The sequence below is a fragment of the Oncorhynchus clarkii genome, chromosome 5 (genome assembly GCF_045791955.1).
Source record: "Oncorhynchus clarkii lewisi isolate Uvic-CL-2024 chromosome 5, UVic_Ocla_1.0, whole genome shotgun sequence".
Taxonomy (NCBI): domain Eukaryota; kingdom Metazoa; phylum Chordata; class Actinopteri; order Salmoniformes; family Salmonidae; genus Oncorhynchus; species Oncorhynchus clarkii.
In genome coordinates, this window is record NC_092151.1 from 60725374 (window position 1) to 60797462 (window position 72089).

At 41.4% G+C, this 72089-nt stretch overlaps 3 protein-coding genes across 4 annotated transcripts in view; 2 read left to right on the forward strand and 1 right to left on the reverse strand.

Moving 5' to 3' along the window:
* Positions 1 to 15711: 15711 nt before the first annotated feature.
* On the forward strand, positions 15712 to 24284 carry LOC139410137 (nuclear receptor 2C2-associated protein-like). The gene is made up of 5 exons (XM_071155581.1): positions 15712 to 15837; positions 17211 to 17301; positions 18462 to 18567; positions 18743 to 18810; positions 23932 to 24284. The coding sequence occupies exons 1-5, from the start codon at positions 15800 to 15802 to the stop codon at positions 24052 to 24054; spliced, it is 426 nt and encodes a 141-aa protein (XP_071011682.1). The 5' UTR covers positions 15712 to 15799; the 3' UTR covers positions 24055 to 24284.
* Positions 24285 to 40776: 16492 nt separating this feature from the next.
* On the reverse strand, positions 40777 to 45066 carry LOC139410138 (transmembrane protein 221-like). 2 transcript variants are annotated; one of them, XM_071155583.1, is made up of 3 exons: positions 44903 to 45066; positions 43926 to 44011; positions 40777 to 41803 (listed from the first exon to the last, which is right to left on the reverse strand). In XM_071155583.1, the coding sequence occupies exons 1-3, from the start codon at positions 44905 to 44907 to the stop codon at positions 41271 to 41273; spliced, it is 624 nt and encodes a 207-aa protein (XP_071011684.1). In that variant the 5' UTR covers positions 44908 to 45066; the 3' UTR covers positions 40777 to 41270. The 2 variants fall into 2 exon arrangements, with proteins under 2 accessions (XP_071011684.1, XP_071011683.1); XM_071155582.1 differs by having other exon boundaries at positions 44612 to 45066.
* Positions 45067 to 57206: 12140 nt separating this feature from the next.
* Positions 57207 to 72089, forward strand: part of LOC139410139 (myocyte-specific enhancer factor 2B-like) — a 19416-nt gene continuing 4533 nt past the window's right edge. The window contains exons 1-7 of the mRNA XM_071155584.1: positions 57207 to 57470; positions 69418 to 69509; positions 69621 to 69824; positions 70137 to 70271; positions 70514 to 70703; positions 71394 to 71539; positions 71923 to 72037. Coding sequence (XP_071011685.1) covers positions 69456 to 69509; positions 69621 to 69824; positions 70137 to 70271; positions 70514 to 70703; positions 71394 to 71539; positions 71923 to 72037 — 844 coding nt within the window. The 5' untranslated portion in view covers positions 57207 to 57470; positions 69418 to 69455. The remainder of the gene's footprint in view (positions 57471 to 69417; positions 69510 to 69620; positions 69825 to 70136; positions 70272 to 70513; positions 70704 to 71393; positions 71540 to 71922; positions 72038 to 72089) is intronic.

Consider the following 72089-nt stretch of genomic DNA (forward strand, 5'->3'; position numbering starts at 1 on the left):
CAATAAAATATTGTTTTCATAATTTTTTTTACATAGATGTCATAGATGTCATTTCCACCACACCATCAAAATGGCGCCGGAGGAGATGGCCGCCGTTTTACGGTCTCCTAACCAATTGTGCTATTATGTGGGGGGTTTTCGCAATATTTGTAAATGATTTTGTAAATGATTTTGGGCCGCGAGCTGCCCAGTGACACAAGCCTACCAGACGAGCTAAATCACTTCTATGCTCGCTTCGAGGCAAGCAACACTGAGGCATGCATGAGAGCATCAGCTGTTCCAGACGACTGTGTGATCACGTTCTCCATAGCCGACGTGAGTATGACCTTTAAACAGGTCAACATACACAAGGCTGCGGGGCCAGACGGATTACCAGGACGTGTGCTCCGGGCATGTGCTGACCAACTGGCAGGTGTCTTCACTGACATTTTCAACATGTCCCTGATTGAGTCTGTAATACCAACATGCTTCAAGCAGACCATCATAATCCCTGTGCCCAAGAACACAAAGGCAACCTGCCTAAATGACTACAGACCCGTAGTACTCACGTCCGTAGCCATGAAGTGCTTTGAAAGGCTGGTAATGGCTCACATCAACACCATTATCCCAGAAACCCTAGACCCACCCCAATTTGCATACCGCCCAAACAGATCCACAGATGATGCAATCTCTATTGCACTCCACACTGCCCTTTCCCACCTGGACAAAAGGAACACCTATGTGAGAATGCAGTTCATTGACTACAGCAACTGGATCCTGGACTTCCTGACAGTCCGCCCCCAGGTGTTGAGGGTAGGTAGCAACACATCTGCCACGCTGATCCTCAACACTGGAGCTCCCCAGGGGTGTGTGCTCAGTCCACTCCTGTGCTCCCTGTTCACCCACGACTGCATGGCCAGGCACGACTCCAACACCATCATTAAGTTTGCTGACGACAAAACAGTGGTAGGCCTGATCACCGACAACGACGAGACAGCCTATAGGGAGGAGGTCAGAGACCTGGCCTGTGGTGCCAGAACAACCTATCCCTCAACGTAACCAAGACTAAGGAGGTGATTGTGGACTACAGGAAAAGGTGCACATAGCACGTCCCCATTCTCATCGATGGGGCTGTAGTGGAGTAGGTTGAGAACTTCAAATTCCTTGGTGTCCACATCAACAACAAACTAGATTGGTCCAAACACACCAAGACAGTCGTGAAGAGGGCACGACAAAGCCTATTGCCCTTCAGGAAACTAAAAAGATTTGGCATGGGTCCTGAGATCCTCAAAAGGTTCTACAGCTGCAACATCGAGAGCATCCTGACCGGTTGCATCACCTGGTACGGCAATTGCTTGGCTTCCGACCGCAAGGCACTTCAGAGGGTAGTGCGTACGGCCCAGTACATCACTGGGGCAAAGTTGCCTGCCATCCAGGACCTCTACACCAGGCGGTGTCAGAGGAAGACCCTAAAAATTGTCAAAGACCCCAGCCACCCCAGTCATAGACTGTCCTTTCTACTACCGCATGGCAAGCGGTACCGGAGTGCCAAGTCTAGGACAAAAAGGCTTCTCAACAGTTTTTACCCCCAAGCCATAAGACTCCTGAACAGGTAACCAAATGGTTACCCGGACTATTTGCATTGTGTGCCCCCCACCCCAACCCCTCTTTTACGCTGCTGCTACTCTCTGTTTATCTTATATGCATAGTCACTTTAACTATAAATTCATGTACATACTACCTAAATTGGCCCGACCAACCAGTGCTCACGCACATTGGCTAACCTGGCTATCTGCAATGTGTCCCACCACCCGCCAACCCCTCTTTTTACGTTTCTGCTACTCTCTGTTCATCATATATGCATAGTCACTTTAACGATACCTACATGTACATACTACCTCAATAAACCTGACTAACAGGTGTCTGTATATAGCCTTGCTACTCTTTTTTCAAATGTCTTTTTACTGTTGTTTTATTTCTTTACTTACCTACACACACACACACACACACACACACACACACACACACACACATACCTTTTTTTCCTGCACCATTGATTAGAGCCTGTAAGTAAGCATTTCACTGTAAGGTTTACACCTGTTCTATTCGGCGGAAGTGACAACTAAACTTTGATTTGACCTCGTCATTTCCACCACACTCATATTCTTGGTTAAATTAGGATACATTATGTATCATTTACATTGATTGATTAATTTACATTGATTAAATCATATGGTTGTTATCATAATCTCACAAAAAGGTTGGGTGGAAATATCTCATTTCTTTATGATAAATAAATATTTTCAGCTGTCACAAAGGCAACTTTATACATTCAGGCGTTGTGTTGAATTATTAATTTTAGAAAAAACTTAAAAAGCAATTAAAATAATATTCAATGCAAGTTAATGTACAAATGTATAATGTGTTATAACATAATTTTATGATATTTCATTTTCAACTAAAATGGATGTTTAATGATGTGATGGAAATGGCATTGGTCTATGGCTGTCTGAGAAAAATGACGAAAATATATCAATTCCTGAATAGTACGATCGCAGCCATGATCAGATATTATTTCTAGACAAATGAAAGACGATTATAATACTGGTAAAATGGTGTTTCAATACATTTTAATTTCTTAAAGATTGCTGGGCCAAAGTGCCCGAAGTTGCAGAATCACCCAGCTATCTAGTTTAGCCTACTGAAACACCCTGCTCAAACAGAGGGATGCTATGTTAGCTAGCTAGCTATGACTTTCCAACACAACACTGGAACTCTTCCAAGTCAAGGTAAACTTTTGGTATTACTCATTTATTGTCACCGGGGCCCGCCGGTGTAACTGCTTACTTGACTGTACACTAAAGTGTAGCGGATTTACTAATGCGTTAGTTCCATTAGCTAAACTGACTATGACGTTACTTTAGCTAAGGTTGTGCGTAGCGGTTTGGCTTGGAGCGTTGTTTTCAACTGGTCACATGCAGGTGTGACAAGCTACGGGAAGAGAAAGGATTATACGTGGCTGTTATGATAGTGAACTCTGTTTACTGGTGATCAAGGGTGTATTCATTCCGCCAATTCTGTTGAAAACGGTTCTTAAAAGGAATGAAACGGATCAAAACGGGGATAAACATACCTGAATTTGTCCAATAGAAACTCTCGTTTGCAATTGTTGGACTAATGATTACACCCTATATCAGCTGGATGCAGGCAAGAGTGTGCAAGGCGGTATTGAATGTCACTGTCAGTCACCTCAAATGTTTTTCTCGACCTGTGTGCATCTACATTGTAAACTTTCATTCATAGACTAGGTTGTAGTAACCTCATGATGGGTATAGGGAAAAATGTTGTATCAAAAAACCTATTGCTGTTACATTGAACTGGGTGATTTGAATATGAATGAGAGTCATCCAATATGCTTTAATATAAATAAAAACATGCTCATGAAAAAAATTGTGTCACCTACCTTCACTGGTTCATAGATATGTAAATACAAAACACTAATAATCTCTAATCAGTCTCTACTCCTGTAATCTTATTGCATGGTTCAGAGAGAATATGAGGTTTTGCACAGAAGGCAGGAACTCAAAATTGCACTCCACTAGCTCTTCAGTAACCATAATGGTCTAAAATTAGCATTTTACTTTTCATCATTGGGGAACTGAGGCACACACTCCACTGTCAATTTCAAAATAATATTTTGTCTGACTCATTATCATACACTTTTTGGTAGAATAATGAGATTTGGATGAATACTAGTGTGTGCAGAACCATAGTATTCAGTTGTTCAAAGTCCTTCAAACATATCCCTGAATATACTTCCAGTTTCATGTATCATTCTTGATTTAGCCAACTTTTTGGCTCCATTTGGCGTTATACTTTATTTTATTGTAAAAAAAAAAAAAAGAACAAAAAAAAAAAGAAGAAAGAATGCAATTACGAAACAGTCTTTGTAATTTAAAGCGGTACACAGAGCCTTCGGAAAGTATTTAGACCCCTTGACTTTTTCCACATTTTGTTATGTGGCAAAGAAGGGGGTTGAGTGAAAAATGGCAGATATGTGAGAGCAGGCTCTGCCCGATCACTAAAATGGCCACCCCGATCAGAACTACAGATCACAAAATGGCCGACTGCCAAAACGACAAGTCCCAGAAGCAAGGGGAACCCTTAGAAGGTGGAGCCGACCCACAGATAAAGGGTCAAGAAAAACCAGGAAGAGAGAGAGAGGGCTGGAAGGATCTATGAACCGTAGAGAAAGAGACAATAGATATTGGCTGGATTTACCGTGTATGAGCTGGACTGTTTTGGACTTACCTGTTGACGTTTGGACCTGGACCTACCGAGAACCCGATTCGTGTACCGAACCCTGCTATCCTTGACCTTGTCTACAGCCTGGGTGGACCAGGATGGAGAAACAAACACACTGTTCGAAATAACTCTCATTCTGGGGTGATTTGGTGACAGTTTCCCACTTAATTTGTGACAAACGCTCATAACCTTGAAGAGGTTTGCCACAGTTACGTCACAGCCTTCTTCTAAAATTGAACCACCAAGACTATTCCTAGAGCTGGCCGCCTGGCCAAAGTGAGCAATTGGGGGAGAAGGGCCATGGTCAGGGAGGTGACCAAGAACCCAATGGTCACTCTGACAGAGCTCTAGAGTACCTCTGTGGAGATGGGATAACAGTCCAGAAGGACAACCATCTCTGCAGTACTCCACCAATCAGGCCTTTATGGTAGTGTGGCCAGACAGAAGCCACTCCTCAGTAAAAGGCACATGACAGTCCACTCTGAGTTTGCCAAAAGGCACCTAAAGACTCTCAGTTTATGATAAGCAGGATTCTCTGGTCTGATGAAACCATAATTGAACTCTTTGGCCTGAATGCCAAGCGTCACATCTGTAGGACTGCTGCCTCAGGACTACCTGACATGATGACTCCTTGCTGTCCCCAGTCCACCTGGCCTAGCTGCTGCTCCAGTTTCAACTGTTCTGCCTTATTATTATTGGACCATGCTGGTCATTTATGAACATTTGAACATCTTGGCCATGTTCTGTTATAATCTCCACCCGGCACAGCCAGAAGAGGACTGGCCACCCCACATAGCCTGGTTCCTCTCTAGGTTTCTTCCTAGGTTTTGGCCTTTCTAGGGAGTTTTTCCTAGCCACTGTGCTTCTACACCTGCATTGCTTGCTGTTTGGGGTTTTAGGCTGGGTTTCTGTTCAGCACTTTGAGATATCAGCTGATGTACGAAGGGCTATATAAATACATTTGAATTGAATTGAATTGAATTGTAGGAAACCTGCCACCATCGCTATGGTGAAGCATGTTGGTGGCAGAATCATGCTGTGGGGATGTTTTTCAGCGGCAGGGACTGGGAGTCAGGATCAAGGCAAAGATGAATGGAGCAAAGTACAGAGAGATCCTTGATGAAAACCTGCTCCAGAGCGCTCAGGACCTCAGACTGGGGGCAAAGGTTCACCTTCCATCAGGACAACGACCCTAAGCACACAGCCAAGACAACGCAGGAGTGGCTTCGGGACAATTCTCTGAATGTCCTTGAGTGGCCCAGCCAGAGCCTGGACTTGAACCCGATCGAACATCTCTGGAGAGACCTGAAAATAGCTGTGCAGCAGCACTCCCCATCCAACCTGCCAGAGATTGAGAGGATCTATAGAGAAGAATGGGAGAAACTCCACAAATACAGGTGTGCCAAGCTTGTAGTGTCATACCCAAGAAGATTTCATGCTTTAATTGCTGCCAAAGGTGCTTCAACAAAGAACTGAGTTAAGGGTCTGAATACTTACATTTGATATTTCTGTTTTTTATTTGTAATACATTTGCCAAAATGTCTAAACCTGTTTTTGCTTTGTCATTATGGGGTTTTGTGTGTAGATTGATGAGTGAAAAAAACAATTGAATCAATTTTAGAATAAGGCTGTAACGTAATAAAATGTGGAAAAAGTCAAGGGGTCTGAATACTTTTTGAAAGGCACTGTAGGCATGCATGTCCACCTAGGCCAATAATGTCCCTTGGCCAATAATGTAAGCCTGCTAACTCCTCTGAAATGAGGGAGAAGCGTATACATATATACACAATAAGACAGAGAATGCCTAAAATCCATTGATTGCAGTTGTAAGCGAATAAATTACAAGTGATTGTGCTTTGTAATGAAGGCAGCAGAGTATATTGTGCAAATGCTTTGCTTCTTAATGGTTTAATTAAGAACCTCACTCAAATTGGAGCAGAACATTTCGGAGTTGAGATGAGCGAGCAGCTCTGCCAGGAACAGCGGCACAGACTCAGACACACAGCTAATTGCTCCGGCACAAGCAGATGTGTCTTACATTTCTCCCCATTTTCTGCTCTATTAAAAAGGGGAGCCTCAGAGCACACCAAATGGTGTCTAAACCAAATGATTTACGACTGCATAAAAACATTGTGTCGCTCTCATTTCCTTCCCAAATTCAATAAAGACCTGCGTCTGGGCCTCTGAGCAACTGTGTTTCACTTCATATCATTAACTAAAAGCTATCACAACTGCTTTACTTAAAATGAGTAGGTAACAGTCTCCCATATAAATGGGAGAAGGTACGTAAACCTATTTGTTTAGTCTTAGAGTGTTTCCAATCCACACTTAGACCAGCCTCAATGAATACCCCCATTCCCTCAAAAGCATCCAGGTTAGCCCTTCTGGATGATTTCTATCAAGCAGAACTGCAAACAAGGTTAGTTCATTCAACCTGTCAGATAGTTTGTCATTTAGCCAGGTGCTGCAGACCTAAATCTGTTTCCTGCTGCCAGGCAGAGTACTCTGTCCCTCAGCAAGCAGCTAGGATTAATGACCCTCCTCATCAGGACAATCTGCACAAGTGCCCATAGCTCGTAAACCCTAGCTGGGATAGATCAAACTTCAAACTGGCCCGTAAGGCCAGGCTTATTTACCTCCCCAGTGACGGGTAAACAGACCCACACTCCTCACCTACCTCACCTATCTATTAACATCCTAGATCACTAATGATCTATCTCTGTCTTTTTCTCCCTCCCTCACACAGACCCAGTTCTTGGCTTGAGCCAGACCATTGGCATATTATCAAAATCATTCCTGATTTTGATTGTTGAATCATTGTGGTGCAGTGCAAGTGAAGGTGAAGGTGTGAAGATGAAAGCTCCTGCAGTTTTGCTGGTCCAACCCCTATAACCGCCATCCCTCACCGATGGCAATGGTCACACAGACTTGACTCGATTAGGTTTTGTAATTCAGACTTATGGATTATCTGCAAAGCGGGGAGCACCATGACCAAATCTCAGCAGGAAGTCCATCTGGGGTGAGAATTAGCTCCTTCGAAAACAGGGCCCCCTCTATCACCCCTTCCCCTCCAGGTGCCGTTATGCTAACCCTTTACACTCGTGAGAATTGGCGTTATGGATAGGGATAAATTGAAATGATTCTAACAGAAGAAATATGAAAAGCATATGCATAACCATAGAAGCAATTGAAAGGGAACAGTTTGGAGATTATGGAAAAAGTATTAGAACAAAAGGTGAGTTCACTGAATCCAAACATTTACTGTACTTTTTGCCTCATTTGTTGATAACAGAATCTGAAAATACTCTGATACATTCAGTAACATAACATAACATTCCTGGAAAATGTTTGGTACATAAGACCAAAAAATGACAAGGGTTTGAGTGTGAGGACTAACTGGTGTCTCCAAGTGGCCACACACCTCTCGAAGGTGTGCACAGTTCCTAAGCAATTTCAATGCACTTTTATGAATCAAAGAAAAGTGTAACCAGGTGTCCATCCAACCTTTTTATGCAAGTAAAGTACATGTCGGGTAAAACGTTTAATTGACAGGCCTGAAGGAAACAGAACATTTTCCAAATGTTGACTAAACTAAATATGCTAGACAATGTGTGATCTTTTTGTGTCGGTAAAGTAAATTATGTGAGAAATGTTGATTTATTAACCATCATATCAAAGTAAACTGGGTGTCACATGATGACGTGTGGTGATCCCACTAAGACTCGTTGAGAATGCATGCAGTTTATTAGGCTACAGCTGAAATAAGTTATGATGAACATCACAGGGTGGTGAAAGTGCACGGTGATGAGCGTGATGCTCCTTTCCAATAAACATTGAGGGTCTTATTCTGGTGACATGATGATTGATGCTTGGCTCTCGTTAGACAAATAAAAATAATCTCTCTTTTCTCCATAGGTCTTTCTTTGCTGCACCTGACCATATTACCAGCCAATAATCAATATGGGACATGACCAAAGCCTGAACAACCACAGTTGATCTTTGTGTCAAAAACGCAGAACATCTTTTTATAACAGACATACCTCTCCCCATCTTCACAACATCTTTGTCAATATGGCTTGACCATCAAATGTTACTCCTAGGAGTTCAGCTTCTTCAACTTGTTCTATGGCCAAACCTTTTATGCACAACACCAGTTGAGGTTTAGGTCTAAGGGAATGCTTTGAACCAATTACAATGATTTTGGTTTCAGATGTATTTAAGGCCAGTCTGTTGTTAATTACGCATTCTGACACTGACTAACTCCATGATAAGCTTCTCAGTGAGCTCACTGGCTGAATGTGCTGATGTGTAGAGTCTTGTAAGACATGTGGCAAATCATTTGTAAAAATATAGAACAATAACGGCCCAAGGCAACTGCCCTAAGGGATACCGCACTGTACATATCTGATGTTGGAGAAGCTTCCATTGACGGATACTCTCTGAGTTGTATTGGATAAATAACTCTCCAACCATGTGATGGCGGGGGATGTAGAGTTTTTTTTTCAATAAATTATGATCAATAACATCAATGGCTGCTCTGAAATCTAACAATAGAGTTCCAACCATCATCTTATTATCCGTTAATTTTAGCCAATCATCAGTCGTCTGTGTCACACCCTGATCGGTTTAACCTGTCTTTGTGCTTGTCTCCACCCCCTCCAGATGTCTCCACCCCCTCCCATCTTCCCCATTATCCCCTGAGCATTTATATCTGTGTTCTCTGTTTGTCTGTTGCCAGTTTGTCTTGTCTTGTCAGGTCTTACCAGCTTGCTTTCCCATTTCCCAGGTGTTTGTTTTCCCGGTTCTGACCATTTTTGCCTACCCTGACCCTGAGCCTGCCTGCCATCCTGTACTTGCCTGACTCTGACCTGATTATGAACCTCTGTCTACCCTGACCCCGAGCCTGCCGCCATCCTGTACCTGCCTGACTCTGACCTGGTCCTCGACCGTGCTATAATAAATGATTGAAAACTGTACTATCCGCCTCCTGTATCTGCATCTGGGTCATATCCTGAGTCGTGATAATCTGAACTGGGAAGTACAAGTTAAGTGCCCTTCCCTATATGCTTGCTGAAAGTCAGTAGTTAACTTGTTCTTTAAAAAATAGCATTGTATTTGTTCAAACACAATTCTCTCCATAAGTTTACTAAGAACAGGCAGAACTTATTGGGCCAGCAAAGGATGCTTTAATATATTTAGGCAGTGGAATTACTTTAGCTTCCTTCCACACCTGTTGACACACACACTCCTTTAGACCTTGGTTAAAGACATGGAAAATAGGTGGCAATACAGTCTGCTAGCATTCTCAATAGTCTCCCATCTGGGTTGTCTATACCTGGTGGCTTTTCATTATTGGTGGATAACAACTGTTTTTCCACCTCTTCCACACAATAACAATCCTTGTCTTTCATTTTGCACACAATGTATATATAGACTCCCCTTTTTTCTACTGTGTTATTGACTTGTTAATTGTTTACTCCATGTGTAACTCTGTGTTGTCTGTTCACACTGCTATGCCTTATCTTGGCCAGGTCGCAGTTGCAAATGAGAACTTGTTCTCAACTAGCCTACCTGGTTAAATAAAGGTGAAATAAAAAAAATAAAAAATAAAAATTATTAGAGCTTCAATAGACATATAATTGTTTACTGTTCAATGTTGTCATTTCACTTCTCAGTTTGTCCACTTTACCAGTGAAATAGTCATTGAAATGATTTGCTATATCAAAAGGTTTTGTTATGAATGACCCATCAACTTCAATGAACGATGTAGATGAATTGGGTTTTCTGTCCATAATATCATTTAAGGTGCTCTAAAGTATTTCCCCTTGTTTTTATGTAATTTATCTCGTTTTGGTAATACACTGCTCAAAAAAATAAAGGGAACACTAAAATAACACATCCTAGATCTGAATGAATAAAATATTCTTATTAAATACTTTTTTCTCTACATAGTTGAGTGTGCTGACAAAATCACACAAAAATTATCAATGGAAATCAAATTTATCAACCCATGGAGGTCTGGATTTGGAGTCACACTGAAAGTGGAAAACCACACTACAGGCTGATCCAACTTTGATGTAATGTCCTTAAAACAAGTCAAAATGAGGCTCAGTAGTGTGTGTGGCCTCCATGTGCCTGTATGACCTCCCTACAATGCCTGGGCATGCTCCTGATGAGGTGGCGGATGGTCTCCTGAGGGATCTCCTCCCAGACCTGGACTAAAGCATCCGCCAACTCCTAGACAGTTTGTGGCGTTGGTGGATGGAGCGAGACATGATGTCCCAGATGTGCTCAATTGGAATCAGGTCTGGGGAACGGGCGGGCCAGTCCATAGCATCAATGCCTTCCTCTTGCAGGAACTGCTGACACACTCCAGCCACATGAGGTCTAGCATTGTCTTGCATTAGGAGGAACCCAGGGCCAACTGCACCAGCATATGGTCTCACAAGTAGTCTGAGGATCTCATCTCGGTACCTAATGGCAGTCAGGCTACCTCTGGCGAGCACATGGAGGGCTGTGCGGCCCCTCAAAGAAATGCCACCCCACACCATGACTGACCCACCGCCAAACCGGTCATGCTGGAGGATGTTGCAGGCAGCAGAACGTTCTCCACGGCGTCTCCAGACTCTGTCACGTCTTTCACATGTGCTCAGTGTGAACCTGCTTTCATCTGTGAAGAGCACAGAAAATTTGCCAATCTTGGTGTTCTCTGGCAAATGCCAAACATCCTGCACGGTGTTGGGCTGTAAGCACAACCCCCACCTGTGGACGTCGGGCCCTCATACCACCCTCATGGAGTCTGTTTCTGACCGTTTGAGCAGACACATGCACATTTGTGGCCTGCTGGAGGTCATTTTGCAGGGCTCTGGCAGTGCTCTTCCTGCTCCTCCTTGCACAAAGGCGGAGGTAGCGGTCCTGCTGCTGGGTTGTTGCCCTCCTACTGCCTCTTCCACGTCTCCTGATGTACTGGCCTGTCTCCTGGTAGCGCCTCCATGCTCTGGACACTACGCTGACAGACACAGCAAACCTTCTTGCCACAGCTCGCATTGATGTGCCATCCTGCATGAGCTGCACTACCTGAGCCACTTGTGTGGGTTGTAGACTCCGTCTCATGCTACCACTAGAGTGAAAGCACCGCCAGCATTCAAAAGTGACCAAAACATCAGCCAGGAAGCATAGGAACTGAGAAGTGGTCTGTGGTCACCACCTGCAGAACCACTCCTTTATTGGGGGTGTCTTGCTAATTGCCTATAATTTCCACCTGTTGTCTATTCCATTTGAACAACAGCATCTGAAATGTATTGTCAATCAGTGTTGCTTCCTAAGTGGACAGTTTGATTTCACAGAAGTGTGATTGACTTGGAGTTACATTGTGTTGTTTAAGTGTTCCCTTTATTTTTTTGAGCAGTGTATAATTTATTATTTTAAGCTTAGTCACAACATTTCTCAATTGACAGTATGTCACCAATCAGCCTGACCTTATTTGCAATAGTATGCCTCCCTACATGGATCCCTACACACAGGCTGCTTTCAAACGGGCAGCCAAATTCTGATATTTTTTTTTTACTTTTGACCAATCAGATCAGCTTTGAAAAAGATATGATGTGAAAAGATATGTGATCGGTCAAAAGACCAATTAGTGGAAGAAATGTCTGAATTTTATTTAAATGTAACGTTGCGTTAAACCCTAGATGCAGTAGTACCCCTAAAAACATTTGTCACAAGATCTTCCCTCCCTGGTATACAGAATATACCCAAGCCCTGAAGCAAGCTTCCAGAATATTAGAACGGAAATGGCGCTCCACCAAACTGTACGTTTTCCGACTAGCTTGGAAAGACAGTACAGTACAATATCAAAGAGCCCTCACTGCTGCTTGATCAGCCTACTTTTCCAACCTAATTGAGGAGAATAAGAACAATCCCCCAAAAATTTTGGTTCTGCCGTAAAGCTAACAAAAAAGCAGCATTCCCCAAGAGAGGATGGCTTTCACTTCAACAGTGATGAATTCCTGAACTTCTTTGATGAAAAGATCATGATCGTTAGAACGCAAACTACAGACTCTTCTTTGAATCTGAGTATTTCTCCAAAGCTCAATTGTCCTGAGTCTGCACAGAACTGCCAAGACCCAGGATCAATGGAGACACTCAAGTTTTTTAGTCCTGTGTCTTTTGACACATTCACAAAAATAGTCATGGCCTCTAAACCTTCCAGCTGCATACTGGAGCCTATTCCAACTAAACTACTGAAGGAGCTACTTCCTGTGATTGGCCCTCCAATGTTGAACATATTCAACGGTTCTCCATCTTCCGGATGTGTACCAAACTCACTAAAAGTGGCAGATATAAAGCATCTCTTGAAAAAGCCAAACCTTGACCGGAAAATGTAATATAAACTATTGGCCTATATTGAATTTTTTTTTTAAAGCTGTTGCGCAGCAACTCACTGCCTTCCTGGTGACAAATAATGTATACAAAACACTTCAATCTGGTTTTAGACTCGATCATAGTACCGAGACTCAACTCTTGAAGGTGGTAAGTTACCTTTTAATGGCGTCAGACCAAGGCTCTTCACCTGTCCTCGTGCTCCTAGACTTTGGTGCCGCTTTTGACACCATCGATCAGCAAATTATTTTGGAGAGATTGGAAACCCTAATTGGTCTACATGGACAAGTTCTTGCCTGGTTTAGAATTTATCTGTCAGAAATATATCAGTTTGTCTCTGTGGATGGTTTGTCCTCTGACAAATCAATTTGTACGTTTCGGTGTTCCTCAAGGTTCCATTTTAGGACCACTATTGTTTTCACTATATATTCTACCTCCTGGTGATTTCATTTGGAAACACAACGTCAACTTTCACTGCTACGCAGACGACACACAGCTTTACATTTCGATTAGTCATGGTGAAGACGCAAAATTGCCTCCTCTGGAAACTGAAGGATCTCGGCGTTACTCTGAACGCCGATCTTTCTTTTGACGAACATATCAAGAATAATTCAAGCGCAGCTTTTTCCATCTTCGTAACGTTGCAAAAATGTGAAAAAGCTAGTCCATGCTTTTGTCACTTCTAAATTAGAATACTGCTATGCACTACTCTCCAGCTACCCAAATAAAGCACTAATTATACTTCAGTTATTGTTAAATACGGCTGCTAAACTCTTGACTAGAACCCCAAAATGTGATAATATTACTCCGGTGATAGCCTTTCTACATGTGGTTCCTGTTAAGGCTAGGCCTGATTTCAAGGTTTTACTGCTAACCTACAAAGCATTACATGGACTTGCTCCTACCTATCTCTCCAATTTTGCCCTGCCATACATACCTACACGTACGCGACGGTCACAAGTTGCAGGCCTCCTTATTGTCCCTCGAATTTCTATGCAAACAGCTGGAGGCAGAGCTTTCTCTTATAGAGCTCCATTTTTATGGAATGGTCTGCCTATCCATGTGAGATACGCAGACTTGGTCTCGACCTTTAAGTCTTTATTGAAGACTCATCTCTGCAGTAGGTCCTATGATTTAGTGTGGTCTGGCCCAGGGGTGAGAAGGTGAATGGCAAGGCACTGGAATAATGAACCGCCCTTGATGTCTCTGCCTGGCCCTCTCTCCAGTGGGATTCTCTGCCTCTGACCATATTACGGGGCCCCATCACTGGCTTACTAGTGCCGTTTCTAGGAGGGGTGCGTTACGTGGTGCCAGGCTTTTTTGCGCTATACTCGACTTGAGTGCGTTGAGTCACTGACGTGATCTTCCTGTCAGGTCTTGCTCCCCCTTGGGCTGTGGAGGAGATCTTTGTGGGCTATACTCAGGCTTGTCTTAGGGTAGTAAGTTGGTGGTCTGTTAATATCCCTCTAGTGGTGTGGGGGCTGTGCTTTGGCAAAGTGGGTGGGGTTATATCCTGCCTGGTTGGCCCTGTCCGGGGTTATCGTCGGACGGGGCCACAGTGTCCTCCAACCCCCCCCCCCCCCCCCCCCCCCCCCCCCTGTCTCAGCCTCCAGTATCTATGCTGCAATAGTATATGTGCCGGAGGGCTGGGGTCTGTCTGTTACATCTGGTGTAATTCTCCTGTCTTATCTGGTGTCCTGAGTGAATTTAAGTATGCTGCCTCAAATTCTCTCTCTCCCTTCCCTCCCGGAGGACCTGAGCCCTAGGACCATGCCTCAGGACTGCCTGGCATGATGACTCCTGCCTGTCCCCAGTCAACCTGGTCGTGCTGCTGATCCAGTTTCAACTCTTCTGCCTGCGGCTATGGAACCCTGACCTGTTAACTGGATGTGCTACATTGTCCCAGACCTGCTGTTTTCAACTCCAATTCAATTAAATTCAAGAGCTTTATTGGCATGGGAAACATATGTTAACATTGTCAAAGCAAGACCGCACCTGCTGTCTCGATCTCTAAATACTCGGCTATGAAAAGCGAACTGACATTTACTGACCTGTTGCACTCTCTACAACCACTGTGATTATTATTTGACCCTGCTTGGTCATCTGCAAATGTTTGAACATCTTGAAGAACAATCTGGCCTTAATGGCCATGTACTCTTATAATCTCCACCCGGCACTGCCAGAAGAGCACTGACCAACCACCCTTCAGAGCCTGGTTCCACTCTGGTTCCTTTCTTCCTAGGTTCCTGCCTTTCTAGGGAGTTTTTCCTAGCCACCGTGCTTCTACATCTGCATTGCTTGCTGTTTAAAGTTTTAGGCTGGGTTTCTGTATAAACCCTTTGTGACATCTACTGATGTAATAAGGGCTTTATAAATACATTTGATTTTAACTGCCTGTGTTTAACTGGCACAGCCTTTAAGATTTAGCCCTGGGCCTGCAAGTTAGCAATAGATAGTGGCAAACTGAAATGCTTGTTTAGAAACTTTAGATTACTTGAGGGGCTTGCAGCTTTTTTTTAAAGGAGGATGTCCTTTAGCGCTGACCTTGTAACATCTTTTCCACAGAGTTTATAAACCCAGAAGTTGCAACATCGCAAGACTTCCGGGACCGCTTGTATAACAGACCAGGTCGTGGTTTGAGAAATCATTGAGAGAAGTGAACAATTCTTCCTAAATTGTTAATTTTCTCAAAATATAAAGGGACAGCGTATATTCGAGCCAATGTCTTAAGTAGTTGAACATGTTATTACTCCAACCTCGTGAAAGTGACGAACTGACACGTTTTCATTTGTCAAAAAAAAAAAACTTTATGTGAAAGGTGTGCCTTTGATTTGACGGCGTGCACATGCGCAGTTCTGCGCGAGACGACCGTTTCTACGCATGAGCTTTGCTCCCCAACGTCGACTCCAACTGCGATCAGGGATTTATATTGGAGAATCAGTTTTAGCCGATCATACTGTACTGTCTTTGATATAAGCGCCATGGATGAGATATGAAAAAAAGAAAGGAACACGATTGCCATCTAGTGGAGAACGGGTTAATCGTGTTGAAGTCCTTTGCCAGTACCGTCGTACATAGAAGAGCTTAATCTCTATTACAATACGGCAACTTGCCCTCAGTTGTGAGATCAGACATGGCGTCTTCATTGATTTGCTGTGAAACACAGAGCAGGTAAGAAAACGTGTTAGTTTGGCATTTTAACACACTGTGTGCGGGCAAGATATCTAATGTTATACCTTTAGATTTGTCGCCACATTCGATTAACAGTGAAAAATAAACGTGTTTGTGTTAGCCCCCCAAATAATCGTCTGACATTTTGCTGAACTCAGTTCTCGTATATCGAGGCGAATTGAGGTCGCGGAATTAGCTACAACGTTGTCCCCATCAGACTATTCTTGTAAAAAGGTCCTGTACCCAGTGCTCAAATTCATACTTAATAGGTTACTTTTATCGAATCGAACCTCCGACTTTTTCCTAATTTGTGGCGCTCAACTCTGTGCGAATGTGCATGGGCCAATTTAATATTTTTATATAGTATGACCAACGAGGAAAAAGTCATACTTTTAATAAAAACGTCCAAATTAACCCCGCGGAAGGCCCGCAGTTGTACATGTAAGTGTTCTCAGAATCGACTGATCCAATGTTGTTGCCAGCTTCTCAGTCCCATCATTTTACAGTCATTCGATGAAGGCTTCTTCTGTATGGGGGAGTTTTGCTAACTGCGGCTCCTAACACCCGTGTCGGAAGACAGACGCCACAAAGGCGTTGAATCTGAGAAATAGTGTGAAGCATCCGCTTAGCGTTTTCACTCGCTACCAAATATGATAGTGAGAGAAAGCCCACTGGCGGGCAGTTGGAGAAGATGGTATCTGCAAATATTTTCATTGAAACATTTGATGTCAATAGAGTTTGATGTTCACAAACTGGAATCTATTATGAATAGAGTGGACTAAGGTTCGTAGACTTTACCCTTTGCAAAAGTGTTTTAAAAAATCGCGTTGTTTAGAAAGAGTGCAAAGGCGAACTGAGTTATTGCACACGCTCACTTCAAAGTAGGCGTTCCCTAACGGATATATGCAGATGACGCTATAACGCCAATAGGATCTCGCTAGCTCTTGCTTAGCACTGACCCCTCCTTGCTTGTTTTGCCCACTGGAAGACCACAGCCTGTCGTTATCTTGGTTTAGTTATATAAATCTTTGGAAATACTGTCAGCTGCAACTCTGTTAAATAATCATTATTTTGATGTGATTTGAAAGTAGAGGGATTTATGTTTCTAGAACCATACCGCAATTGAGAATTGATTCAAGTTTAGATTGAGTATGTGGCTGTTTTGACTTCCAGAGACAAATTTCCTTTAAACAGAACATGTAAGGTCCTCGGACCAACTACGCCTCGATAGAAGAGAATGGAATCGAGGCTTCCTCAGCTAAGCTCAATGCTGAAATCTCTTTAACATCCTAGAAGGAACATGTAGCAGTCCTGCTGCAGCATGATGATGTCATGACTGTAAAATTGCTGTGTGTCTTTTTTGTTTTTTACAGAGTAAGCTCGGTTTTAAACAGAGATGTCAAGCAATTTGGGAAGAAGTACATGTTTGACTCAAATGAAGAAACTTGCTGGAACTCTGACCAGGTAACTACAATCACAATATAGCCGCGCATACCTCAAAAGGGCCAGCATCGGCACATTCTCGTGCGCCTCTATTGCCTCCTTCCCCACGAAGTGTGCACTTGTTCACTTCCCTTCATGAATTTGAAAGTAAATGACTGGTATATGGATCTATCCCAGGCCAAGATTAATCTAATTCAATTGATGGGGAGTAGTGACTGAGTGCACACCTGGAGGAGAGATCATTAGGATGCACTATGTGGTTATGATATTAATACTAGTATTATTATTAGGCTACCCTTAGCCTATGCTCACAAAGGTGAGGTGAAAGCCTGTTGCCAGAGGCTAACTAGTAGCCACCCTATGACATAGGATAGCCAGAATTGTTTTGACCTAAGCTCAACAATGTACATCTTTCCCTACAGGTCAAAACGCTCTGCTGCAATAATATAGGCACAGTTGAGCCAGTGTGGGATAAGGTTAAAAAACATAACCTCAATCCAGGGATGGAAGATATCGCTGTACTCCTAATTATCCCAACTGACAAATTGAGAAAATGTAAGTACTGCTAGTTTTGAATTAAACTGCCATTTTCATCCTCATGCTAGCCTAAAGCAGCCCATTGGATTCCATGAAAATGTGATGTGTAGTATTTGGTTGAGTTGCTATGGAATCCAATGGGTTGCTTTAGCCTAGCTAACCTAGCATGAGGACGAAAAAGGCAGTTTAATTAAAAACCAGCAGTATTTCATTATTCTCGATTTGTCATTTGGGATAATGGAATTAGGAGTATTAGGAGTACAGCAACATCTTCACCGGTCTAAGGCACTGCATCTCAATGGTAGAGGCGTCACTACAGACCCTGGTTCAATACCAGGCTGTATCACAACCGGCCATGATTGGGAGTCCCATAGGGCGGCACACAATTGGCCAAGTGTTAAAGTTTGGACGGGGTAGGTCGTGATTGTAAATAAGAATTAGTTCTTAACTGACTTGCCTAGATACATTTTTAATCCCTGTATGTAACATTATGGCAGCCGAACCTTTTGAGTTTTAGGGAAAGATGTACTGGTTGCTCTGGTTGAAACAATTAATATCATCATAATAATAATATGTGACATACAGTCATGCTCAACCATATTCTGGCTACCCCATAACACTGTCACTACTTTCCCTTTTTACAGGGTGATTCTCAGTGGGTTACTCTTGAATTCCCACAGCCAGTCAGAGTGTCTGAATTAAAGGTGCAGTTCCAAGGAGGCTTTTCAGGAAAAACATGCAGATTGGAAGGTAATACAAACACACACACTCTTTTAGTAAGTGTATCACAATGAAGTTGTGATTTGAAATGATTTGTATTATAACATTGTCATACTATGCTTTAATAACATATATGTTTTTAAAAAGAGACAGACTCTGTCCATGTCAACAATCCTGAAAATGTTTCTACTTGTTTTCCCCTCAGGAAGCCCAAAAGCTGGAGAATTGGCAAAAATCACACATTTCTACCCTGAAGACAACAGCTCACTACAAATATCCTTCAATGTATTATTAAATGTCTCTAAAAATCATACCAGTTCAAATGAGTTGGTAAGTAAGCCTTGTCCGAGCCAGAAAGGCTCCTGCCCTACGGGCCAATCTCCTGTTTCTATAGCGTGAATAGGGTGACCACATGTCCCGGATTGTGCTGGACAGTCCTGCATTTTGGCCATTTGTCCCGCAACCAAACAATCATGTCCTGCATTTTATCAATAAATTCAAACAAAACACATTTACGAAAAAGGTTGATTTGTCCAGTATTTCAGTCAGACATTCCAACCTATCTTTTGCAGTCACGTTGTACTTTTGATAAGATACAGTGTCTTGCAAAAGTATTCAGACCCCTTTTATTTGTTCCCATTTTATTGGTACAAAGTGGAATTAAAATTGATTTAGTTGTCATTTTTTTGGCAACAATCTACACAAAATACTGTCAGTGACAAAAATGTATAATACACATGTCGATAACACCAATATAGCCGTTGCATCAGTATTCAGCCCCTTTGTTTAGTCAAGCCTAAATTAGTTCAGGAGTAAAATTTGTCTTAACAAATCACATAAGTAATTACATGGAATCTGTGAAATAATAGCGGTTGACATGATTTTTGAATGACTAACCCTTCCTCTGTCACCCATACATATAAATCTGTAAAGTCCCTCAGTCAAGTATTACATTTCAAGCAAAGATTTGACTATAAAGACCCGGGAGCTTTTTGAAAGCCTCATAAAGAAGGGCAGTGATTGGTAAATGGGTAACGATAACAAATCAGAGATTGAATATCTCTTTAAGCATGATCAAGTTAATAATTATAATGTGGATTATTTATTAAACTACCATTACAGATAGTCATTCTTCTGAACTGCAGGACAGGAATGAAACTGCTCAGGGATGTTACTGAGGCCATTGGTGATTTAAAACCACTACAGAGTTCAATGGCTGTGATGGGAGAACTGAGGATGGATCAACAACATTGTAGTGACTAAATGACAGAGTACAAATATACAGAATAAAAATATGACAAAACATGAATCGTGTATGCAACTATGCACTAAAGTAATACTACAACAAAACATGGCGAAGGAATAAATATTTTCGCCTAAACGCTAAGCCTTGTGTTTGGAACAAATCCAACAGATCAGCTTCCTAGTTTCAAGCATGGTGGTGGCTGCATCATGGTATGGGTATGCTTGACATCGGCAAATACTGGGGAGTTTTTCTAGGTAAAAAGAAATCAAATGGAGCTAGGCACAGGAAAAATCCTAGAGGAGAACCTGCTTCAGTATGCTTTACAACAGACACTAGGAGAGGAATTCACCTTTCATTAGGAGAATAACCTACAACACAAGGCCAAATCTACAGTGAAGTTGCTTACCAACAAGACAGTGAGTGTTCCTGAGTGGCCAAGTTACAGTTTTGACTTAAATCTGCATGACATTTATGGCAAAACTTGAAAATAGCTGTCTAGCCATGATCCCCAACATCCTGACAGAGCTTGAAAATTAAAAAGAAAAGACAAAAAAAATATAAATATATATATATATATAGTGCCTTGCGAAAGTATTCGGCCCCCTTGAACTTTGCAACCTTTTGCCACATTTCAGGCTTCAAACATAAAGATATAAAACTGTATTTTTTTGTGAAGAATCAACAACAAGTGGGACACAATCATGAAGTGGAACGACATTTATTGGATATTTCAAACTTCTTTAACAAATCCAAAACTGAAAAATTGGGCGTGCAAAATTATTCAGCCCCCTTAAGTTAATACTTTGTAGCGCCACCTTTTGCTGCGATTACAGCTGTAAGTCGCTTGGGTATGTCTCTATCAGTTTTGCACATCGAGAGACTGACATTTTTTCCCATTCCTCCTTGCAAAACAGCTCGAGCTCAGTGAGGTTGGATGGAGAGCATTTGTGAACAGCAGTTTTCAGTTCTTTCCACAGATTCTCGATTGGATTCAGGTCTGGACTTTGACTTGGCCATTCTAACACCTGGATATGTTTATTTTTGAACCATTCCATTGTAGATTTTGCTTTATGTTTTGGATCATTGTCTTGTTGGAAGACAAATCTCTGTCCCAGTCTCAGGTCTTTTGCAGACTCCATCAGGTTTTCTTCCAGAATGGTCCTGTATTTGGCTCCATCCATCTTCCCATCAATTTTAACCATCTTCCCTGTCCCTGCTGAAGAAAAGCAGGCCCAAACCATGATGCTGCCACCACCATGTTTGACAGTGGGGATGGTGTGTTCAGCTGTGTTGCTTTTATGCCAAACATAACGTTTTGCATTGTTGCCAAAAAGTTCAATTTTGGTTTCATCTGACCAGAGCACCTTCTTCCACATGTTTGGTGTGTCTCCCAGGTGGCTTGTGGCAAACTTTAAACAACACTTTTTATGGATATCTTTAAGAAATGGCTTTCTTCTTGCCACTCTTCCATAAAGGCCAGATTTGTGCAATATACGACTGATTGTTGTCCTATGGACAGAGTCTCCCACCTCAGCTGTAGATCTCTGCAGTTCATCCAGAGTGATCATGGGCCTCTTGGCTGCATCTCTGATCAGTCTTCTCCTTGTATGAGCTGAAAGTTTAGAGGGACGGCCAGGTCTTGGTAGATTTGCAGTGGTCTGATACTCCTTCCATTTCAATATTATCGCTTGCACAGTGCTCCTTGGGATGTTTAAAGCTTGGGAAATCTTTTTGTATCCAAATCCGGCTTTAAACTTCTTCACAACAGTATCTCGGACCTGCCTGGTGTGTTCCTTGTTCTTCATGATGCTCTGCGCTTTTGACGGACCTCTGAGACTATCACAGTGCAGGTGCATTTATACGGAGACTTGATTACACACAGGTGGATTGTATTTATCATCATTAGTCATTTAGGTCAACGTTGGATCATTCAGAGATCCTCACTGAACTTCTGGAGAGAGTTTGCTGCACTGAAAGTAAAGGGGCTGAATAATTTTGCACGCCCAATTTTTCAGTTTTTGATTTGTTAAAAAAGTTTGAAATATCCAATAAATGTCGTTCCACTTCATGATTGTGTCCCACTTGTTGTTGATTCTTCACAAAAAAATACAGTTTTATATCTTTATGTTTGAAGCCTGAAATATGTCAAAAGGTCGCAAAGTTCAAGGGGGCCGAATACTTTCGCAAGGCACTGTGTATATATATATATATATATGTATATATAATAAATATATATATATTAATATATATATATATATATATATAATTTATATATATATGTGTATATATATATATATAATTTATATATATATATATATATAATTAATATATATATATATATAATTTATATTTATATTGACTATTATATATATATATATTATATATATTATATAATATATATATATATATATATATATATATATTATATAATATATAATATATATAATATATAATATATTATATATATATTATATAATATATATAATATATAATATATATATATATTATATATATATATATATATATATATATATATATATATTATATAATATATATATATATATTATATATATATATTAGGGCAAATATTGCACAATCCAGGTGTACAAACAGCTTTTAGAGACTACTCAAGAAGACTCACTGCTGTAATCACTGCCAAATGTGCTTCAAACATGTATTGACTAAGGGAGCAGAATACTTATGCTACGACTGTATTTTAGTTCATTTTTTACGATGAATTAAAATAAATCTTCCACTTTGATAGCATTTTGTGTAGATAGGTGACAAAAAAATGACAATTCATTTTAATCCCACTTTGTAACACAAAATGTTAAACAATCCAAGGGGTCTGAATACTTTTGCAAGGCAATATTTAAGCACCTTTCAACGGGGTATGGAGGTAGGTGCCACGCACACCTGTTTGTATCAAGAACTGCAACACTGTTGCAACGCTACTAGCGATGTTAAACACTTCTCCAATCGTTGTTGAGTTCTGATATTAAGCGCACCGTGAGACGTATGCCAGTGTCATATCTTTTCAGTCTAAACTCCAGCTAAACTGAGAAGGGGGTAGCTGCATCCCAATATGACTGGAGAATGGGCTTGTGGGTGTGTCAAAAGGAAAGTAGTGGGCGTGTCAAGCAGGCTGCTATAGGTTAGGCAGTTATGATTTAGCCTTTTTTTCTCTCTCTTACCACGACACTTCCCGTACATTGAGCTACCATACCGCGAGAGTTTGGACTTCTGTTTTTAAGCCAGAGGATGAGACGTATTTCACTGTTAGTTTTGCACAAACATTTTTACATTTTCAGTTATAAAACTGACAATTGTTTATTTCTTTATTAAAAGTATTGATTATGGGTGTACTGTTGCTTCATGTGTTGTATGTGTGTGCTTACTGTAACTGTCCCCCTCATATTTGGCTACAAGGTAGGTAGTTCCCACGCCATTGCCGCACAGCAGCAATTGTCAAGCGGGAGCGAAGGGCACTGTTTCTCGGTGTTGTTGCCATCCATGCCCTCTTCATTGAGTAGTAGACTGTATGTATCAAGATGACATCTAGATGGTTATCAATATTAGTTGTTTCTTGTGTAGGCTGCTATCCTACATGAAATTAAATCATGTGGGAGAAAAAAATGGCTACGTTAGCTACCGCCACGACGTGACCGTGATATCCAGTAGGAAGCAATTCAAGTTGGCAGGCTCGTCGATACAACACCAGTGCACTGGTCGCTGACTTATCGACTCGTCGTGCAGCCCAATCAGCCACGCAAAACGGTCTTGAGTGGCAACAAATCTGCCCAATTAGTTGATTCACTTTCCATACACCCACTCCTTTTGACACACCCACTCAATCTATTAATTTAGGCTACACTGCCGCGAATGTCCTGCAAAATTATCCCTTTGTCCCACATTTGGTATTTTTAAATGTGGCCATACTAAGCATGAGATAGCCTGATGTACAAGCTACCTCAACTAGTCTTGTAATAGTTGTATACAAGTTGTAATAGTACAGAAAAGTTATGCCTGGCACTGGATACTGTAATACAGAAATGTTGATTTTAATGCTACATAGAGTACACAAAGCAGCTTTCAAACAATATTGTCCACTGCAGTTCTACTTATCTGGTTCTTAACTCCACACCCACAGCTTTCCCATTCAGGAGGCCCACATGGTGCACAGGCTAAAAATAGTGTTTGAGAACAGTGCTGACTTTTTTGGGCGAATAATTGTTTACTCCTTGGATGTCCTGGGGGAAAGAGCTTTGTGACGTTTTTGTTTCTTCATGAGAGAGAGCGAGACCTATAGGGAAAGAGGGTGTAGTAACATTGAATACCATGACTGCTGGAAGACTGTACCACCCACATGAACTTTGGAATGGGAACCATATCGGACTATTTTTGGTGAGGACATTTTTAGTTGGTCACCTGCTTGCATCACAGAAACAACAAGGGGATAAAGGAGGACTCTGAATCTGGATTTGTTATTGCAGCTTTACAGGCTTTAAGGTCACGTAACCACATGCCTATTGAAATGTTCTTGTGCCTTATTTGATTTGCCATTCCAAATGAACATTGTAAAATTCTTAAGCCATTTGTTTTTATTTGTTTACAATCACTTCATTTTTTAGAAATAGTTATTTAAACCTAGTATGATTGTCGTAAAAAAAATTACACATAAACGTCCTTAATATACAAAACATTTGAGAGGGTGCTTACCTTTTTGTGTCTGATGGTGACAGCTAGGGCAATTGGACTATACCCAGAATCTGCCTCAATGTTCATGTCTGCCCCTTCTATCTGAATTAAAATCACATTACCATATTTATTTGTGCCACTGAGATGACTACAGTACTTTGGTTTTGGAAATTACCTTCATTTTAATTAATTTATCGTGTGTAGGGGTATGAAGCATCATACCTAAGAGGGCCTTGGCATAGCTTATGTGGTTCCCGCAAACAGCGTAGAGGAGAGGGGTACCACCATTCTTATTAAACATGACAGACATCCATTAATAGGATGTGTGTTATTTCTGAAAGAATCAAGAGTCCTGGGGCAGTTAGTTACACCATTTAATGATATCATTTACAACCTTACACAGTCATAAGCATTAATATCTATTGAATGTTGGAGAAGATATTTCACTATGACTGCATAGCCTCCAGAGCTGGCCAGGGTCAATGCACTCTCCCGCTCCCATGCTATAGCACTAGGATCTGCCTCCTAAGACACACTACACAAGGACATAACAGACAGGTTACAGTCAATCACCACCCAGTATATGACTAACCATTGAATTCAATGAACGTGTCTAGAAATGTCCCTGATGTTTTCCAGGAGGCAATCCACCATGGCTTTCCCTCCAAATGCTGCTGACGAGATCCTGAGGTCCAATGTCGTGCCATTTATCCGCCACCATCACCTCATGTTTCAGCATGATAATGCACAGCCCCATGTCACAAGGATCTGTATACAATTCCTGGAAGCTGAAGATGTCCCAGTTCTTCCAAGGCCTGCATACTAACTAGACATGTCACCCATTGAGCATGTTTGGGATGCTCTGGATGAACGTGTACGACAGTATGTTCCAGTTCCTGCCAATATCCAGCAACTTCGCACCGCCATTGAAGAGGAGTGGGACAACATTCCACAGGCGACAATCAACAGCCTGATCAACTCTATGCAAAGGAGATGTGTTGTGCTGGATGAGGCAAATGGTGGTCACACCAGATACTGACTGGTTTTCTGATCCACGACCCTACTTTTTTTTTTAAGGTATCTGTGACCAACAGATCCATATCTATATTCCCAGTCATGTGAAATCCATAGATTAGGGCCTAATTAACTTATTTAAATTGACTGATTTCAACTCTAGCTCAGTAAAATCTTTGGAATTGTTGTGTGTTACGTTTATATTTTTGTTCAGTATATTATTACACAGGACACAGCACACAAGTCATAGTGATCATGCTGGTTGTACCATGCTACACAAGTCAGGCAAATTGTAGTCTTTGCACCATTGGTCAGTGGACATTTCTCACCTTTGCTCAGGTTTGTAGCCACCTGAGACCTCCCCTGAGCAGCTAGCTGATGGATGGACAAAACAGATGAGACATCAGTATAAAGGGTCAGTGTTATGTACATTTAGTTGTCCATATATTATACCAAGTAATATGCATAATATTTCAATCTCCCTCAGTTATATACTAATATAGTAAGCCTACAGTACAGAAAACTACAGAGGGGTCATTTTGGGCCATTCCTGTAACAGTGCGTTACCTATTGGATTATGAATGAGTATACACAGCAGTGTTTTAAGGTATTTTGCTTGTTTGTTTTTTTCTGAGTTCAGAAAGCCATTCTTACCGTCTCAATTAGAATTGTTAGATACTACTGCACTGTTGGAGTTAGGAACACTTCGCAACACCCGCAATAACACCTGCTAAATATGTGTATGTGATTTGATTTTATTTCATTTGAAGTAGCTGGTCGGACTGTGACCTCGTTCCCACGCTGCCTATTAATGGGGGAGTTGGAGTATTAACAAACTCGCATCCAAATCCATGTTCTCTGTAGTCACCATCACACCTGGTAGCAAGGAGCAATACAGAGATTGCATGATGCCTATAATCATTTGACAATTTAGGCAAACTGAAAATGGTGCAGCCCTTTATTGTAGACAAATTGACAAGTGTGATTACTGTATGAGAAATCCTATAGAGCGTTTAAAACCAACATATGTTGTTGTAGGACTGACAGTCATACCATTTAACCCATACTCTGGACGGTAAGGTAGTGAATTCCACTGCTAGGCCATCATCTGAGACCATGTGTATACTGGCTGCAAGATCTGGTATCTCATCACCATCTTTACCATCCATGGTCACTTGAATCAACATCAAAATATATATGACCATATAGAGTAAGCTCTGGCCAGCAGAAGAAAAAATATGGAACAAATGCTCTATATTCTGATTATCTCTCTGTTTGGCTTAATTTTCAAAACTGAAATGATGGAAAACCATTCCCCATCAGCTCATGCAAAATAGTAAAGTCTCAATGGCATAGTATACAAATATTAATTGTTACCTTTAGGTCGCAAGGAGTGCTTTTATATGTTCTGTTCACACTATGTATCGGATTAAATAGCAACATCATCATGCTTCTCTCCAACTTCCTAATGTATTAGATTATGTTTGACTGATCTACTATATTGTCTCAGTCCGTCACTTAACGCGGATTACGTCGAGAGAGGAAATATCGAAGAAAAAATGTCCAGCTCGTGTTGCAACCCGAACATGATTTGTGGTGCACATGACAATAACACGGAAGTCCCTCTGACTATTTCTGCTAACGTTTTTACATTAATTAAACCATTGTAACTATGTAATTATACAGCACTAGTCAAAAGTTTGGACACATCTACTCATTCAAGGGGTTTTCTTTATTTTTACTATTTTCTACATTATAGAATAATAGTGAAGACATCAAAACTATGAAATAACACATATTGAATCATGTAGTAGCCAAAAAAAGTGTTAAACAAATAGATTTTAGATTCTTCAAAGTAGCCAAACTTTGCCTTGATGACAGCTTTGCACACTCTTGGCATTCTCTCAACCAGCTTCACCTGGAATACTTTTCCAACAGTCTTGAAGGAGTTCCAACATATGTTGAGCATTTTCGGGCTGCTTTTCCTTCACTCTGCGGTCCAACTCGTCCCAAACCATCTCAATTGGGTTGAGGTCAGGTGATTGTGGAGGCCAGGTTATCTGATGCAGCACTCCATCACTCTCCTTCTTGGTAAAATAGCCCTTACACAGCCTGGAGATGTGTTGGGTCATTGTCCTGTTTAAAAACAAATGATAGTCCCGCTAAGCGCAAACCAGATGGGATGGCGTATCGCTGCAGAATGCTGTGGTAGCCATGCTGGTTAAGTCTGCCTTTAATTCTAAATAAATAACAGACAGTGTCACCAGCAAAGCACCATCACACCTCCTTCTCCATGCTTCACGGTGGGAACCACAAATGCAGAGATCATCCGTTCACCTACTCTGCGTCTCACAAAAACACGGAGGTTGGAACCAAAAATATCAAATTTGGACTCATTAGAACAAAGGACAGATTTCCACCGGTCTAATGTCCATTGCTCATGTTTCTTATCCCAAGCAAGTTTCTTCTTCCTATTGGTTTCTTTGCAGAAATTCGGGCATGAAGGCCTGATTCACGCAGTCTCCTCTGAACTGTTGATGTTGAGATGTGTCTGTTACTTGAACTCTGTGAAGCATTTATTTGGGCTGCAATTTCTGAGGCTGGTAACTCTAATGGACTTATCCTCTGCAGCAGAGGTAACTCTGGGTCTTCCTTTCCTGTGGCGGTCCTCATGAGAGGCAGTTTCATCATCGTTTCTCTGTGCTTCTTTGAGCTGTTCTTACCATAACATGGTGTTGGTATTTTACCAAATAGGGCTATCTTCTGTATACCCCCCTACCTTGTCACTCCACAACACAACTGATTGGCTCAAATGCATTAAAAAGGAAAGAAATTCCACAAATGAACTTTTCACAAGGCACACCTGTTAATTGAAATGCATTTCAGGTGACTACCTCATGAAGTTGGTTGAGTGAATACCAAGACTGTGCAAAGCTGTCATCAAGGGAAATGGTGGCTACTTTGAAGAATCTCAAATTTTTTGGTTACTATTTGATTCCATATATGTTATTTCATCGTTTTTATGTCTTCACTATTATTCTACAAATTAGAAAAATAGTAAAAAATAAAGAAAAACCCTGGAATGAGTAGGTGTGTCCAAACTTGACTGGTACTGTATACAGTATAGCATATAAGATGGAGGACCAGGAGATTCAACTTCATGTTAAAAGTGGTCATTAGCGAATACTTTAACTAACGTTAGCAAGCCAGCTCGCTAGTAACTTTAGCTGGCTGCACATTAGCTAGCTACGGTAGCTAAACAGCTATCGTTAAGTAGCTAGTTAGCTAACGATACCTGTCTTAACCATACATAGCTTTGGTAAACCTAGCTATATTATTGTATGGTTATCTCTGCAGTGACTGAAAAATTAACTGAGAGCCTGTACGTATTGGCTAACTAGCCATCTTTATCGACTGCAAGAGCACTTTAGAAGGTCCCTTCCAGGACTAGTGCTACACGAAGTAATTGGTGACTCCAAAGCAAAAGCTTACATACTAATGGATAATAAGGATACTACTAAGGATACTACTAAGGCATACTACTAAGGATAATAAATGTAGGTAGACATTTGTTACTTTACAGTAGCTATATTGCTGGGCTGTCCAAAAACGCACATCAAAGAAATCATAGCTACTTTTGCAGTAACAACATTCATTTATCTCTGCTCATCTCTCCCAGACAGATATGCAGCTCTGGGAGGAGCCAAGTTAAGGAGCAATCTACACTGTAGAATATGCATGCAGGTAACCTATAGCTAGGTCTACTGTATAGGTTTTTAATTATATTGACAACATTAATTTGCAACTTAATATTGTGAGCTCCTCTACATCCCCAGCTAGTGCAGGCTTCTTCTTCATGTTCAGAGGGCTGAGCAGGATTACAATTAAGAATCATTACCCCCTACCCCTGATGTCCACCGCCTTCGAGATGGCCCATGGGGCACAATTCTTCACCAAACTGGACCTACGCAACGCTTACAATCAGGGAGGGAGGTGAATGGAAGACTGCCTTTAACACTCCGAGTAGCCACTGAGTATTTAGTCATGCCCTTCAGATGATCGAACTCACCGGCTGTCTTCCAAGCTTTGTTCAATGACACTCTTAGGGATATGTTGAATCGGTTCATTTTTGTTTACCTCGACGGCATCCGGATCTTCTCCAAAACCCTTACGGAACATATACTGTACCTCCACCAAGTCCTGAGACGCCTCCCGCAGAGCCAACTACAGTGATTCCTCCTTTAAAATGTGTGTCACATTGCAGGCTGCTGCAGGATTCTGTGGCACGTTATTTATTTGTCGGCCATTTATTTTCTGTTAATGTGAGTTAGTGCTAGTTTGACCACCAGAGGGCATCTTTGAGAAGCATTTGACAGTCTTCCATATTGGCATTACCAGAGAATTTAAAACCTCTTTTTAAACATAGTATATGAGAAAGATTTGAAGAAATGTGGCTTAATTTGATTAATATTATGGTGTTTCTATTCCGAGAAACGAAAAATGAAACCTTCAGGGTTTCTGTTAGAAAACATGGCTCTGTACAAGGTGACGGTCAGGAGTAGGCTACAGCATAAGAGGATTGGACGAATCTAAATTAATATCTAAGGGGCATAACATTTCCACACCCTGATTGTAGTGTAACTGAACTTTCAGTTGAGCGTACTTGCACTTTGCCTTCTCTACAGGTAGTTAATGCTGTTGCTATGCAACCTCTTGCTAGCTATTTCATATAACAAATGACTAGTTAGAAATGTTTCGACTTTGGGTGTGTTCTTAAATTAAATCGAGTGCCAGCGCTCATAAATTCAGAGCGTTGTCCGTTTGTAAATTCAGACCGTTTCGCTCTCGGAGTGCACACTGGACTTTTGGACTGAGGAGTAGGGCTGATTTGAACATTCTGGCCTTACAACGGCAGTCAAGCACCCAAGCTAACGTTGGATAGCTTGCTAGCTACTTTCAGACACAAATGAGACCACTCTGACCATTTTACTCATTCTAGCAGAGCTGGTTAGGCAGTTTTCATGTTAACCAGAGCGTTGGTGGCTGTAACTGTGCTGCTGGCAACCATTTAATTACGCTTTTTTTTGCCAATCTTTACTGACACCGATCATATTCAACGGATGTTGAGCACTCATAAATTCATTATTCTGCGTCTCTGGGGAAACTCTTAACGACAGTGCTCTGAAATCGGAGTAGATAGCCAGAGCGAATTTACGAAAGCCCCCGAATGTCCATTGAGAACGCACAATGACTATACCATTTAGCTAAGCTAAGAATGACGGGAATAATCAAGTCAATAAACATTGGGTAGTTAGCCTATAGTTAATATACTGGCAAGTTTGATTTATAACTACTAATGTTAGGTACATAGATAACATACCGCTGTAATGATATTCTATGTGGTTCGTAAGGACAGTGAGATGCGTTCTGTCTCCTAGAGATGAATGTACTTTGGTGCGAAAAGTGCAAATCAATCCCAGAACAACAGCAAAGGCCCTTGTGAAGATGCTGGAGGAAACAGGTACAAAAGTATCTATATCCACACTAAAACGAGTCCTATATCGACATAACATGAAAGGCCGCTCAACATGGAAGAAGCCACTTCTCCAAAACCGCCATCAAAATGCCAGACTACGGTTTGCAACTGCACATGTGGACAAAGATGGTACTTTTTGGAGAAATGTCCTCTGGTCTGATGAAACAAAAATAGAACTGTTTGGCCATAATGACCATCGTTATGTTTGGAGGAAAAAGGGGGAAGCTTGCAAGCCGAAGAACACCATCCCAACCATGAAGCACGGGGGTGGCAGCATCATGTTGTGGGGGTGCTTTGCCGCAGGAGGGACTGGTGCACTTCACAAAATAGATGGCATCATGAAGAAGGAAAGTTATGTAGATATATTGAAGCAACATCTCAAAACATTGGTCAGGAAGTTTTAGCTTGGCCTCAAATGGGTCTTCCAAATGGACAATGACCCCAAGCATACTTCCAAAGTTGTGGCAAAATGGCTTAAGGACAACAAAGTCAAGGTATTGGAGTGGCCATCACAAAGCCCTGACCTCAATCCTATAGAACATTTGTGGACAGAACTTAAAAAGCGTGTGCGAGCAAGGAGGCCTACAAACCTGACTCAGTTACACCAGCTCTGTCAGGAGGAATGGGCCAAAATTCACCCAACTTATTGTGGGAAGCTTGTGGAAGGCTACCTGAAACATTTGACCCAAGTTAAACTCATTAAAGGCAATGCTATCAAATACTAATTAGGTGTATGTAAACTTCTAACCCACTGGAAATGTGATGAAGGAAATAAAAGCTGAAATAAATCATTCTCTCTAATATTATTCTGAAATTTCACATTCTTAAAATAAAGTGGTGATCCTAACTGACCTAAGAAAGGACATTTTTACTAGGATTAAATGTGAGGAATTGTGAAAAACTGAGTTTAAATGTACAGTGCCTTGCGAAAGTATTCGGCCCCCTTGAACTTTGCGACCTTTTGCCACATTTCAGGCTTCAAACATAAAGATATAAAACTGTTTTTTTTTGTGAAGAATCAACAACAAGTGGGACACAATCATGAAGTGGAATGACATTTATTGGATATTTCAAACTTTTTTAACAAATCAAAAACTGAAAAATTGGGCGTGCAAAATTATTCAGCCCCTTTACTTTCAGTGCAGCAAACTCTCTCCAGAAGTTCAGTGAGGATCTCTGAATGATCCAATGTTGACTTAAATGACTAATGACGATAAATACAATCCACCTGTGTGTAATCAAGTCTCCGTATAAATGCACCTGCACTGTGATAGTCTCAGAGGTCTGTTAAAAGCGCAGAGAGCATCATGAAGAACAAGGAACACACCAGGCAGGTCCGAGATACTGTTGTGAAGAAGTTTAAAGCCGGATTTGGATACAAAAAGATTTCCCAAGCTTTAAACATCCCAAGGAGCACTGTGCAAGCGATAATATTGAAATGGAAGGAGTATCAGACCACTACAAATCTACCAAGACCTGGCCGTCCCTCTAAACTTTCAGCTCATACAAGGAGAAGACTGATCAGAGATGCAGCCAAGAGGCCCATGATCACTCTGGATGAACTGCAGAGATCTACAGCTGAGGTGGGAAACTCTGTCCATAGGACAACAATCAGTCATATATTGCACAAATCTGGCCTTTATGGAAGAGTGGCAAGAAGAAAGCCATTTCTTAAAGATATCCATAAAAAGTGTCGTTTAAAGTTTGCCACAAGCCACCTGGGAGACACACCAAACATGTGGAAGAAGGTGCTCTGGTCAGATGAAACCGAAATTGAACTTTTTGGCAACAATGCAAAACTTTATGTTTGGCGTAAAAGCAACACAGCTGAACACACCATCCCCACTGTCAAACATGGTGGTGGCAGCATCATGGTTTGGGCCTGCTTTTCTTCAGCAGGGACAGGGAAGATGGTTAAAATTGATGGGAAGATGGATGGAGACAAATACAGGACCATTCTGGAAGAAAACCTGATGGAGTCTGCAAAAGACCTGAGACTGGGACGGAGATTTGTCTTCCAACAAGACAATGATCCAAAACATAAAGCAAAATCTACAATGGAATGGTTCAAAAATAAACATATCCAGGTGTTAGAATGGCCAAGACAAAGTCCAGACCTGAATCCAATCGAGAATCTGTGGAAAGAACTGAAAACTGCTGTTCACAAATGCTCTCCATCCAACCTCACTGAGCTCGAGCTGTTTTGCAAGGAGGAATGGGAAAAAATGTCAGTCTCTCGATGTGCAAAACTGATAGAGACATACCCCAAGCGACTTACAGCTGTAATCGCAGCAAAAGGTGGCGCTACAAAGTATTAACTTAAGGGGGCTGAATAATTTTGCACGCCCAATTTTTCAGTTTTTGATTTGTTAAAAAAGTTTGAAATATCCAATAAATGTCGTTCCACTTCATGATTGTGTCCCACTTGTTGTTGATTCTTCACAAAAAAATACAGTTTTATATCTTTATGTTTGAAGCCTGAAATGTGGCAAAAGGTCGCAAAGTTCAAGGGGGCCGAATACTTTCGCAAGGCACTGTATTTCGCTAAGGTGTATGTAAACTTCCGACTTCAACTGTACATACACACCGTAGAATGATAAATCATGCAATTATTATTCTTAAGCTAACCAAAAACATTTATCTACAAATGCCTGTTCTCGAACATTTTCAGTTTAATTCATTGAACTTTCTTTCATGGCAACTCATATGCAGGCCATGTCCTATTTTGTTTCATAGTCGATATATAATCATATTTCACGTGTAACGGTTAGCTTTTTTTTTACAGAAGGATGAAAGAACAGAATATGTCTCAGGGAATGCTATTCTGATATGTCATATGAAGAGTTACCGTAGACAAGAAAGTCAGGGCCATTAAGGCATGGATGACCCATGTGGGCTTTTCTTGTTCACATTGATACAAATCATAAATTGATAAGGTACTAAGATGTATGTCTCCATCAAATATGTTATTTTAACTTTTTTATTCTTACAAATTTTCAATGATGTATGAAATTGGAATTGTTTTTCATCAACTGGTAATGCGTACATAATGAAACAGGTTAATTCATGGCGGAGGACCACAGGACCACAGGGATTAGGTTCCCCCCCACCACACAAAAGCCTTTTCTTTCTCTCTGTTAGAGTGGAACGCATATGGAGAGATGTTTGGAGTGCTGTGACATGTCAGTACTACAAATTGCTGCACAGTTTGGAGGAAGAAGGCTACCTTGACCTGTCAAATTCTTTCCACCTCTTCCTTGTGGGATATGTGTTTCTACCTCGTCTGCGAGCAGCTCTGCAGCATTTCGGAGTTTGATTTATCACCCTTTTAAGTACAGAGGCGAACCTGACACCTCACCAGTTGTTGCCTTAGCACTACACAACTGATGATGATGATCAGGTCCAATGATCAGGTCGTCATCAAGCTTCAAGTGGTATTTATGTATTCATTTGTGATCTGGTAATGTAAAAGTCTAATGACATTATCTTCTATTGTTTGTCCTCATGTGTCTGTTTTTCAGCATGAGTACTCAGTAGCCACTTAGTATGGACACCAGGTGAGACTACACACAGATTCCTGTTGAATAGTCTCTTTAACTACCTTATTTTCGCAATAACAGTTGGTCTCCTTCACTTCATCCCCCTTCTCCCTAAATCCTATAGGTTATATCAGCTGTGTCGGTGAACCCCTCTCGCATCTGAACTGGCTGACACAGAGGGCACAGCATGATCATAGTTGAGAGGTCACTTGGTCGGGTCAACAGGAAGTATTATTAAATATGCTTTACATTGACATACAGGTAGATGTAGTAATACCAGAGTTAATGATCAAAGGTCAGTTTTGCATTTCACCTCCTGTTGATTATGATGACTGACTGTGTTAGAATAAAAAAAAACAAAGCTTAATCATGCTCTCTACCCACCTGTCGCTCGTCTGCATGTATGTTTTGATGTGAGAGAGGAAGCCAGTCCCGTCATCGCCACCTCACCCGCTCTTAAGATAACCTTCCAGCCGACTGGGAGCCCAAGGCTGGTTAGGAGACACTGCTAGAGACACGATGTAATTGTGATGAACTGAGAGAATATTAGGGTAGCACTGTAAGTCATTAATCATATGCTGTCTTCCCTGCTCCTGTTTTACCGCTTTCCTTTTCTGTCTTCTATACATCTTCCCACCTCTCTTTTTATAATGCACACCATATGTGCATTGAAGTACAGATTTAACTTTTATTCATAATGTATGTATTTATAACACCTGGATAATGAACTTTCAATAAAGCGTTTCACATTCTCCACTGGTTGAAAATATCTAATTGAAATAGTACACCTATCCTGTGCCCTCAGATTAATGCAGATGAAGGGAGTTAGATATGCATAGGAAGTGTAGTGTACTGTTTTTTCTTCTGTATATATGAATTACAAATCATCCTTTACTTAAATCATGTTTCTAGTCTATTGCATAGTTACAACATGTAATCATTGATGTCCCAGGAGCAGGAGTGGTAAACACTGAAGTCTATGATTGTAATACATACAGTACATGCAGACACAGCATCATTCAAAGAATGGCGTTTGATTCACCTGATATTGGATATGACTGAAAAAGAATGTCTCAGAGATTCATCCCTGAACCGCACCTTTATTTGCCCAGGAAGAGTGCATGATCAGTGAATATATTCAATGTACATGCTACAATGTGTGGATCTCATGGGTGGTAATAACTACAGTGCGTGTGTATATTGGACTTAGATCCTTGGCACAATAAAGTTATATTCTACTCAATCCATAGGCTTCATTAATGCCATTCAGACTGAAGTTGATACAACTATGATAGCTGAGGTTTATAGGCTCTGAACTAATATTCATACCAAACGTTTTAGGGTCCATACACAGATCGACTACATACTGTAGCTAGCTACACATCCATAGGCATAGAGTTATTTTTATCCTGCACTACACAATAAGCAAATAGTTAGCTATGCTACTTCAGCTGCATGGAAAATATAAGCAAGGCAAACTTACACTATTGTACATTCAATTTGCAGTAAATGCTTTAGCTAGCTAGATTCTTTACATCCACTGTTTTACAAGATGACAGCCTGGTTTGCTGGTTTTCTCAGGAGTCCCTAAAACATAAAACAACACAAATTACAATTTCATACCCATGTCATAATACTAGCTAGCTGGCTAATGTTAGCTAGTCATCTAAATAGCGATTTTCGTAAATTAACTTTATGACAAAGAAATATGCACAATCGTTTGTCTCTACATTAACTAATATATTCCTCTCAATTGTACATTTTTTTGCTTGACCCGTTATGACCTTTCTAATTCCTTATATTTGCTTCCACTGTAATGTTTTGTCAGCCATTTTTGCTGAAGAATGTCACCAGCGACGGATGGCTCGCGTCAAATTCATAATTGGGATTCAACATTGGGACCCAAATGCATAATGAGTGCTCTTGCAGTGGTCTGGAGCAATGAACCCGTGATGCTGGGTACCCCTAAGTCCCGCGGTGTAAACTCACAACTTTTAAAGGAGGAACCACTGTATATGTCAAGATAATTGCAAAAGGGTTTTCTAATGATCAATTAGCTATTTAATAAAATTATAAACTTGGATTAGCTCACACAATGTGCCATTGTAACACAGTAGTAGTGGTGGTTGCTGATATTGGGCCTCTGTACGCCTATGTAGATAATCCATTAAAAATCAGCTGTTTCCAGCTACAATAGTCATTTACAACATGAACAATGTCTACACTGTATTTCTGATCAATTTGTTGTTATTTTAATGGACCAAAAATGTGCTTTTCTCTCAAAAACAAGGGCATTTCTAAGTGACCCCAAACTTTTGAATGGTAGTGTAAATCTAGTAAAGGAATAGAAATATATGGACGAGCAATGTTAGTAAACTATTATGTTTATCCTTAACCACTGATTCCTCATCTGGTCTCTTCTCTGCACCTGGGTCCAACCTCACCATGTCACAGATTTGGCCTTGTGTTTTAGGTTATTATCCTGCTGAAAGATGAATTCATCTCCGTGTCTGGAGGAAAGCAGACTCTGAATGAGGTTTTCCTCAAATGTTTCCTGTGCTTTGCTCCAGTACGTTCTATTTTATCCTGACAAACTCTGCAGTCCATAATGACTGAAAAGCATACCCATAACATGATGCAGCCACCATTATGCTTGAAAATATGGAGAGTGGTACACCGTAATGTGTTGTATTGGATTTGCTGCATACATTACACTTTGTATTCAGAACAAAAAGGTAATTGCTTTGCCACGTTTTGCTAAAGTAGTTTAGTGCAGGGGTGTCAAACTCATTCCATGGAGGGCTGGTTTATGTTTTTTTTCCTTTCAATGAAGACCTAGACAACGAGGTGAGGGGAGTTCCTTACTAATCAGTGACCTTCATTCATCAATAAAGTACAAGGATGGAGCAAAAACTCGCAGACACTCGGCCCGCTGTGTTCCAAACCAGATGCATGTTTTGGAATATTTGTATTCTGTACAGGCTTCCTTCTTTTCACTGTAATATTGCAAAAAATACACCAAGACATATACTCCGAGCATGTGCTGACAAACTGGCAAGTGTCTTCACTGACATTTCCAAACTGTCCCTGACTGAGTCTGTAATACCAACATGTTTCAAGCAGGTAACCTGCCTAAATGACTACCGACCTGTAGCACTCACGTCTGTAGACATGACGTGCTTTGAAAGGCTGTTCATGGCTCACATCAACACCCAAAAACTCCAGACACACTTCAAATTGCATACCGCCCAACAGATCCACAGATAATGCAATCTCTATTGCACTCCACACTGCCCTTTCCCACCCGAACAAAAGGAACACCTATTTGAGAATGCTATTCATTGACTACAGCTCAGCGTTCAACACCATAGTGCCCTCATAGCTCATCACTAAGCTAAGGACCCTGGGACTAAACACCTCCCTCTGCAACTGGATCCTGGACTTCTTGATGGGCTGCCCCCAGGTGGTAAGGGTAGGTAACCACACATCTGTCTTGTTGATCCTCAACACGGGGGCTCCTCAGGGGTGCGTGCTCCGTCCCCTCCTGTACTCCCTGTTCACTCATGACTGTATGGCCAGGCACGACTCCAACACCATCATTAAGTTTGCTTGCCGATGACAGAAAAGTGGTAGGCCTGACCACCGACAACGATGAGACAGCCTTGAGAGAGGAGGTCAGAGACCTGGCCGTGTGGTTCCAGGATAAAAACCTCTCCCTCAACATGATCAAGGCAAAGGAGATGATTGTGGACTGCAGGAAAAGGAGGACTGAGCACGCCCCCATTCTCATCGACAGGGATGTAGTGGAGCAGGTTGAGAGATTCAAGTTCCTTGATGTCCACATCACCAATAAACTATCATGGTATAAACACACCAAGACAGTTGTGAAGAGGGCACGACAAAGCCTATTCCCCCTCAGGAGACTGAAAAGATTTGGCATGGGTCCTCAGATCCTCAAAAGGTTCTTCAGCTGTACCATCTAGAGCTTCCTGACTGGTTGCATCACTGCCTGGTATGGCAACTGCTCGACCTCTGACCACAAGGCACTACAGAGGGTAGTGTGTATGGCCCAGTACATCACTATGACCAAGCTTCCTGCCATCCAGGACGTCTATACCAGGAGGTGCAGAGGAAGGCCCTATAAGTTGTCAAAGACTCCAGCCACCCTAGTCATAGACTGTTCTCTCTGCTACCGCATGTCAAGCGGTACAGGAGTGCCAAGTCTAGGTCCAAGAGGCTTCTTAACAGCTTCTACCCCGATGCCATAAGACACTTGAACAGCTTATCAAATGGTTACCTCGACTAACCTGTGTCCCCGCACATTGACTCTATACCGGTACCCCCTGTATATAGCCTCGCTATTTTACTGCTGCTCTTTAATTATTTGTTATTTTTAATTTTTACTTGACACTTATTTTTCTAAACTGCATTGTTGGTCAAGGGTAAGTAAGCATTTCACTGTAAGGTCTACTACACCTGTTGTATTCGGCGCATGTGACAAATACAATTTGATTTGATTTGTAAATTAGGTTAGTGTTGGCCATTGGCCTTATGCTGAAATCCCTCAGTGGTTTCTTTCCTCTCCGGCAACTGAGTTAGGAAGGATGCCTGTATATTTGTAGTGACTGGGTGTATTGATACACCATCCAAAGTCTAATTAATAGCTTCACCATGCCCAAAGGGATATTCAATGTCTGCTTTTTTATTTTTACCCATCAACAAATAGATATCCATCTTTGCAAGGCATAGGAAAAACCTCGCCGGTCCTCCCTGGTCCCTGGTTGAATCGGTGTTTTAAATTCACTGCTCGACTGAGGGGTACAGACATGAGGTAGTAATTAAAAAATCATATTAAACACTGTTATTGCACATAGAGTGAGTCCATGCAACTTATGTGATTTCAGCAAATGTTCACTCCTTAACTTATTTAGGATTGCCATAACCAACCGGTTAAATGCTTATGGACCAAAACAGGCTGAAATTTCAGGAGGTCTTTTCAAAGAGCTTTTACACTAAAAGGGCATTGTAATAATTTTCTAAATGTCATAGCATTATTCCAACCTCATAGTGTGTAAATAAATCATCTTGAATAAATTAATGTGACATTTTTTATTTCAGAATCAAGACATAGTCCTAATTTTAGAGCACACTATAAGTATAAGGAGTATAATGACACTATTATATTGTCTGTATCATGTACGGTTCACAGATCATACAGTCTTACATTAGGCATATGAAAGACTAAAAAGAACCTAAAATGACCACTTTATCATGATTTTCTCAATTTGTTAGTGATAAAAATGTAAAAAGCATATCAAACATTGTTCCTTCCAATTAAGTTTATATGTAAGAATTGGCCAAAATATTTTTTGCTGGCATGGAATCGCCCTTGTATTTATTTAACACATATTCATATTTTCATTTCCAGTGCAGTGAAAAGCATGACAAACAGCAGCCTGCACTTCAAAAGCAGAGATGGGCTCAGCCATCAGCATGAACGTACAAATCAGCATCTCCCAGGGGCGCAGGTAGGAGGCAGTAAACAACCAATTCCACTCACTTTGACTCTGGGACACAGTAACAATGCTGTGTATCTTTCATTTGTCTGATTGCCCACAAACCTCCATTCACCACAGCTGAGGATATTTATTTATTTTTACATTTCCCTGCTCACACTAAAGGGTGGAGTTGATGAGGCTGATAAACTTATTTTGAGTGAAAGCCAAGAAAACCTGTTCATAGACATGGGCCACCATTTCTTGTCTTTGTTATTTTTCTTTGCAATCCTCATCCTTTCTTTCATTCTTTCATCACCCGTTCTTTGCATTGTTATTTGACCATTATTTTCATGTTTCTCTAAGTTTTACGTTTTCTTCCTTATTCCCCCATACTGTCACATGCACACAGCTCACATGAAGCGACCCCCCCTCTCTCCCATTCCTCCTGACACTCCACCACATCCCCCATCCACTTCCTCCTGACTTCTGAAAGACAGTCCAAGGTTAATAGTTCCTCAGGCATCACACTCAAAGCTATACTTAGCTTTAACTCGGCCACAAGGACTTCTAGGCACTCACTTGAAAATCTGGAAAAGTTCATAAGGAATGAAGCTGAATGTGCTACTAGGCTACTGGTTTACATCAACTGTTCCACTTGATCTTTTAGGACAGGGTGTTTTGTAACAACATACTCATGGTTTGAAATTATTTTACAAAATGAGTTTATTCACAGTTATTAAAAATGTTTTGTTTACAGTATGCAGACTAGAAACTACAGAATTTCTCTATACATTGTGCAATACACAGTTTTGGCAATATATTTCATGGATCATTCTTGGTCTTTACCAAACACTTGAAAATGGAAGCATTTATTAGCAAATCTTTAAATCTTATAATCACATCGCAACAAAAGCATTAGCTGTAGCTAGTTAGTCACTAACATTTTCCAGTGGAATACCAGTAAGTAAACATTCTACAGAGGGCTTAATAGTGATGGAATCAAACATGGTTAGTGTGTAAAAAGTCAATAGGGATGTTAAGAAAGGTGTATTAAAATGACAATTCCACTGTATTGAAATGTGGGATAGCTCAGAGCTTTTATATAGCTTCAGCTATTTTCTATCCATATTCTTCAGAACGGTAGATCGTATGGGCGGAATGAACTAGTCTTGTGCTAACTGCGATGACTTGTGCAGTGCATCTCACACTAGAGTAGAGTCTTTACTGGAGGCCCCTGACTTGCGGGCCAGCACGCTTCTCATCTCATTGTTAATGCCATTCCATGGCTTAGACGGCGACTGCAGCGGCCCCGACTCTGTCGACAGGGTCCTGTGCATTCTCGAGCCACCCCCACTGCCACCACTACTGTAGCCCTCCTTGTCACTGCCGTGACTCTGTGGGCCGTGGGATGGGGAGTGATGCTGGTGATGCTGCTTTTGGTCAGTACAGGGAGGGTAGGACAACTGCCGGTGGAGATGGGAGTTGTTGCGATGCCTCCTGGGTTTGTCCCCGTCTTGGAGCTCGCCGTGGCGGACGGCAGGGGTGCACTCTCCATGCTGGTTCTGGTACACAGTGTCAGTGTGCTCCCCACCATGGTAGTGTTGGGCGGTGCGGGCGGCTTTGACCAGTGAGTGAATCACGATCACCAGCAGAATCAGGATTCCTGAGGCCAGTACGCATGCACTGGCTATGCCGGTCTCTACCTCAAACACCAGCAGCATGTAGATGGACATAGCTGCAGTAGAGAAAGGGACAGAGAGAGAGAGAGTGAGACTGACATAAAGAGAGAGCGCCGCAGAGTGACAGGTACAGAAATACTAGTTTATTACACTGTGAGAAAGATCACTTTTCAGGTCCCTTTTTCTCCCAGGGATGAATAACTCTAAATATTGTAGTGCATTGGCATTGTGTTTTTTGTGTGTATTTTCCTCTATTTGACTAATGTTTGGTCATCTTTCAGCAGTTGAAGAACAACAGACCCAGGAGTGATAAAGGAGGGAGGAGAGAAGAATAACTTTGAGATATGATGATGACGTTATGGAATTGCACAGCTCCCACTGAAAGGGAGCTGTAGGATCAGGGGGTCATCCACCCTCCAATACAATAGTGCACTGCCTCCCACCTGAACTAGGCATTCACTGGAATGGAAAGCCAAACAGCTTTGCCTTGCCAGGACCTGCCTTAAGACATGCCAGTAATGCACGTCTGTCAAACACGCCATTGTTTTGGGCCTTGTGTATCAATCAGTTGAAGGGACTCTGAAAGCAGTGACCTTTGCCTCTGCTGCAAATTAACTGGAGTATATTTGTAGAAATCTGAATGAATTTGTCCTTTCTAAGGTCATGCAAAGCTCTATTTGGTACAATCTGTTATTGTTTAGCAGTTGGTCTGAACGGATGTAATGTCTGATAAATTAATCTGCTTTAGCTAAATGAAAAGTGCTTTCACATGACATTATGTGGGGTGACTACAGTGTTCATAATACTACCAAATATATATTCCAGACTTGGAATTGTTTCAACTCTCTACCCAAGGCTTTTACTTGCGACATAATTAAATGCACTAAAGAGTAACAATGGGTACATATTGAAGATGTGCATGCTCATCCCCAGAATGTTTTCACGTGTCTATTTTCAAAGGATAAAGCAGAGAACATTAACAACTTCATAGTTAAGAACACTATAACAACATTGAAGAACATGAAACGGATTCTACAAGAACCAATATCACTCCCTAAAAACCATGGAGCAACCCTTGGATAGCTTTTCAGAATTCACCGATTAAATTGGCCCACATGGAACACTAAATGCATAGAAACCGTAAATTACTTGGTAACAGAAAACACATTTATTTCCATGATAGAATTAAAAAGTAATTTTGGACTGACCAATGTAGATAGTTTCAAATATATGCAACTTAAAAGTTACATATCACAAAATGTTGATTTTAAATCATTTAGACATCAGAGCAACCTTGAGGGAATCTTATTTGAGTCAGAAAAGGAATTTCATATGATAGAGAAGATATATAAAAGCTTGCAGAGAGCATATCCCACTGACAAGCTCTTTAAAAAACTGTTGGAACCAAGATTTAAGAACTGATGTTGGCACAAGATGGAGGGAAAGTTGGAGCATAACTAAATAAATTACAATTAACGAAAATGGAAGCTAATTATACAAGAGACAAAGTTCACAAATTCTACAGCACAAGGTAAGGTCATGTCTTAAGTCTAAAACAAATAATGAATCAATAATTCATGCTTTCTGGGAACGCTATGAAGTCCGGAAGTTGTGGGCGGGGCTAGAAATGCGGCTGTCAGAAGTATTACAATTAAGTATTACAAACTTTTAATCCATCTGTTTGCATATTTCAAGACATAGCATGTGGGGGTGTACTGAGATACCCGATTTGTTGGAGGATTCTCTTCTCATTTTGAAAAAAATGTGCACTAAAAACATATAAATCAATCCACCATCATTAGCACAACAGAAAAATATAATGATTTATTATTTAAATAATCAAAAGTGTGCGGGCAAGAAACAAAATGGTGCAGTTTCAGGCCGTGTTGCGGAAAGTGATGCAGGCGCTGGAGATGGGGGTTTGTGCTAGTGTGTCTGGGAAGGTGGGATGTTTGTATGATGTTGTTTGTATGTGTATGTATTGTTTATAAAATATCAAATTAAATCTTACAACGGCAACAACAACAAAAAATACTACAAAATATGTTGCAGTTTGATACTCATGATATAGCCAATGAGTTTGTAGTGCCACTTGTAAAAAATATTTGTAAGGTTCTTCTAATTTTATTCGAACAGTTCATTATGGCCCTTACTGTTTACATTTGTTGTCTGTCTTACCTGCTAAATATACTGAAACCCCAAGGCAAAATAATCCAATGGCCACATGTCGGACAGTTTGGCTATGGAATAGGAACCAGTCTGCTCTATGGGAGGAAATGAAGAAAATGCAATCAGTGACAATGATGACATGATCGTATGTTGACGGGTATTGTTCAATTAGTTCACAATTATTTATTTGCACCAAAATAAATAAATGATTTCAAGGTTCAAATTAGGCCTTCTCTTCTGTCCATTATTTTTCTATCATGAGATACTTTTCTTCTCAAAATGTGTTGGTTTATAGAATGCTTTGTCATTACTTGCACTGGAGTGCACAGAAGCTAGATCTATATGAAAGTCATAAAAAGCACAGACACAATTCTAACCCAACGCGGGAAAGAGCTAGGCCACTGAGACCATAGGCTGTGCGTTCCCTCGTACAACGAGGGAACGCTATTGTTTGTCGAATTTATACAGAGTTCAGAGATAGGAGTGGTCGGTCAAGCAGTCTCTGTCTGCACCTGGTACACACGGAAAGTGGTGAATTTATAAGAATGTAATATTCTTAATTTAATTTCTGTCAATGTCCAACTTTAATATAATTGAAGCATGTTATTCAACAAAATAAACTGCAGGTGCATCAGTGATACAATTCTTGCCGACAACAAATACATTATCCTTAAAGTATGTTGATGAATGTGTACCTTTCTGTATCTTCTCCTCTGCATATCTCGGTTGTAAAGTAGCTGTGCAGAAGGCAGACCATGACAGAGCTCAAATTGAGCGTGAGGGAGAGAGCAGAGAGCACTATAGACACAGGCATAAGCACTGCCCAAACATTAGTTGGCACGATGGAGATGTTGGGGGGTGATTCCTTCACAGCAATCTGTTGTGATTGTATCTGGAAAATCAAAATGACCGATAGCAGAGACATAATCCCAGATAGGATCCCTAATAAAGACAGGACCATCAAAGACCGCTGGCTATAAACGTACCTCATATTTGGGCTATAAATCACAGACTGACATGGGCGCCCCTATCTTTGGAAAAAGTTATCCCGGTCGGAATCTCCTTTATCCTCGTGCACGCGTTATCTTTCGCAACCTCTTCAATCTGCCATATACTGTATCTGTAAAGAGTTGAAACAATTGTGAATAGGAAAAAGTAAGAAACCTGGGATTGAAAGAATGTGCGTGTTATTTGCGTGTTGTGCACAAACACCCGATCCCCCGACCGAGCATGTGATGTTTTTAAAATCCCCGGATTAAAAACTTCGCAACAACAACGGATTTTTCAATTGGATTCTCCAAAACAATGCGTTTGAATGCTCGTCCGAAGCAGTCCACTGCCGGAGGAAAAACTGTTTGCAAACTTTAGAAAACTGTTCACTTTCCTTTTCAAAACATGAATTACCCCCGCATGAATGCATTTGTTAAACATGTTAAAACAATTCCAGTTGTGCGCTTTGAATTTAAACTTCAGATACATTTGAAATGTGAAGAAAACATTGGTCCAAAAAATGTATTTGATTGTGACCAGGTCTATGATTTTTATTTATATTTGTTAGTCTAGGCTACAGTTATATATTTGATGCAGTTTAATGCTATTGAAAATGAATAAGGATCCACCAAAATACATTAATCAGTTCTCGATACCTTTAACCTCTATAATTAGGCATTACCTGTAAATCATGCAAAATAAGCCTCCTGGAAATGAATCCCAATTAACAGCTGGCTGCAAACTGGTCACAGAGCAAAACTTATTATATGTTACTAAAACCTGTGCCTCTCCATTTAGTATATGTTACATTAGGTTATATTACATTGGCCTACCAATGTAATAGTGGTCATATGAATTGTAGGACGCATAGTATTGTAATGAAACAGGCAGGGAGCAGGCCTCGAACCCTCGACCTTCTAGCCCGAGATCCGGCGCGCTATCGACTGTGCCGCAAAAGCATGCTCGTGGGGCAGAGTCGATTTCAACGCTTACACTACTCCCTCTTTTCAAAGAGCTTAAATACGAAAAGTATTTGGTTTTAAATATACTTAAGTATGAAAAGTAAATCTAAATGCTAAAATATACTTAAGTATCAAAAGTAAAAGTATAAATAATTTCAAATTACTTATATTAAGCAAACCAGGCGGCACCATGTTCTTGTTTTTTTACATTTTTGGATAGCCAACACTCAGACATAATTTACAAACAAATCATGTGTGTTTAGCGAGTTCGCCAGATCAGAGGCCGGGAATGACACGGGATGTTCTCTTGATAAGTGCGTCAATTGGACCATTGTCCTGTGCTGCTAAGCAAATAAAATGTAAAGAATACTTTTGGGTGTCAGGGAAAATATAAGGTAAAAAGTACATTATTTTCTTTAGGAATGTAGTGAAGTAAAAATGGTCAAAAATATAAATAGTAAAGTATTTTTACTTAAGTACTTTACACCACTGAGTCCTAGATGATGAGAAGCGATATTCCGGTGCCCCATTGGGACATAGCCGAGTGGCTCTGAGACCACTTAGTATGCACAGTTATAATGACAATATGGTCTTGTCTCCGCCCTAACGATGGGAGTTGTTGTATCATGGAAGGATTTTTACAGGAGTGAACCCTCTTGCATCGCCTCTTCCTCTCTGGCAAAAGCCAAAGAGTTCCTGAGAATCCTTGAACTCTCCCCCAATTCACTTTTCAATGGTTGCCTTGGAAAAAAACACTGAAATACCCAGAGACAGCACACTGCTGTTGCTCTTTTGGTTTGAGGCTACTGCGCTGTGCACTCGCCCACCTTTCCTTTTAGGCCCCTATAGGAACCGTAATCCATTTCACCTTTGAAAACATTATTGTAAATTAAAGAGGCCTACTATTTATGTCCATCATCCATATAGACTATGGTTATACCACTTTGGGTCATTAAATTCACCTCCATTTTCTGAAGTGTCTTTAAGTACATGGATGGTCTTTTTGATATAGTAAACAAATGGAATACCTTTTTGATTTTATGCAACAAAACTTTGTTGTTGTATTTGTTCGATTCTGAAGCATAGGCTATAAGCACATGTAAAATCCAACACCCAAAAAGCTCTACAAACCAAAGCTTATTTCAGGTATACTTTTTTAAATGTACCGATGCAGGTCTCACTAGCAATGAGGGGTAAGAGAAATGTTCTCTGCGTGTGATTGTCTGACTCTATCTTGAAGACAGTAGGACAACTGTAGAGCAGCTAAAGGTTGGGGGTTTGGGGTAAAGGTCTGGCTTAATGCTGTTCTGATGGAGATAAGCTCGCGGCTATGAAAGTGCATACAACAAAGAATTGCTCTCATACATGCACACTGACCATGGAGTCTATTTCTGAATTCAACAGCCCCACCACACACACTAAAATGGCAGCCGCTGATGTTGTCGAAAGCAGAAGTGAGCAGTTTCAGGAAAACAAAAAAGAAGTCTAAATGTGAACACTTTCCAAAGGGTGTTAGAATGTCTGACTTAGAATGTACTCTCTTTTTAATGTGATTCATAATGCTTGTGGGCATACATGCTATGGTCACAACACTGATGTGCAAACTTTGTTCCGGCATCGAAATGACTAAGATACAGTATATCCTACACAATGAATAACCTTTAGACAGAGTGTCAACACTGCTCCTATGATTCTTAGCAGATGGTTTAACTTTTATTTACAGGTGATGGTTGTGTTTATTCTCCACTGAATTGGGTGAATCTAGCTGCACACAGGGATGTAGCCTATAGCAGGGGTGGAAGCGGCCCTCTGAGATGTTGCTAACTCTTGCATCATAAAGGGCCTTCTTTAAGATCATCAAGTGTGTGTGTATGCGTGAGCGCACATTGGTGTGCTTGTGTGTGTCTTTGAGTGGCGTGTGTGTGCGTAGTGCCTGCCTGTGTTAGGAGTGTCTCTGTGTGATTGCTCGATGTTAATAACACTTGTCCTTAAATTATTTTTAGGAGTAATGAAAGCAATGTGCCACCTCCCAAAAATAGTCCAGAATTGTGTAGCTCATATAAATGATTGAGTTATAACCTCTAAATATACCCATTAAGATAGTATGTGGACTATCTTTTGGCATCTTTGAAGTGACAAATGGATACTGTATATAATAAACTATGACAGTACTATGTTTGGCCTAAGGGATGTGGCTGTATTATTGAAGAGCCAAAGTCTTGATTAGCTGCGTGAGATCAGTCAAATGGTAAGACGACTATCGTAGATCTAACAAAATCAGGCAGAACCAATGGAAGTAAGACTAGTAGGACCTGTAGGCAGTGAGATTCAATGCATTCAATGTGAGAGATTGTAACACAGCAGAGTAAGTACAGAGCTATTGGATATGGGATCCTCTTATTCTCAGTATATTCACTCACCTATTGAAATGGCCCAAAATAGGAATTGAACAAAGCGAAGGAGGAATCAAAGTTACCTATCAATAGAACACTTTTAGAAAATCCCATGCATCATCACATCGTTTACAGTTCAGTAGCCTTCCTGTCTTTTTGATCATTTAATTTCTATTTTTGTATTTTTATCCACCACTATTCCCTTCTATTCTTAGGCTGCACTATTGATCATTTACCTTAAATTATCTATCTACTGACACACAGCCAATGTAAGTGAGTCAACAAGCAAGGGAGCAAATAGTGAGCTCCTAGAATGTGCTGTGAGACGAAATGAAAGGGTTACTACAGTAGCTTATTTTTCATGTAAATAAAATAGGTTATTTTAATGCACAATCCAACTCATGCCAATGATAGGCCTTCATTAGAACATCTCTGACCAAGAACATTTTGTTTTGAAAACCCAAGACAGTGACCATCAATAGACATATTCTCTGTGGTTTACATATGTTTTCTTCAGAAAAAGGCACAGAAAGCGCAATAGTCAAAAATAGCATATCTATGAACGACACAGACCAAGACCAGGCTTACTATGTAGCTTATCTTGTGTCTGATCTCTGTTTGTGTGTTTATATGTATGTGTGCTTGTGTGTGGGTGTGTGTGTCTACCCACTCCGCTTCACTCCCTGTGTATGTTCACCTAACACACCTAACACAAAGATGGGCAAGTTGCAATAGAACATCTTCAAGTGGAATGAAGTTGAAGAGTAACTGTATATGAGAGTATTAATAGCCTTCAGGACAAGATGTTTCCAAGATGGCGTAGCAAATCAAATCAAAATCAAAATCAAATGTATTTATATAGCCCTTTGTACATCAGCTGATATCTCAAAGTGCTGTACAGAAACCCAGCCTAAAACCCCAAACAGCAAGCAATGCAGGTGTAGAAGCACGGTGGCTAGGAAAAACTCCCTAGAAAGTAGCAGACGTGGTTTGTCGTCCTCTCGTTTACTTTTTGTATTTTTCGTCTTTTTTGTATATATTTCAATTTATTTTCAATCTCTTTTCCATTTTTAAATTAAATGTGACACAGATCTGCTATTTTTTAGACCTTATAGCCAGAACCTTCATCAGAAGTTAGCCATCCGAGGCTAACCAGCTAATTAGTTACTAGCTATTTAGTCATTGTTAGCCACTGCTAGCGGCCTTTACCTTCTGCACAGGCACCAGATGTTTTTTTAGCCTGGATAATACCTGCCAGTCTACCAGTATCGGAATGTTTTTCTCCACTACAACGCCGGATTCCTGTCGTAAACCCTGGACCATTACTCCTGATCATCACAGCTAGCTAGCTGCCACCGAGTGACCCAGCCCCGAAAGCTAGCCCTGAGGCAAGCCTACCTCCCGGCCCTCTTTGTGATCACTCGGCTACTCAGCCAATGCCTCCCGGACTTTACCCCCAACACGGCTAGAATCCACTACTCCACCGGATACTTGCTGTAAGCTCTGAACCTTTGCATCGGATCATCCCCGCCAGCTAGCTGCTACCGAATTTGCTATAGTGGCTATCGCCCCTGCCCCGAAGCTAGCACCAGTTAGCCGCGAGCCAGGCGCATCTCCCGGGTAGCAAACTAAATTACTACAACTACAATACCTCTTTCGCCATCTGGCCCGGACCCTTTGTCAACACAGCACCACGCCATACCACCACGACTGGTCCGCAGACATAACTCCATCCGCTGTGCCCTCAACCGGCCTTTGCCGGACGTCAAAGCAGACGATTCTACTTACCCCGGCCTGCTAACTTGAAAACGCCGTGTCTCCACATGCTAGCGTATAAACGGCTACCCCGCGGCTTCCCTGTTCCATCTATTGCTGTTCACTGGACCCTGTGATCACTTGGCTACATAGCTGATGCCTGCTGGACTGTTCATTAATTACGGTACTCCATTTTGTTTATTTATTGTTTATCTGTCGGCCCCAGCCTCGAACGCAGGCCCTGTGTGTAGTTAACCGACCCTCTCTGCCCATTCATTGCCATTTTACCTGTTGCTGTTGTCTTAGCTGTTGTTGTCTTACCCATTGTTGTCTTAGCTAACTCTCCCAATCAACAGCTGTGATTGCTTTATGCCTCGCTTTATATCTCTCTCAAATGTCAATATGCCTTGTGCACTGTTGTTTAGGATAGTTATCATTGTTTTAGTTTACTGTGGAGCCCCTAGACCCACTCAACATGCCTCAGATACCTCCTTTGTAACACCTCCCACACATGCGGTGACCTCACCCAGCATAACTAGCCCGTCCAGAGATGCAACCTCTCTTATCATCACTCGGTGCCTGGGCTTACCTCCACTGTACCCGCACCCCACCATACCCCTTGTCTGTACATTATGCCCTGAATCTATTCTACCACGCCCAGAAATCTGCTCCTTTTATTCTCTGTCCCCAACGCACTAGACAACCAGTTTTGATAGCCTTTAGCCGTATCCTCATCATACTCCTCCTCTGTTCCTCGGGTGATGTGGAGGTTAACCCAGGCCCTGCGTGTCCCCAGGCACTCTCATTTGACTTCTGTAACCAAAAAAGCCTTGGTTCCATGCATGTTAACATTAGCAGCCTCCTCCCTAAATTTGTTTTACTCACTGCATTAGCACACTCCGCCAACCCTGATGTCCTTGCCGTGTCTGAATCCTTATGAAGGCCATCAAAAATTCTGAGATTTCCATACCCAACTACAACATTTTCCATCAAGATAGACCTGCTAAAGGGGGAGGGGTTGCAATCTACTCCAGAGATAGCCTGCAAAGTTCTGTCATACTTTCCAGGTCTATGCCCAAACAGTTCGAGCTTCTAATTTAAAAAATGAATCTCTCCAGAAATAAGTCTCTCACTGTTGCCGCCTGTTATAGACCTCCCTCAGCTCCCAGCTGTACCCTGGACGCCGTATGTGAATCGATTGCCCCCCGTCTATCATCTATCTTCAGAGTTCGTTCTGTTAGGTGACCTAAACTGGGATATGCTTAACACCAACGGCAGTCCCACAATCTAAGCTAGATGCCCTCAATCTCACACAAATTATGAAGGAACCCACCAGGGACAACCCTAAATCCGTAAACATGGGCACCCTCATAGATATTATCTTGACCAACTTGCCCTCCAAATACAACTCTGCTGTTTTCAATCAGGATCTCAGCGATCACTGCCTCATTGCCTGCATCCGCTATGGGTCCGCGGTCAAACGACCACCCCTCATCATTGTCAAACGCTCCCTAAAACACTTCTGCGAACAGGCCTTTCTAATTGACCTGGCCCGGGTGTCCTGGAAGGATATTGACCTCATCCCGTCAGTAGAGGATGCCTGGTTGTTCTTTAAAAGTAATTTTATCACCATTTTAAATAAGCATGCCCTTTCAAAAAATTTTGAACTAAGAACAGATATAGTCCTTGGTTCACTCCAGACCTGACTGCCCTCAACCAGCACAAAAACATCCTGTGGCGGACTGCACTAGCATCGAATAGTCCCTGAAATTATGCAACTCTTCAAGGAAGTCAGGAACCAATACACGCAGTCAGTCGGTTTTGGGACACTGTGAAGTCCATGGAGAATAAAAGCACCTCCTCCCAGCTGCCCACTGCACTGAGGCTAGGTAACACTGTCACCACCGATAATCGAGAATTTCAATAAGAATTTCTCTACGGCTGGTTATGCTTTCCTCCTGGCTACCCCAACCCCGGCCAACAGCTCCGACCCCGCAGCTACTTGCCCAAGCCTCCCCAGCTTCTCCTTCACCCAAATCCAGATAGCAGATGTTCTGAAAGAGCTGCAAAACCTGGACACCTACAAATCAGCTCTCTTTCTAAAATTATCTGCCGCCATTTTTGCAACCCCTATTACCAGTCTGTTCAACCTCTCTTTCATATTGTCCAAGATCCCTAAAGATTGGAAAGCTGCCGCCGTCATCCCCCTCTTCAAAGGGGGGGACACTCTTGACCCAAATTGCTACAGACCTATATCTATCCTACCCTGCCTTTCTAAGGTCTTCGAAAGCCAAGTCAACAAACAGATTACCAACCATTTCGAATCTCACCATACCCTCTCTGCTATGCAATCTGGTTTCAGAGCTGGTCATGGGTGCACCTCAGCCACGGTCAAGGTCCTAAATGATATCTTAACCGCCATCGATAAGAAACATTACTGTGCAGCCGTATTCATTGATCTGGCCAAGGCTTTCGACTCTGTCAATCACCACATCCTCATCGGCAGACTTGACAGCCTTGGTTTCTCAAATGATTGCCTCGCCTGGTTCACCAACTACTTCTCTGATAGAGTTCAGTGTGTCAAATCGGAGGGTCTGTTGTCCGGACCTTTGGCAGTCTCTATGGGGGTGCCACAGGGTTCAATTCTTGGACCGACTCTCTTCTCTGTATACATCAATGAGGTCGCTCTTGCTGCTGGAGTGAGTCTCTGATCCACCTCTACGCAGACGGACACCATTCTGTATACTTCTATCCCTTCTTTGGACACTGTGTTAACAACCCTCCAGGCAAGCTTCAATGCCATACAATGCCATACAACTCTCCTTCCGTGGCCTCCAATTGCTCTTAAATACAAGTAAAACTAAATGCATGCTCTTCAACCAATCGCTGCCTGCACCTGCTCGCCTGTCCAACATCACTACTCTGGACAGCTCTGACTTAGAATACGTGAACAACTACAAATACCTAGGTGTCTGGTTAGACTGTAAACTCTCCTTCCAGACCCACATCAAACATCTCCAATCCAAAGTTAAATCTAGAATTGGCTTCCTATTTCGCAACAAAGCATCCTTCACTCATGCTGCCAAACATATCCTTGTAAAACTGACCATCCTACCAATCCTTGGCTATTACAAAATAGCCTCCAATACCCTACTCAACTAATTGGATGCAGTCTATCACAGTGCCATCCGTTTTGTCACCAAAGCCCCATATACTACCCACCATTGCGACCTGTACGCTCTCGTTGGCTGGCCCTCGCTTCATACTCGTCGCCAAACCCACCGGCTCCATGTCATCTACAAGACCCTGCTAGGTAAAGTCCCCCCTTATCTCAGCTCGCTGGTCACCATAGCATCACCCACCTGTAGCACGCGCTCCAGCAGGAATATCTCTCTGGTCACCCCCAAAACCAATTCTTTCTTTGGCCGCCTCTCCTTCCATTTCTCTGCTGCCAATGACTGGAACGAACTACAAAAATCTCTGAAACTGGAAACACTTATCTCCCTGACTAGCTTTAAGCACCAGCTGTCAGAGCAGCTCACATATTACTGCACCTGTACATAGCCCACCTATAATTTAGCCCAAACAACTACCTCTTTCCCTACTGTATTTATTTTATTTATTTATTTATTTTGCTCCTTTGCACCCCATTATTTTTATTTCTACTTTGCACATTCTTCCACTGCAAATCTACCATTCCAGTGTTTTACTTGCTATATTGTATTAACTTTGCCACCATGGCCTTTTTTTGCCTTTACCTCCCTTATCGCACCTTATTTGCTCACATCGTATAGAGACTTGTTTCTACTGTATTATTGACTGTATGTTTGTTTTACTCCATGTGTAACTCTGTGTCTCTGTTGTATGTGTCGAACTGCTTTGCTTTATCTTGGCCAGGTCGCAATTGTAAATGAGAACTTGTTCTCAACATGCCTACCTGGTTAAATAAAGGTGAAATAAAAAATAAATAAAAATTGACCACCATTATTCCTGTGACTACACTACCGAACAAAAGTGTGGGGTCACTTAGAAATGTCCTTGTTTTTGAAAGAAAAGCACATTTTTTGTTCGTTAAAATAACATCAAATTGATCAGAAATACAGTGTAGACATTGTTAATGTTGTAAATGAAAAAATAACTGAAGATCTCATACACCGCTATGTACTACGGCTGTACGACTCCCACAGAACAGCGCAAACTGGCTCTAACCAGAATAGAAAGAGGAGTGGGAGGCTCCGGTACAAAACTGAGCAAGAGGACAAGTACATTAGTGTGTCTAGTTTGAGAAACAGACGCCTCCCAAGTCCTTAACTGGCAGCTTCATTAAACAGGACCAACAAAACACCAGCCTCAACGTCAACAGTAAAGAGGTGACTCCGGGATGCTGGCCTTCAGTTTCTTGGCAATTTCTCGCATGGAAAAGCCTTCATTTCTCAGAACAAGAATAGACTGACGAGTTTCAGAAGAAAGGTCTTTGTTTCTGGCCATTTTGAGCCTGTAATCGAACCCACAAATGCTGATGCCCCAGATACTCAACTAGTCTAAAGTTTTATTGCTTCTTTAATCAGGACAACCGTTTCCAGCTGTGCTAACATAATTTCAAAAGGGTTTTCTAGTGATCAATTAGCCTTTTAAAATGATAAACTTGGATTAGCTAATAACACAACGTGCCATTTGAACACAGTAGTGATGGTTGCTGATAATGGGCCTCTGTACGCCTATGTCGATATTCCATAAAGGTTCTGCTGTTTCCAGCTACAATAGTCATTTACAACATTAATAATGTCTACACTGTATTTTTTATAAATTTGATGTTATTTTAATGAACAAAAAATGTGCTTTAAAAAAAAAAAGTATGACATTTTCAAGTGACCCCAAGCTTTTGAACGGTAGTGTAATTATTTTTTAAATCCTAATCAATCTACACACAATAACCCATAATTATTATTATATTTTCTTTTAACTGACATATCATATTTACATAAGCATTCAGACCCTTTACAGTCTTGAGTCTTCTTGGGTATGACACTACAAGCTTGGCACACCTGACTTTCTCCCATTCTTCTCTGCAGATCCTCTCAAGCTCTATCAGGTTGGATGGGGAGCATCGCTGCACAGCTTTTTTCAGGTCTCTCCGGAGATGTTCGATCAGGTTCAAGTCCGGGCTCTGGCTGGGACACTCAAGGACATTCAGAGACTTGTCCCAATGCCACTCCTGCATTGTCTTGGCTGTGTGCTTAGGGTTGTGGTCCTGTTGGAAGGTGAACCACTACCACATATCTACAGTACAAAATCCATGTGTACTTGTGTATATAGTGTGCATGTTATCATGTGTGTGTATGCATGTGTCTGTGTCTATGTTTGTGTTGCTTCACAGACCCCGCTGTTCCATAAGGTGTATTTTTATCTGTTTATTTTAAATAAATTCTACTGCTTGCATTAGTTACTTAATGTGGAATAGAGTTCCATGTAGTCATGGCTCTATGTAGTACTGTGCGCCTCCAGTAGTCTGTTTTGGCATGTCTTGTGGGGTATGCATGGGGGTCCGAGCTGTGCGCCAGTAGTTAAAACGCACAACTCTGTGCATTCAACAAGTCAATACCTCTCATAAATACAAGTAGTGAGGAAGTCAATCTCTTCTCCACCTTGAGCCAGAAGAGATTGACATGCATATTATTATTATTAGCTCTGTGTACATCCAAGGGCCAGCAGTGCTGCCCTGTTCTGAACCAATTGCAATTTTAGTAAGCCCCTTTTTGTGGCACCTGACCACTTGACTGAACAGTAGTCCAGGTGCGACAAAACTAGGGCCTGTAGGACCTGCCTTGTTGATAGTGCTGTTAAGAAGGTAGATTATGGACAGGTGCTTTATTATGGACAGAATTCTCCTTATTTTAGCTACTGTTGTATCAATATGTTTTGACCATGGCAGTTTACAATCCAGGGTTACTCCAAGCAGTTTAGTCACCTCCACTTGCTCAATTTCCACATTATTTATTACAATAGTTAGTTGAGGTTTAGGGTTTAGTGAATGATTTGTCCCGAATACAATGCTTTAAGTTTCAGAAATATTTAGGTTTAACTTATTCTTTGCCACCCACTCTGAAACTAACTGCAGCTCACCCTTCCATCACCAAACTGTTGGCAGAGATATGGCTTCATGTCATTGCATCATTTGGTATGTCCTTCAATAGCCAGTGAAAAACGGAATAAAGCCCTTTTACACGTGAGTGATATCCTAAAATAAGGTTATAGAAATATTATTTCATAATTGACTATTTTAATCTGCTAATACTTTGTCATAATGTATTATTAATAATAATAATAATGTATTAATAATGTCATAATATCAATGTCTTGTCATGTCATGTATAGTAATGTGTATAATGAAACTATCACATTTAACAAAACATAAAAACTAAGAAGCAAGCATGTCACATTGAAATGCAATTTGGCAGTGGTGTAAAGTACTTAAGTAAAAAATACTTTAAAGGATTACTTAAGTAGTTTTTGGGGGTATCTGTACTTTACTATTTCTATTTTTGACTACTTTTACTTTTACTTCACAACATTCGTAAAAGAAAATAATGTACTTTTTCCTCCATACATTTTCCCTGACATCCAAAAATACTCGTTACATTTTGAATGCTTAGCAGGACAGGAAAATTGTAAAAATTTCTCGCAATTTATCAAGAGAACATCCCATGTCATCCCTACTGCCTCTCATCTGGCGGACTCGCTAAATTTGTAAATTATGTCGGAATTTTTGGAGAGTGCCCCTAGCTATCCGTAAATTTAAAAAACAAGAACATTGTGCCATCTAGTTTTCTTAATATAAGGAATTTGAAATGACTTATACTTTTAGTTTTACTTTGACACTTAAGTATATTTTAGCAATTAGATTTACTTTGATACTCAAATATATTTAAAACCTAATACTTTTAGACTTATACTCAAGTAGTATTTTACTGGGTAACTTACTTGAGTCATTTTCTACGAAGGTATCTTTTACTCAAGTATGACATTTGGGTACTTTTCCCACCACTGGTATTTGGGTAGTCAATTGTGACAGCCTTCACTGAACGGCCCTTCTAGTCTCTCGTCAACTGAAATGATTGCCATCAGGGAGGAGGGGCCAACGGGCACAGCCGAAAGGGCGGTATATGGTCATTTACAAATGGGCTGCAGCCAGCTGTTGCTGCTGGAAATGTACGCGCGGTTGAAAGGAGCGCTCCTGAATCATTATCATCTAGAATCAGGTGGACATTTCTAGCCACGGCACCAAGTATTCATTTCAACGACAACGAATAGTTCTTGAATTTTTTTAAGACATTCCAAAAAATTGTAAAATAGACACTGCTGTCATATTTATCCGTCAATACCGGCTCAAACACAGAGTAACCTACAGTTAAGAACTGGGCAGAACGTGACACCGGAGAGATATCAAAGAACAGGTGAGCTGGGAGCGGTCATTGTTTTCTTCTTATCAAAACAATATACATTTATCCTCCACTCAGAGTTTCCTTAAAATGATCTATGCTATTCTGAGAAAACTGTAAATGATGGCATAGGCTAGTAACATGCTATTACTGTTACTGTAACTCATTTATAGTAGATACTTAGGAATGCGTAACTCTGGGACATAAATACGACTATTAACCGAGTATTTTTGCATCAGAAATGCAGTAATTATTTGGGAGTCTTATGTATTATTAACAACGACACATGCTGTTGCCCAGTTGTATAATTTACTAAAGACTGCCATGTGCCTGGTTATGCTATATTTGACACAGTATTCCACTTGATAGGCTACATTCAAAGGGCCAATCATCGGGAGGCCTGTTTTTATTGATGGGTTCCTCTTGGTCAAAAGAGATAGGATCAATCAAAGATGTTTCTAACGTTAGCAAGAAGTTAGTTGTATTGTTCAGGCAGATGAAACGTGAGATTTCATCCAATAGAGAAAGTAGTGGGAAAAGTAAGCCTACCCTTTCATGACAAATAATACATTTGCATTCTTTGGCTCTATCCCACTATGAGTCATCCCTAAGTCAGATCATATTTGTGTCACAATTGAAGATGAAAGGAAATGGATGGCGAGATTCTTACATATTTACAGTAGTGGAACAATAATGCCACAAGTGTACCTATCAAGACACAACACTTTCAACTCATTTATGCATCTACACATCATAGTAATGACTCTGGCAACTCAGTTAGGAAGGACATTTATATCTTTGTGGTGACTGGGTCTATTGATTTACCATCCAAAGCCTAGTTAATTACTTCACCATGCTCAAAGGGATATTCAGTGTCTGCTTAAAAAAAAAAAAAAATACCTACAGTGCATTCTGATAGTATTCAGACCTCTTGACTTTTTCCACATTTTATTACGTTACAGCCTTGTTCTAAAATAAAATAAAAATAAATCCTGGTCAATCTACACACAATACTCCATAATGACAAAGCAAAAACAGGTTTTGACATTTTTGCAAATATATTACAAATTAAAAACTGAAATATAATATATACATAAGTATTCAGACCTTTTCCTCAGTACTTTGTGTTGAAGCACCTTTGGCAGCGATTACAGCCTTGAGTCTTCTTGGGTATGACACTACAAGCTTGGCACACCTTGGGACACCTTCTCCCATTCTGCTCTGCAGATCCTCTCAAACTTTGTCAGGTTGGATAAGGAGCATTGCTGCACAGCTATTTTCAGGTCTCTCCAGAGATGTTCGATCGGGTTCAAGTCCAGGTTCTGGCTGGGCCACTCAAGGACATTCAGAGACTTGTCCCGAAGCTACTCCTGCATTGTCTTGTGTCACACGGGACTAGGAGTGTGAGGTAAGAATCAGGCGCAGAGAGCAGAGAGTTCAAAAGGGAGAAGTGCACTTTAATATGGCACCAAAAGCAATGCCTAAAACACAGGGCGCGAAAAATATGGACCAACCCAAAACACAGGGTACCAGGTCCGGAGCACGAACACACCCAACAACACAACACGTAACACAAGAACAATCCCTCACAAAACAAGGGCGGGTTTACTAGCCTTAAATAAGGAAGCCCATCAGGCAAACACAATTAGACACAGGTGCAACTAATGAGACAAAATAAAACAGAAAACGGAAAAGGGATCGGTGGCGGCTAGTAGGCCGGTGACGACGACCGCCGAGCACCGCCCGAACAGGCAGGGGAGCCAACCTCGACGGAAGTCGTGACATCTTGGCTGTGTGCTTAAGGTCGTTGTCCTGTTGGAAGGTGAACCTTCGCCCCCAGTCTGAGGTCCTGAGTACTCTGGAGCAGGTTTTCATCAAGGACCTCTGTGTACTTTGCTCAGTTCATTTTCCCTCAATCCTGACTAGTCTCCCAGTCCCTGCCGCTGAAAAACATCCCCACAGCATGACGCTGCCACCCCCGTGCTTCACCTTAAGGATGGTGCCAGGTTTCATCCAGATGTAACGCTTGGCATTCAGGCCAAATAGTTCAATCTTGGTTTCGTCAGACCAGAGAATCTTGTTTCTCATGGTCTGAGAGTTCTCTAGGTGACTTTGGGCAAACTCCAAGCGGGCTGTCATGTGCCTTTTACTGAGGAGTGGCATCTGTCTGGCCACTCTACCATAAAGACCTGATTGGTGGAGTGCTGCGGAAATGGATGTCCTTCTGGAAGGTTCTCCCATCTCCACAGAGGATCTCTGGAGCTCTCTCAGAATGACCATCAGGTTCTTGGTCACCTCCCTGACCAAGGCCCTTCTCTGCCAATTTCTCAATTTGGGACCTTCAATGCTGCAGACATTTTTTGGTACCCTTCCCCAGATCTGTGCCTCGACACAATTCTGTTTCAGAGCTCCAAAGACAATTCCTTCAACCTCATGGCTTGGTTTTTGCTCTGACATGCACTGTTAACTGTGTGACCTTATATAGACAGGTGTGTGCCTTTCCAAATCATGTCCAATCATTTGATTTACCACAGTGGACTTCAATCAAGTTGTCGAAACATCCCAAGGATGATCAATGGAAACAGGATGCACCTGAGCTCAATTTCTAGTCTCATAAGCAAAGACTCTGAATACTAATGTAAATCATTTATTTTTTATTTTTTTATTAGCAATAAAAAATTAACAGATTTTGATTTGTCATTATGGGGTATTGTGTAGATTGATGAGGAAAAATATAAAATTAATCATTTTTAGAACAAGGCTGTAACGTAACAAAATGTGGAAAAAAGGAAGGGGTCTGAATACTTTCCAAATGTGTTGTGTCTACCAATTGGTGCCCTTCTTTTCAAGACATTGAAAAGCTCCCTGGTTTTGTGATTGAATCTGTGCTAGAAATGTACTACTGGACTGAGGGACCTTACATATACTTGTGTGTGTGGGGTTCAGAGATAGGGTAGTCAGTCATAAAACAATCTTGTTAACCTCTATTACTGAACACAGAGATACACTTATTATGTGATTTGTTTAGCAAATCTTTACCCAGGAACTTATTAAGGCTTGCCATAACAAAGAGGGTGAATAGTTATATAACCAAGAGATTCTAGTTTTTTTTTTAAATGTATTCTTTTTAAATATATATATCTTCTCTTTGACATTATGGAATATTTTGTGTAGATAAATGACAAGTAAAAATCACAATGAAATTAATTTAAAACCCAATTTCTTACGCACCAACATTTGAAGAAATCCAAGGGGGTGAATACTTATGATAGGCACTGTATAGCCTTTATACGGTGCATACATAATGTACATTTGGGGGGTGTATTGTGTGTGTCCTTCAGGCCTATATACAGGTACAGTAGTTCATTCCCATTGCATGTACAATTCCTTTTTAAATGATGCATATTTTTATGGAGAATTTTGTAAACGCTAGAGAACATTGAAACACTATTTATATGGACTAAATTCATTTTAGATGATGCCAGTGGCTTAGAGGGTGTACATTATACTGTCACAATAGGGACGCAGGATTTTATATCATGAAGGAAAGATTTGCCGTGGAGCAAATATGTAAAGTGGAATCTGGTCCAGCGGCTGTTTTAAATGCATTTTATTTATGCTTACATTTTTATCCTTTCATTCAGCTCTGCAAAAATCTTAACTTGGAGCAAAGCATAGCCACCAGAAAGGCACAAATTATATGGTTAGGATACATTAAAAAAAATATATTTTCAAAGTAGAATATTTACCAGTTTTCAGTAAAACACTGAAATACAGTATTTCCAATGCCTACAACAAATATTTGTTAATCGTGAACTGAAAGGTTTAAATTCTTTGCATGACTTGACAACATCTGTGTTTGTTATTCTTGTTCTCTAGTTGCTTTTCCATGGACAGCAATATGTTTGTTTCTGAAAGAGAGCATCTTTGACCTTTTGGTTTTTTAATAAAACCACTAAACTTGGGCACTCAGTATTGAACCTGTTGCCCCTGGTGCAGTCATGACTACATCTCTGTCTCTCTCTCTCTCTGTCTCTCTCTGTCTCTTTCTGTCTCTCTTTGTCTCTCTCTCTCTCTGTCTCTGTCGCTCTCTGTCTCTGTCGCTCTCTGTCTCTCTCTATCTCTGTCTCTCTCTGTCTGTCTGTCTGTCTGTCTGTCTGTCTCTCTCTCTCTCTCTCTCTCTCTCTCTCTCTCTCTGTCTCTGTCTCTGTCTGTCTCTGTCTCTCTCTGTCTCTGTCTCTCTCTGTCTCTCTCTGTCTCTCTGTCTCTGTCTCTCTCTGTCTCTCTCTCTCTGTCTCTCTCTCTCTCTCTGTCTCTGTCTCTGTCTCTGTCTCTGTCTCTCTTTGTCTCTCTCTCTCTCTGTCTCTGTCTCTGTCTCTGTCGCTCTCTGTCGCTCTCTGTCTCTGTCTCTCTCTCTGTCGCTCTCTGTCTCTCTCTCTGTCTCTGTCTCTCTCTGTCTCTCTCTCTCTCTCTCTCTCTCTCTGTCTCTGTCTCTGTCTCTGTCTCTGTCTCTCTCTGTCTCTGTCTCTCTCTGTCTCTCTCTGTCTCTGTCTCTCTCTGTCTCTAAGCTGAGACACGACACTATGGTCTTGACATGTCTCTGTGGTTCACAAAAATCCCAAAGCTCTTCCAGAAAGATCAGGTGTCCTGTCCATAGTGTGTGTCTATTCTGACTCAATCCAAAATATACAGGCAATTTAATTATCTCCTGTTAAAATTAGCCAGATATTTCCTCACCTCTGCTTTGCAAATGTCCAGCCAGGGAGTCATTGCAAATAACAAAGCGCATAAACTGTCTGACCATGCTGTGTCACATTCGAGTTTTAAATAAACATGGGGTGAAATATAGATTTCTTAACCATAAATTATTCTTGCAAATTGATACTGTATTGGCCTACTGCATTGCTATTAGAATATTTCACACAAACCTTAATCTGTGATAAATTCAGCGATGAATGAAGTGTTAACTTTTTTAATAATAATTTGCATTTTATGTCAAGGTTTGAGGGGGCTTTATGTATTGAGTTATGCAAATATGATTCCTGCTTTCTATTTTGGGCCTGGTTTCTCATCTTGCCATTGAACTGAAATGACTGGAGCATCAACAACTAATACTGAAAACACTCTGCTTTTATGCATTTTCCCAGCTAATATTGTATGGTAGCGTTCATCTAAGAGTATGGTTCTCTGTTCACTGTTATTGGCCTTAAAGGGGAAATGTATGCTTTCTCCTTCTGCAAGGGGTGAACATTAGCAAGTTTCCATTTCATGTATTTAATGGAATGTGGAATGACACAGTTGTTATTGCCATGTACATATACAGCAATGATCCATGTTCATGAGTAAGTTCCCATTTAACGTTCACCGGTATTGCTATAATTAAAGCCAGTGTGTTAGTGAGAAGTACCACACCCCTGTATCAAGTCCTTCACTCACTCATATGAAGTAGTGCTACAGTGTTGACTGGTAATGACAAAACTGTTTGTTGTCGGGGTTCTTCGCCCTGTGGTGTCCCAGTGAGACACTCAGCAATTTCTCTGGGGACAGCCAGGGTGTCTTTGGGAGAGAGGGCCTGTCTGTGCTAGAGGCCTGCTCTGTTAGTGTGTATGGTCTCGTTTCCACTGTCTGGCCTCTGGGAAGGTGTCAGAGGAAGCTGCACTCTGTCCCTAGGAGCTCGAGACCCTGGGGCAACTGTATGTGAGTGCAATTATTGCAGTATTACAGGACACAAAATGTTATTTTCTACTCCACTTACTGTATACAGTATATAATCTATAGATTACCACAGGCATTTTCCTGGTCTTGAATACCATGGTCTCTTGAGTGGCAAAAAGTAATTGGATTCCATCCTATAGTGTGTGAACAAGATCATTGGAAATTAAAACCGTAACATTTGCTCTACCCCCCAAGGCACCCAAATGTACATTCTCAACAACACTCCAATGGTTTTTAAAGAGAGTGAAACTCAGGTACATTTCTCTCTAACCTGACTTTTATGAGCCTGTTTGAGACCTCACGTGGCGGTTGTCATACGGACTACGTTATCCAGAATTAGCTGACATTAGGCGTGTGCAGGTTTACTGGCTTCGTGGCTGGGGGTTTGAGAAACCCTCAAAACAACGGTGAGAGGGCCAAGTCCTCACTGTTTAGAGGGGAGGTAAATGCTATATTTGCCCGGATGTGTGGTGTGTAATTCTGAGAGAAAGGAACTTTCTGTAAACCCCAATGTGATAAAGATCTCTCTGGCCTCTCTGTAGCTCAGATCTTCCACTTCCCTCTACTGTCTTCATTTACATCAGAGGCGAGATGCTCTCTTCTGCAGAACTGTACATGCTAGTCATGTAGAGTTCTCCTCTCAGTTGCAGAAAACAATTGTATTTTTTTTATTCAGTACAATGCAAGATGATGCAATCATAATTGGTGCAGTCATTTGGTGTGTTCTTGGTGGACCTCTTGTTTGTGCAATCCAATAGCTGAGCAGTTACAACTATTTTCCCCCAGTATCTGTTACTAGTTTGCTGTACTATAGATTTAGGAGACTTGTCCACTTTCTAATTCTGTCAGTCTTAATAAAGTGGTATTATTCAGAGAAGTTTCAGTAATCGAAAATGGAGTACCAACGATGGATATTTTTCCACACATTGATTGACTCTGTTCTATTTTACAGTTTGAGGTGTAAGTGTCTTGTCTTAGAGGCTGACTCCAGTGGATACTTTATAAGGTAATGATAGGGGGCACAGAGGTGGATTCCTCAGAAATGCCCTGAATGCCTGTGTGCCAAGCGTGGGCGAGGGGGCAGCGGGCACTCTGGGGGTCGTGGGAACACCGGCACCATATCCGCTCACTCACCATTTGGATGTGGCTTCTAAATATAGATGCCATACGTGTCCAACATGAGAAGGGAAACTCCTCTGGGCTTTGCATCTGTAGGGACAGTACAGTACAGTCAGTTACTGCCAGCTGAGGACAGGGACGCAGAGAGTTGTACTAGACCTAACTTTCTAATCTCAACAGTGTACTTATCTGATGTGTAAAGTTTTTTATGATATATTGTGGATACCATTGTTATGCTCAATGTCATTTATAAATGTGACGTTCCTGATCTTGTATATTGCTGTGTTTACAACGCAATTATATACAGGCCAATGGTGATTTTGAAATAGTTACAGAGTTTAATGGCTGTGATAGGAGAAAACTGAGGATGGATCAATAACATTGTAGTTACTTCACAATTGTAGTTACAACACCATAGTGCCCATCATAAAGCTAAGGACCCTGGGACTAAACACCTCCCTCTGCAACTGGATCCTGGACTTCCTGGCGGGCCGCCCCCAGTTGGTCAGGGTAGGTAACAACACATCTGCCACGCTGATCCTCCACACAGGGGCACCTCAAGGGTGTGTGCTCAGCCCCCTCCTGTTCTCCCTGTTCACTCATGACTGCATGGCCAGGCACGACTCCAACACCATCATTAAATTTGCCGATGATACAACAGTGGTAGGTAGGCCTGATCACCGACAACAATGAGGCAGCCTATAGGGAGGAGGTCAGAGACCTGGCCGTGTGGTGCCAGGACAACAACCTCTCCCTCAACGTGATCAAGACAAAGGAGATGATTGTGGACTACAGGAAATAGAGGACCAAGCACGCCCCCATTCTCATCGACAGGGCTGCAGTGGAGCATGTTGAGAGCTTCAAGTTCCTTGGTGTTCACATCACCAACAAACTAACATGGTCCAAGCAAACCATGACAGTCGTGAAGCAGGCACAACAAACGTTTTCCCCCTCAGGAGACTGAAAAGATTTGGCATGGGTCCTCAGATCCTCAAAAGGTTCTACAGCTGCACCATCGAGAGCATCCTAACTGGTTGCATCACTGCCTGATATGGCAACTGCTCGGCCTCCGACAGCAAGGCACTACAGAGGGTAGTGCGTATGGCCTAGTACATCACTGGGGGCCAAGCTTCCTGCCATCCAGGACCTCTATACCAGGCGGTGTCAGAGGAAGGCCCTGAAAATTGTCAAGGACTCCAGCCACCTAGTCATAGACTGTTCTCTCTACTACCACACGGCAAGCTGTACCGAAGCGCCAAGTCTAGGTCCAAGAGGCTTCTAAACAGCTTCTACCCCCAAGCCATAAGTCTCCTGAACATCTAGTCAAATGGCTTACCAGACTATTCACATTGCCCCCGACCTCCCCTCTCCACACCACTGCCACTCTCTTGTCATCTATGCATAGTCACTTTAATTAACTCTACTTACATGTACATACTACCTCAACTAACCGGTGTCCCTGCACATTGACTCTGTACCGGCACCCCCCTGTATATATTGTTATTTTTTACTGATCCTCTTTAATTTCTTGTTACTGTATCTCTTTTTCTTATCCATATTTTTTGGAACTGCACTGTCGGTTAGGGGTTCGTAAGTTACTATTTCACTGTAAGGTCTACACCTGTTGTATTCTGCGCATGTGACTAATACAATTTGATTTGATTTAACCTAAATGAAAAGACGGAAGCTTGTACAGAATACAAAATATTCCAAAGCATGCATCCTGTTTGCAATAAGGCACGAAAGTAAAACTACAAAACATGTGGCAAAGAAAATATCTTTATGTCCTGAATACAAAGTGTTATGCTTGGGGCAAATCCAACAAAACACATCTTTGAGTACCACTCTTCATATTTTCAAGCATGGTGGTGGCTGCATCATGCTATGGGTGCTTGTTATCGGGCAAGGACTAGGGAGTTTTTCAGGATAAAAAGAAACAGAATAGAGCTCAGCACAGTCTAAATCCAATAGGAAAACCTGATTCAGTCTGCTTTCAAACAGACACTGGGAGACAAATTCCCCTTTCAGCAGAACAATAACCTAAAACAACATGTCAAATTAACACTGGAGTTGCTCACCAAGACAACACTGAATGTTCCTGAGTGGCCTAGCTAGAGTTTTGACTTAAATCTGCTTTAAAAATCTATGGCAAGACTTGAAAATGTCTGTCTCGCAAAGATCAACAACCAACTTGACATAGCTTGAAGAATTACAAAAATAATAGCAGATATTGTGCAATCCAGGTGTGTAATGGTCTTAGAGACTTACCCAGAAAGATTCACAGCTGTAATCGCTGCCAAATGTGATTCTAAGATGTATATATACAGTTGAAGTCGGAAGTTTACATACACTTAGGTTGGAGTCATTAAAACTTGTTTTTCAACCATCCACAAATTTCTTGTCAACAAACTATAGTTTTGGCAAGTTGGTTAGGACATCTACTTTGTGCATGACACAAGTAATTTTTCCAACAATTGTTTACAGACAGATTATTTCACTTATAATTCACTGTATCACAATTCCAGTGGATCAGAAGTTTACATACACTAAGTTGATTGTGCCTTTAAACAGCTTGGAATATTCCAGAAAAGAACATCATGGCTTTAGAAGCTTCTGATTAGGCTAATTGACATACTTTGAGTCAATTGGAGGTGTACCTGTGCATGTATTTCAAGGCCTACCTTCAAACCCAGTGCCTCTTTGCTTAACATCATGGGAAAATCAAAAGAAATCAGCCAAGACCTCAGAAAAAAAATTGTAGACTTCCACAAGTCTGGTTCATCCTTGGGAGCAATTTCCAAATGCCTGAAGGTACCACAATCATCTGTACAAACAATAGTACGCAAGTATAAACACCATGGGACCACGCAGCCGTCATACCGCTCAGGAAGGAGAAGCGCTCTGTCTCCTAGAGATGAACGTACTTTGGTGCAAAAAGTGCAAATCAATCCCAGAACAATAGCAAAGGACCTTGTGAAGATGCTGGAGGAAACAGGTACAAAAGTATTTATATCCACAGTAAAACGAGTCCTATATCGACATAACCTGAAGGTCGCTAAGCAAGGAAGAAGTCACTGCTCCAAAACCGTATAAAAAAGTCAGACTACGGTTTGCAACTGCACATGGGGACAAAGATTGTACATTTTGGAGAAATGTCCTCTGGTCTGATGAAACAAAAATAGAACTGTTTGGCCATAATGACCATCGTTATGTTTGGAGGAAAAAGGGGGATGCTTGCAAGCCGAAGAACACCATCCCAACCGTGAAGCATGGGGGTGCTTTGCTGCAGGAGGCACTGGTGCACTTCACAAAATAGATGGCATCATGAGGACGGAAAATTATGTGGATATATTGAAGCAACATCTCAAGACATCAGTCAGGAAGTTAAAGCTTGGTTGCAAATGGGTCTTCCAAATGGACAATGACCCCATGCATACTTCCAAAGTTGTGGTAAAGGGGCTTAAGAACAACAAAGTCAAGGTATTGGAGTGGCCATCACAAAGCTCTGACCTCAACCCCATAGAAAATTTGTGGGCAGAACTGAAATAACGTGTGCGAGCAAGGAGGCCTACAAACCTGACTCAGTTACACCAGCTCTGTCAGGAGGAATGGACCATAATTCACCCAACTTATTGTGGGAAGCTTGTGGAAGGCTACCCGAAACGTTTGACCCAAGTTAAACAATTTAAAGGCAATGCTACCAAATACAAATTGAGTGTATGTAAACTTCCGACTTCAACTGTATGTATATATATATATATATATATAAATATTTATATATTTTGTTACAAATGCTAGAATTTATCTTACAGTTCGACATTACGTTTTGTCATGTATTTTGTGTAGATCGTTGACAAAAATTACAATTAAATAAATTTGTAACACAACAACATGTGGAAAAAGTCAAGGGGTGTGAATACTTTCTGAATACACTGTACTGTCACACCCTGACCTTAGTATTCTTTGTTTTCCTTGTTATTTTGGGTAGGTCAGGGTGTGACATGGGTGATGTATGTGGTTTGTCTTGTCTAGGGGTTTTGTATGTTTATGGGGCTGTTTCCTTTCTAGGTAAATTGTATGTCTATGGTTGCCTAGATTGGTTCTCAATTAGAGGCAGCTGTCTATCGTTGTCTCTAATTGGGAACCATATTTAGGCAGCCATATTCTGTGGGTGATTGTCTATGTCTATGTCAGTTGCTTGTGTCAGCACAGTTCTTATTATAGCGTCACATTAGTTTATTGTTTTGTATTCAGTGTTCAGTGCTTTCTTTAATTAAACACATACCACGCTGCATTTTGGTCCGCTTCTTACGACGATCGTGACATGTACAAACATTCACTTATTTTCACTATATTCTTCTCAATCCCAACTGTCATTTTCAGCCCTACCAGTCAGTGGGCTGCCCTTAGTTATTACATCCACATGACCAGGACTGCCTGTATGTCTCTACCATATTTTTTTCTGAACCTGAACATGGGAGAAGAGGGGGTGGTGTAGAACTCTCCCTTCTGGAAAACACACTGTTTAACTTCCGCTGGTTTCACCAGGGCCTGTTGTACCTTACAAGCTGACTGGTTTATATTTGTAACCCTGCTAGCTCTGGTCCCAGGTTAACCCAGACTGAGGGGTGTCAGACTGCTCTAACTTTATCCCCCATCGCCTCATCAGAGTATAAATAAACAGGCTGCCATGACAAGGGGGAAGGGTGGGACTTAGGTCGCTTAAACAAAACACATGCCATTTTCCCATCAGAATTGTCTGAAGGTTAAGACCCATACTGTATGGTGGTTGGTGCTCTTATTTTGATAAGGTTGAGTGGCACCACTGTGTATGGGCTTACCCGTAACCCTTTATGAAGTGGCCAGAGGGCTCAACCATATGGTTTGCTTTTTGAAAGTTAGCTAGGTTTGATTGTGTTGATTGTGTGTAGGTTTGGCTGTTGATGTTGCCTTGAGATTTACAAAATACTATATATCTCAATGGGCTATCCTGATGAAATAAAGTTAACGTAATTAAACGTTTTCATTACTAGGATGACATTTACATGCTGTGCTGAAAACGGGATGAGTTCAAATGACTGAGTTTAGATTTTTTTATATATATATATATATATATATATTTTCACAGTGTTAAGCCATCTGTCAGACACGCAGACCGTAAACACAATGGGAAGGAAGAAGATACAAATCTCTCGTATCCTAGACCAGCGGAATCGACAGGTACAACTCCTTAATTATTCTATCACTTTTGATTGAGTACTACATTTGACATGGTATAGTTAAACAGTCACAGACCAAATAATACATCTACCAATATATTTCTGTTCCCAGGTGACATTCACCAAGCGTAAGTTTGGCCTGATGAAGAAAGCGTATGAGCTGAGTGTACTGTGTGACTGTGAGATCGCCCTCATCATCTTCAACAGCACCAACCGTCTGTTCCAGTACGCCAGCACTGACATGGACAAGGTCCTGCTCAAGTACACAGAGTACAGCGAGCCTCACGAGAGCAGGACCAACACAGACATACTGGAGGTATAAATACAGCTCCACACATTACTCAACATGTTCTCCTGTACGTGTAGTAGTCTGTTGCATAATTATATGCAAGGTTACAATTACATTCATTCCCAATAAAGACACACTGTTGAGAGTGCTTTGACGTTGGAATGTATACGTTTATGAAATGCTTACTTGGGCTCCCCCACAAAGCATTGAAAAAACAATGTTGGTACAGTCCACTTCGGTATTGTTAGGACATCCCCAAGAATCAATAGTATAAATAGTGCTGTCGTATCCTTGAGGTAATGTCTGTGTGTTGCTCTTTCCTCTGTCCTGCTACTGTAGACTCTGCGGAGGAAGGGCCTGGGCCTGGACGGGACAGAGCTGCTGGACACGGAGGAACCCATGCAGGTGGCAGCAGAGAAGTATGGCCCACACAGCGAGGGCATGGACCTCTCCCTGGCCCGCCAGCGCTACTACGTTAGTACTCACACGGGTCTTATCAGACAGGTGCTGTCTGAGCCAAAGGCTGTACATTAACTAAAGTTGTTTCATTGCTATCTTTTATTCTGTGAATAATGGCTACATTTGAGAAAATGATTCCATTGAACAGTCAAACCATTCATGTGACTCAGTGAGCACTTTAGCTCTGCAATGCAGCTGCAATAAACCTAACTTTCAAATCTTAACTCAAACAGACACTCTCTCATATTTCTCCTCAGGCCCCCTCCTTGCACTCACCAGAGGCCCAGTTCCTGGTGTCTACTGGCTGTGAGAATGGATACCCCAACTCCTCCAACCCCAGCCCGAGCTCCCACAGACCCCCGGCCTTCAAGCCCCTGGGCCCCAGACCAGGCTCAGCCAGCCCTGCAGGGCCCCACTGCCATGCTGCCTTCATGTCCCCACACTCAGGTGACCTGGCCCCCTAGTTCCTCTTTGCAAACATTCCTAGAGTGTTAGAGGTACCATTCTTGACATGATTTGTCTACAGAATGGCTGGCGTGAATGAGTGTCCATGAGTGTAAGTCCATCTCAGTTCTGTGCAGCCAGCTGTGCACACAGGAAGTGAGTGTGTGTGTGTGCTGTCTGAAACAGTCCCCACAAGTGAAACAGCGTCTGGAGGCTGATCTGTGGTTTCTGAGCAGTGAGTGTGTTGCACCTGCTGGTCATCTCAGCTCAGCTCAACCCCTCACTCTTCACACCATATAGTTATTAGTAGACATGTGTAGAGATGCCACTCAGTGGTGTGTGATCGCAACCAAGCTTTGTAGTCAATTAAATCAGCATTTTGAAAGACTATACACTACTGTACGATGCTTGTAATATGCCCTTATTATCAATACAGATCAGAGCTAAATGTATGGTAAAAATATGTATCATGCTTACTAAGTGTGTGAATACATTTTTTTGTTATCAGGTTGACATTAATAATGTACGTTTTGGTAATCTGAAGTAATCTGAAGTGGCAGACGTCTATTAGAGATCCAAAATGAACTTTTACAGGCAGAGCGATGAGAGAGATTGAGAGAGAGAGTGATTGAGTGTTCTGTCGGTGAGTGAAACATCTTGTTCTCACTTCCTATTTGTGTTCTCTCTGTTCAGGTATTGGCAACTCTATGTTCTCCCATGGCAACCTGAGCCGTGCCTTGGAGATGAAGACTCCTCCCCCTTTGAATCTGGGCAGTGAGAACCGGCGGACAGAGAGCCACCCAGGCATGGGTGGCACACGCGCCAACTTTAACAGTTCTGTAAGGATCTCTTAAATCCTACTTGTCAGGTCGATTTATTGCTCTCTTTTTATTTATAAAGCTCTCTTGCAAAAACATCCCCCGTACCTAACATCATTACTAACTTTAAGACGTATGAGTTACCATACCCGGTCTCAGGGATGGCTAACTCTGGAGATCCCTTCAGTCTCTTTGGCAGTTCAAATTGTTAATTGGGGACCTCTTTGCTGAGGAATGTGATTGTTTTTTCTTGAGTGTGTTTTTTTGTGGTAATCTTGTATATTTGTATCATGTGGTATTTGTAAAGTGTGTATTTGCAGGGCTCCCTTGTAAAAGAGACCTTAGTCTCAATGGGACTCCCTGCTAAGACAAAGAAAACATCTCTCTCTCCATGTGATGTTCAGAGAGGGATACTGTACCCGGGCATGCACCCAGGGAACCACATGCTGGCAATGGGGAAGACAGGTCTGCTGACTCATGGTCTGGGGGGCTACAGCCTCTCCTCTGCTGGACCATCTGGTAAGGCTGCAGCTCTGCTCCTCTTAAATCTTCACCTGCTTCTTAGTTAGTG

Excerpts from the sequence above, each read along its gene's own strand:
- LOC139410137 (XM_071155581.1), top strand. The coding sequence starts at position 15,800 with ATGGCGTCTTCATTGATTTGCTGTGAAACACAGAGCAG. Across the intron at positions 15,838-17,210 it reads TGCTGTGAAACACAGAGCAG|AGTAAGCTCGGTTTTAAACA; the intron begins GTAAGAAAACGT and ends TGTTTTTTACAG. Across the intron at positions 18,811-23,931 it reads AAGACAACAGCTCACTACAA|AGCTTTCCCATTCAGGAGGC; the intron begins ATATCCTTCAAT and ends CTCCACACCCAC.
- LOC139410138 (XM_071155582.1), bottom strand. The coding sequence starts at position 44,907 with ATGAGGTACGTTTATAGCCAGCGGTCTTTGATGGTCCTGTCTTTATTA. Across the intron at positions 44,012-44,611 it reads AGAGGAGAAGATACAGAAAG|AGCAGACTGGTTCCTATTCC; the intron begins GTACACATTCAT and ends TTCCTCCCATAG. Across the intron at positions 41,804-43,925 it reads GGTTTCAGTATATTTAGCAG|CTATGTCCATCTACATGCTG; the intron begins GTAAGACAGACA and ends TCTCTACTGCAG.